This window comes from Oncorhynchus mykiss, chromosome 8, assembly GCF_013265735.2.
Source record: "Oncorhynchus mykiss isolate Arlee chromosome 8, USDA_OmykA_1.1, whole genome shotgun sequence".
Classification (NCBI taxonomy): Eukaryota; Metazoa; Chordata; class Actinopteri; order Salmoniformes; family Salmonidae; genus Oncorhynchus; species Oncorhynchus mykiss.
Window position 1 is genome coordinate 90,974,883 of NC_048572.1, and position 72,089 is coordinate 91,046,971.

General features: G+C 51.1%; 2 protein-coding genes across 2 annotated transcripts in view; both read right to left on the reverse strand.

Moving 5' to 3' along the window:
• Positions 1-9,699: 9,699 nt before the first annotated feature.
• LOC110512221 (charged multivesicular body protein 5) lies at positions 9,700-35,651 on the reverse strand. The gene is made up of 8 exons (XM_036986794.1): positions 35,460-35,651; positions 34,857-34,961; positions 28,727-28,773; positions 17,997-18,090; positions 16,359-16,430; positions 16,170-16,278; positions 15,108-15,223; positions 9,700-12,409 (listed from the first exon to the last, which is right to left on the reverse strand). The coding sequence occupies exons 1-8, from the start codon at positions 35,526-35,528 to the stop codon at positions 12,359-12,361; spliced, it is 663 nt and encodes a 220-aa protein (XP_036842689.1). The 5' UTR covers positions 35,529-35,651; the 3' UTR covers positions 9,700-12,358.
• Positions 35,652-71,157: 35,506 nt separating this feature from the next.
• The window catches only part of oprk1 (opioid receptor, kappa 1), a 12,835-nt gene continuing 11,903 nt past the window's right edge, over positions 71,158-72,089 (reverse strand). The window contains 2 exon segments of the mRNA XM_036986795.1: positions 71,158-71,812; positions 71,814-72,089. The exon segment at positions 71,814-72,089 is cut by the window's right edge and continues 248 nt beyond it. Of these exon segments, the coding sequence (XP_036842690.1) occupies positions 71,654-71,812; positions 71,814-72,089 (435 nt within the window). The 3' untranslated portion in view covers positions 71,158-71,653.

Below are 72,089 nucleotides of genomic sequence, written 5' to 3' on the forward strand. Positions count from 1 at the left end.
ATAGGAACACCTAGGAACCTCCCACCTACACTCTGCTGCCACCTAGGAACCTCCCACCTACACTCTGCTGCCACCTAGGAACCTCCCACCTACACACTGCTGCCACATAGGAACCTCCCTCCTACACACTGCTGCCACATAGGAACCTCCCTCCTACACACTGCTGCCACCTAGGAACCTCCCTCATACACACTGCTGCCACCTAGGAACCTCCCTCCTACACACTGCTGCCACCTAGGAACCTCCCTCCTACACACTGCTGCCACATAGGAACACCTAGGAACCTCCCTCCTACACACTGCTGCCACATAGGAACACCTAGGAACCTCCCTCCTACACACTGCTGCCACATAGGAACACCTAGGAACCTCCCACCTACACACTGCTGCCACATAGGAACACCTAGGAACCTCCCTCCTACACACTGCTGCCACATAGGAACACCTAGGAACCTCCCTCCTACACACCGCTGCCACATAGGAACACCTAGGAACCTCCCTCCTACACACTGCTGCCACATAGGAACCTCCCTCCTACACACTGCTGCCACATAGGAACCTCCCTCCTACACACTGCTGCCACCTAGGAACCTCCCTCCTACACACTGCTGCCACATAGGAACACCTAGGAACCTCCCTCCTACACACTGCTGCCACATAGGAACACCTAGGAACCTCCCTCCTACACACTGCTGCCACCTAGGAACCTCCCTCCTACACACTGCTGCCACCTAGGAACCTCCCTCCTACACACTGCTGCCACCTAGGAACCTCCCTCCTACACACTGCTGCCACATAGGAACACCTAGAAACCTCCCTCCTACACACTGCTGCCACATAGGAACACCTAGGAACCTCCCTCCTACACACTGCTGCCACCTAGGAACCTCCCTCCTACACACTGCTGCCACCTAGGAACCTCCCTCCTACACACTGCTGCCACCTAGGAACCTCCCTCCTACACTCTGCTGCCACCTAGGAACCTCCCTCCTACACACTGCTGCCACCTAGGAACCTCCCTCCTACACACTGCTGCCACCTAGGAACCTCCCTCCTACACACTGCTGCCACCTAGGAACCTCCCTCCTACACACTGCTGCCACCTAGGAACCTCCCTCCTACACACTGCTGCCACCTAGGAACCTCCCTCCTACACACTGCTGCCACCTAGGAACCTCCCTCCTACACACTGCTGCCACCTAGGAACCTCCCTCCTACACACTGCTGCCACCTAGGAACCTCCCTCATACACACTGCTGCCACCTAGGAACCTCCCTCCTACACTCTGCTGCCACCTAGGAACCTCCCTCCTACACACTGCTGCCACCTAGGAACCTCCCTCCTACACACTGCTCCCACCTAGGAACCTCCCTCCTACACACTGCTGCCACCTAGGAACCTCCCTCCTACACACTGCTGCCACCTAGGAACCTCCCTCCTACACACTGCTGCCACCTAGGAACCTCCCTCCTACACACTGCTGCCACCTAGGAACCTCCCTCCTACACACTGCTGCCACATAGGAACACCTAGGAACCTCCCTCCTACACACTGCTGCCACATAGGAACACCTAGGAACCTCCCTCCTACACACTGCTGCCACCTAGGAACCTCCCTCCTACACACTGCTGCCACCTAGGAACCTCCCTCCTACACACTGCTGCCACCTAGGAACCTCCCTCCTACACACTGCTGCCACATAGGAACACCTAGGAACCTCCCTCCTACACACTGCTGCCACATAGGAACACCTAGGAACCTCCCTCCTACACACTGCTGCCACCTAGGAACCTCCCTCCTACACACTGCTGCCACCTAGGAACCTCCCTCCTACACACTGCTGCCACCTAGGAACCTCCCTCCTACACTCTGCTGCCACCTAGGAACCTCCCTCCTACACACTGCTGCCACCTAGGAACCTCCCTCCTACACACTGCTGCCACCTAGGAACCTCCCTCCTACACACTGCTGCCACCTAGGAACCTCCCTCCTACACACTGCTGCCACCTAGGAACCTCCCTCCTACACACTGCTGCCACCTAGGAACCTCCCTCCTACACACTGCTGCCACCTAGGAACCTCCCTCCTACACACTGCTGCCACCTAGGAACCTCCCTCATACACACTGCTGCCACCTAGGAACCTCCCTCCTACACTCTGCTGCCACCTAGGAACCTCCCTCCTACACACTGCTGCCACCTAGGAACCTCCCTCCTACACACTGCTCCCACCTTGGAACCTCCCTCCGACACACTGCTGCCACCTAGGAACCTCCCTCCTACACACTGCTGCCACCTAGGAACCTCCCTCCTACACACTGCTGCCACCTAGGAACCTCCCTCCTACACACTGCTGCCACCTAGGAACCTCCCTCATACACACTGCTGCCACCTAGGAACCTCCCTCCTACACTCTGCTGCCACCTAGGAACCTCCCTCCTACACACTGCTGCCACCTAGGAACCTCCCTCCTACACTCTGCTGCCCATCAGCTTGACACCTGTAATAATGTAATGTATTCGATACAAAAGCTTGTACAGGACAACTTATATATCATACCAAACGACGAGCATCACAAACACCAGGAACCTTCCGCTTCAATTGGTCAACTTTAACATTTACTGCTACCCCAGTAATCACTCCTTTCAATGGCACCCTTTTCTTGAGAGCGAAACAATTCACATTTCCTGCCCCCAATCATTTAACTACGAGCGCCATCTCCCTCTGACCAGCAGAAACACAAACAATTATCACAAGACCACTTCTGGTTACCCTCACCGATTCCACAGCACCCAACTCTGTTTTCACCCACCCTGAAACCACAAATGGATCAGCCAAAAGGGTCCACTTTTTCTGTCACAGACGCATCTTTATCCTGACCCTCGGTGCAAGCCTCGGGCTACAATAACTTCCCCACACCTACCACCTCCGATACTTCACCCTCATTCACTTCCATGTCTCCTCCTGTCTTCAGCTCACTCTGTTTACACTTTCTACCATTCTTCTTTAACAAACCATCTCCCTTTTTCCCACCATTTTTAACCGAATAAAGCTCACCATCTCCCTCCCTCCCTCAGACCTCCTCTGCCTCTCTTTTCCCCTCCATTCCTCGTCCGTATTCCAAGTACACTTCTCCTGGCATACATCTTATTCTTGCTTTCTCAAGGGACGCCATTTAACCAGCTGTCACAATCTCTGTACAATCAGCACGTACCCCTCGGGATGTAGCGCTCAACAGTACATCCCAATTATAATGCAGCTGCTTCGTCTCGTCTCGATGTTATTCTTTATCAAAATCTACCATGGCGCTTTTCAATTTCAAACAAGCTTTCTCTCCGCCTTCCTTCTCCAACGTCGCTCCCCGGTCCCTCTGGGGAAACATGAGAATAATGTTGCTCTGTAACCTCCTCCCCAGGCTCCTACTCTCACCCTAGCCCCTTACTTTCACACCACTATTGCCGCATTCAAAACTGGGATTTCGGAACTCGGAAATCTCAGACTTCAGTGCTTTCTAAACAACTGGGTACTCTGAGAAAAACGAGCTCCGACTGGGAAAAATCTATTTGAACGGTCATCCAACTTGGAATTCTAACTTCTAACTCTTCTTCTTCAGGCCTCTTTCTAGAGCTCAGACTTTTCCGACCTGAAAATCATCAAGTCGTAATGATTTGAACTCGTATTTTTCAGAGTTCCCGAGTGTTCTGAACATGGCACAAGTTTCCAACCTGACCTGAAGTGTGTGATACACATGGTGTTATAGGAGGAATTGAAGGTGGAGCATATGGGTGGTGATAAGTTCCAGAATTAAGCTACTGACACCTCTCACCAAGTCACCTAACGTCTTCCTAGCGCCATAAAATACCTCCATGAATTAACATTGACTGTCAATGGAGACACGTACACGTCATTTAGACGTAGTGTTCACGTCATGTAACGTGACACATCAAGTGTCAGTTTGCTTGTAAGTTTATTATTAAAGATCTTACCATGAACGCCTTCAAAACGTCGACATATGTTACGCGTTAGTTGAAGTGTCTGTTTAGTTTATTATTAAAGATCTCACCATGTACATTACCAATCAAAAGTTTGGACACACATATTCATTCAAGGGTTTGTCTTTATTTTTTACTCTTTTCTACATTGTAGAATAATATTGAAGACATCAAAACTATGAAATAACACATATAGAATCATTTAGTAACCAAAAAAGTGTTAATCAAATCAAAATATATTTTAGATTCTTCAAAGTAGCCACCCTTTGCCTTGATTACAGCTTTGCACACTCTTGGTATTCTCTCAACCAGCTTCACCTGGAATGCTTTTCCAACAGTCTTGAAGGAGTAACAACATATGCTGAGCACTTTTTAGCTGCTTTTTCTTCACTCTGCGGTTCAATACACTCAGGTTGGAGTCATTAACACTAGTTTACATACACTTAGGTTGGAGTCATTAAAACTAGTTTACATACACTTAGGTTGGAGTCATTAAAACTAGTTTACATACACTTAGGTTGGAGTCATTAAAACTAGTTTACATACACTTAGGTTGGAGTCATTAAAACTAGTTTACATACACTTAGGTTGGAGTCATTAAAACTAGTTTACATACACTTAGGTTGGAGTCATTAAAACTAGTTTACATACACTTAGGTTGGAGTCATTAACACTAGTTTACATACACTCAGGTTGGAGTCATTAACACTAGTTTACATACACTTAGGTTGGAGTCATTAAAACTAGTTTACATACACTTAGGTTGGAGTCATTAAAACTAGTTTACATACACTTAGGTTGGAGTCATTAAAACTAGTTTACATACACTTAGGTTGGAGTCATTAAAACTAGTTTACATACACTTAGGTTGGAGTCATTAAAACTAGTTTACATACACTTAGGTTGGAGTCATTAAAACTAGTTTGAGGTCTGTTCAACGCTGGTCCGACCAATCTGACTCCACACTCCAAGACTGCTTCCATCACGTGGACTGGGATATGTTTCGTATTGCGTCAGACAACAACATTGACGAATACGCTGATTCGGTGAGCGAGTTCATTAGAACGTGCGTTGAAGATGTCGTTCCCATAGCAACGAGTAAAACATTCCCAAACCAGAAACCGTGGATTGATGGCAGCATTCGCGTGAAACTGAAAGCCCGAACCACTGCTTTTAATCAGGGCAAGGTGACCGGAAACATGACCGAATACAAACAGTGTAACTATTCCCTCCGCAAGGCAATCAAACAAGCTAAGCGTCAGTATAGAGACAAAGTAGAATCTCAATTCAACGGCTCAGACACAAGAGGTATGTGGCAGGGTCTACAGTCAATCACGGATTACAAAAAGAAAACCGGCCCCGTCACGGACCAGGATGTCTTGCTCCCAGGCAGACTAAATAACTTTTTTGCCCGCTTTGAGGACAATACAGTGCCACTGACACGGCCCGCAACTAAAACATGCGGACTCTCCTTCACTGCAGCCGACGTGAGGAAAACATTTAAACGTGTCAACCATCGCAAGGCTGCAGGCCCAGACGGCATCCCCAGCCGCGCCCTCAGAGCATGCGCAGACCAGCTGGCTGGTGTGTTTACGGACATATTCCATCAATCCCTATCCCAGTCTGTTGTTCCCACATGCTTCAAGAGGGCCACCATTGTTCCTGTTCCCAAGAAAGCTAAGGTAACTGAGCTAAATGACTACCGCCCCGTAGCACTCACTTCCGTCATCATGAAGTGCTTTGAGAGACTAGTCAAGGACCATATCACCTCCACCCTACCTGACACCCTAGACTCACTCCAATTTGCTTACCGCCCAAATAGGTCCACAGACGATGCAATCTCAACCACACTGCACACCGCCCTAACCCATCTGGGCAAGAGGAATACCTATGTGAGAATGCTGTTCATCGACTACAGCTCGGCATTTAACACCATAGTGCCCTCCAAGCTCGTCATCAAGCTCGAGACCCTGGGTCTCGACCCCGCCCTGTGCAACTGGGTACTGGACTTCCTGACGGGCCGCCCCCAGGTGGTGAGGGTAGGCAACAACATTTCCACCCCGCTGATCCTCAACACTGGGGCCCCACAAGGGTGCGTTCTGATGATTGTGGACTTCAGGAAACAGCAGAGGGAACACCCCCCTATCCACATCGATGGAACAGTAGTGGAGAGGGTAGTAAGTTTTAAGTTCCTCGGCGTACACATCACAGACAAACTGAATTGGTCCACCCACACAGACAGCATCGTGAAGAAGGCGCAGCAGCGCCTCTTCAACCTCAGGAGGCTGAAGAAATTCGGCTTGTCACCAAAAGCACTCACAAACTTCTACAGATGCACAATCGAGAGCATCCTGTCGGGCTGTATCACCGCCTGGTATGGCAACTGCTCCGCCCACAACCGTAAGGCTCTCCAGAGGGTAGTGAGGGCTGCACAACGCATCACCGGGGGCAAACTACCTGCCCTCCAGGACACCTACACCACCCGATGTCACAGGAAGGCCATAAAGATCATCAAGGACAACAACCACCCGAGCCACTGCCTGTTCACCCCGCTATCATCCAGAAGGCGAGGTCAGTACAGGTGCATCAAAGCTGGGACCGAGAGACTGAAAAACAGCTTCTATCTCAAGGCCATCAGACTGTTAAACAGCCACCACTGACATTGAGTGGCTGCTGCCAACACACTGGCTCAACTCCAGACACTTTAATAATGGGGATTGATGGGAAATGATGTAAAATATATCACTAGCCACTTTAAACAATGCTACCTAATATAATGTTTACATACCCTACATTATTCATCTCATATGTATATGTATAGACTGTACTCTATATCATCTACTGCATCTTTCTGTAATACATGTATCACTAGCCACTTTAACTATGCCACTTTGTTTACATACACATCTCATATGTATATACTGCACTCAATACCATCTACTGTATCTTGCCTATGCCGCTCTGTACCATCACTCATTCATATATCTTTATGTACATATTCTTTATCCCCTTACACTTGTGTCTATAAGGTAGTAGTTTTGGAATTGTTAGCTAGATTACTTGTTGATTATTACTGCATTGTCGGAACTAGAAGCACAAGCATTTCGCTACACTCGCATTAACATCTGCTAACCATGTGTATGTGACAAATAAAATTTGATTTGATTTGACATACACTTAGGTTGGAGTCATTAAAACTAGTTTTTCAACCACTCCACAAATTTATTGATAACAAACTAGTTTTGGCAAGTAGGTTAGGACATCTACTTTGTGCATGACACAAGTAATTTTTCCAACAATTGTTTACATATTATTTCACTTATAATTCACTGTATCACAATTCCAGTGGGTCAGAAGTTTACATACACTAAGTTGACTGTGCCTTTAAACAGCTTGGAAAATTCCAGAAAATTATATCATGGCTTTAGAAGCTTCTGATAGGCTAATTGACATAATTTGAGTCAATATGATGTGTACCTGTGGATGTATTTCAAGGCTTACCTTCAAACGCAGTGTCTCTTTGCTTGACATCATGGGAAAATCAAAAGAAATCAGCCAAGACCTCAGAAAGAAATTGTAGACCTCCACAAGTCTGGTTCATCCTTGGGAGCAATTTCCAAACACCTGAAGGTACCACGTTCATCTGTACAAATAATAGTACGCAAGTATAAACACCATGGGACGACGCAGCCGTCATACCGCTCAGGTATGAGGTGCAAATCAATCCCAGAACAACAGCAAAGGACCTTGTGAAGATGCTGGAGGAAACAGGTACAAACGTATCTATATCCACAGTAAAACGAGTCCTATATCGACATAGCCCTGAAAGGCCGCTCATCAAGAAAGAAGCCACTGCTCCAAAACCACCATAAAAAAGACAGACTACGGTCTGCAACTGCACATGGGGACAAAGATCGTACTTTTTGGAGAAATGTCCTCTGGTCTGATGAAACAAAAATAGAACTATTAATGACCTTCGTTATGTTTGGAGGAAAAAGGGAGAGGCTTGCAAGCCGAAGAACACCATCCCAACCGTGAAGCACGGGGGTGGCAGCATCATGTTATGGGGGTGCTTTGCTGCAGGAGGGACTGGTGCACTTCATAAAATAGATGGCATCATGAGGGAGGGAAATGATGTGGATATATTGAAGCAACATCTCAAGACATCAGTCAGGAAGTTAAAGCTTGGTCGCAAATGGGTCTTCCAAATGGACAATGATCCCAAGCATACTTCCAAAGGTGTGGCAAAATGGCTTAAGGACAACAAAGTCAAGGTAATCATTCTCTCTACTATTATTCTGACATTTCACATTCTTAAAATAAAGTGATGATCCTAACTGACCTAAGACAGGGAATTTGTACTAGGATTAAATGTTAGGAATTGTGAAATGGAGTTGAAATGTATTTGGCTAAAGTGTATGTAAACTTCCGACTTCAACTGTTTATAGAGTATGATTATTATATCATTATATTATAGACATTCATGTGTTGGTGGTGTGGGACACGGTACTGTGTTGATTATTATTATATAATTATATTATAGACAATCATGTGTTGGTGGTGTGGGACACGGTACTGTGTTGATTATTATAATATGATTATTATATAATTATATTATAGACAATCATGTGTTGGTGGTGTGGGACACGGTACTGTGTTGATTATTATTATATCATTATATTATAGACAATCATGTGTTGGTGGTGTGGGACACGGTACTGTGTTGATTATTATTATATCATTATATTATAGACAATCATGTGTTGGTGGTGTGGGACACGGTACTGTGTTGATTATTATTATATCATTATATTATAGACAATCATGTGTTGGTGGTGTGGGACACGGTACTGTGTTGATTATTATTATATGATTATTATATAATTATATTATAGACAATCATGTGTTCGTGGTTTGGGACACGGTACTGTGTTGATTATTATAATATGATTATTATATAATTATATTATAGACAATCATGTGTTCGTGGTTTGGGACACGGTACTGTGTTGACTATCTGAGGATACTTTATTGAGCTATCCAGTCCATCATGTAGAACTGGTTAGTTAACCCACAGAGTCCAGTCCATCATGTCGAACTGGTTAGTTAACCCACAGAGTCCAGTCCATCATGTAGAACTGGTTAGTTAACCCACAGAGTCCAGTCCATCATGTAGAACTGGTTAGTTAACCCACAGAGTCCAGTCCATCATATAGAACTGGTTAGTTAACCCACAGAGTCCAGTCCATCATATATAACTGGTTAGTTAACCCACAGAGTCCAGTCCATCATTTAGAACTGGTTAGTTAACCCACAGAGTCCAGTCCATATACTATAGATAACCTACTGTAAGTTTACCAGAACAAGAGGAGGACGAGGATCCACACCAATACACCATTTTTGGAGAATATTTTTTGAGTGAGTTTGTTGTTTCTTACAGAACAGTTGTTGGGGTCAGATTAAAGGTCATTTCCTATTGCCCGGACACGTGCAGCGTTTACCGTGAATGCAGTCTTCCTCTGAAACATTTCATTCACACTGTAAAGCTGAACTTCAACAGATTGAACTTCAGCTAGAGCTCAGACTCCAGTAAACAACAGATAACCCTAAACACACCAGCCAGCCGCACAGCTAAACCATCCACCAAGAAGAAGAAGATATCAACCTATTTAAAAGGAGAAGATAAAGCAGCACAATATCATGTTGATCAACATTTAGAAAACCGGAACTCCGTTCCTTTATTAAATTGGTTTCCAAAAACCAACACACATCTTACAGACAGGAAGGAATGTTCCTAATATCTGGACCAATGGTTTCAGTCATCACTGTTATATTAGTACAGGCTAATTAATACTGAACAGGACAATACTTACTGAGGAGGGGGTGGGTAGCCTGAGTGCCAGTCTGTTTGTGCTATCGTGCTATCTCCCTGGCATGCCAAATGGTTGGCTTGACAATGAGTTGTCAAAGAGTTGTCAAAAACACAGGCCTAGATTCAATCAAATCAAGCGTTAACGACGATAGCAGACACCCACATGTTTTGGTGGCGTAGCAACCGTGTTGGTGAGCAGCTGCTGCTGAGATCAGTCACGAAGCCACACCCACCTCACTTATGTTAGACGTTCAGAAGGAAGTGTAGGCCAGGGCTATTCAACACTCCATTTCCCTACACTGCACCACATTCAGTCCACATTCAGTCATCAGTACAGATCCCTTGATATCAGAGTTTTAGATAAACTGAAAGCTAACTTTGCAACGAGATTTGATGAGTTTAAGTCCCCACAGAGGTGGTGCAGTTTACTATAGGGGCCCATTCTCTACTGATAGGAAGGAGAGACTTCTCCACAAAAACTAGTCAACTGAAATATGCATTTTTGTTCAGTATAGTTGAATAGCCCTGGTCTAGACTATATACACTGTAGATATTCCATTAAAAAATCTGCCGTTTCCAGCTACAATTGTTATTTACAACATTAACAATGTCTACACTGTATTTCTGATCAATTTTATGTTATTTTAATGGACCAAAATTGTGCTTTTCTTTAAAAAACAAGGACATTTCTAAGTGACCCCAAACTTTTGAACGGTAGTGTACATGTATAACGGTCTCTTTAGTGTTAGTTTCCTGACAGGTTGCATCATTCCATTCCATTGTTAGTGGACCTTTCTCCCCTCTGTCATGTTGGTGTGGTTGTTCCTGAGGGACGCTAGCAATAGTGGACCATATGAAGCTAATGTGTGCTAATTGCACAAGTTGTGCAATAATTTGGGACATGTAGCCTATTTGAATCAAGGGCGATTTTTTAAAAACATTAAAAAAAACATTGCCTGGAATCATTTTTTTTTATTTAAAGAAATGATTGGGGGTTGGGGGGGTGACACGAATTGACCTGTTCTGAATGTTGGGGGGGACATGTCCCCTACCCCCCGTGGTCATTTTGCCTATGATGTGAATCATTATGGAACGCAGACCACACATAGCAGTTGATACCTGGAGCCTGGTGCACGGTTCAAGACGACTGGACAGTCAGTTGTCATCACAGTTCCACGATTAGTGATGATTATTAGGATAGTTTTAAAGGACTACTGGCCAACCCCTACTGTACACTTTTCTCCCCTTCCAATACTTCATGGATTGAACAACTGAATATGACAACTTTTAGGATGAATCAAACCACTGTAGTTTTGATTAACCAATATATTTAGTGCGTAAAGGCACTCCAAACCTGATTTTACTTTCCTAACCCTAAATAATATACAAGATCAGAGCATTTTAAAATCTACCAATTGGAAAAGGAAAGAAATGTATGTATTTCCATGGCTTCCTGTCATTGATCCCTAATACTCTGAACCTTCTCTCCATATATTCCACTGAGTCTGTTGAGAACATTAAAGGTACACCAAGTTTAAAGGGATGGCTTTAGATAAATGTAAACCCTATTGGTAACAATATAAACTCATCTCCAAAACAGCATCAATACCTTAGTAATACAGTGGTAGTAAGTTATGTAGCCTGTTCTCAGGTCAGATCATTGTAATGTAGAAATGTTACTCTACGTATAAAAGTGTAGCAGGGATCTGTAGTTTTATGTAGCAGGGATCTGTAGTTTTATGTAGCAGGTATCTGCAGTTTTATGTAGCAGGGATCCGTAGTTTTATGTAGCAGGGATCTGTAGTTTTATGTAGCAGGGATCTGTAGTTTTATGTAGCAGGAATCTGTAGTTTTATGTAGCAGGGATCTGTAGTTTTATGTAGCAGGGATCTGTAGTTTTATGTAGCAGGGATCTGTAGTTTTATGTAGCAGGAATCTGTAGTTTTATGTAGCAGGGATCTGTAGTTTTATGTAGCAGGGATCTGTAGTTTTATGTAGCAGGGATCTGTAGTTTTATGTAGCAGGAATCTGTAGTTTTATGTAGCAGGGATCTGTAGTTTTATGTAGCAGGGATCTGTAGTTTTATGTAGCAGGGATCTGTAGTTTTATGTAGCAGGGATCTGTAGTTTTATGTAGCAGGGATCTGTAGTTTTATGTAGCAGGGATCTGCAGTTTTATGTAGCAGGGATCTGTAGTTTTATGTAGCAGGGATCTGTAGTTTTATGTAGCAGGGATCTGTAGTTTTATGTAGCAGGGATCTGTAGTTTTATGTAACAGGGATCTGTAGTTTTATGTAGCAGGGATCTGTAGTTTTATGTAGCAGGGATCTGTAGTTTTATGTAACAGGGATCTGTAGTTTTATGTAGCAGGGATCTGTAGTTTTATGTAGCAGGGATCTGTAGTTTTATGTAGCAGGGATCTGTAGTTTTATGTAGCAGGGATCTGTAGTTTTATGTAGCAGGGATCTGTAGTTTTATGTAGCAGGGATCTGTAGTTTTATGTAGCAGGGATCTGTGGCAGACCAAACTCATCCACCAGAACACCATCCTGAAAAAACAAGAAAATACGTGTAAAAAAAACCCTAGAGTCAATGTCCGCACCCCTGCTGAAATAATTAGCATAATACAAAATAACAATGACATATCAGTCAGTTCAAGCTAGAGATATGTTTTTTTTGCCTGGGCTCCGTCTCAACCCACCGCATCAACCGATGTCGGCATTCTGCATCTGTGGTGAAAGGAGACAGAGCTAGAGAGGTGTTTGTCAGACCATGAGACGTTCCGAAAACCGCTCTTATCACAAATTCGTCTGTAGCGTACGAACGATTTGGGCTACATACTAGTAGCCCCTCTGTGGAAAGGTGGGGCTCGCCCGAACATATTGGCTGTTTTTCTCTAGGACACCCACAAGACTAGTATGAAGGTAGCTGACTAGTATGAAGGTAGCTGACTAGTATGAAGGTAGCTGACTAGTATGAAGGTAGCTGACTAGTATGAAGGTAGCTGACTAGTATGAAGGTAGCTGACTAGTATGAAGGTAGCTGACTAGTATGAAGGTAGCTGACTAGTATGAAGGTAGCTGACTAGTATGAAGGTAGCTGACTAGTATGAAGGTAGCTGACTAGTATGAAGGTAGCTGACTAATATGAAGGTAGCTGACTAGTATGAAGGTAGCTGACTAGTATGAAGGTAGCTGACTAGTATGAAGGTAGCTGACTAGTATGAAGGTAGCTGACTAGTATGAAGGTAGCTGACTAGTATGAAGGTAGCTGACTAGTATGAAGGTAGCTGACTAGTATGAAGGTAGCTGACTAGTATGAAGGTAGCTGACTAGTATGAAGGTAGCTGACTAGTATGAAGGTAGCTGACTAGTATGAAGGTAGCTGACTAGTATGAAGGTAGCTGACTAGTATGAAGGTAGCTGGGGTTACCAGTTTAAAAAATGAATTGAAGTACAGCGCATTCAAAAACTATTCAGACCCCTTCACTTTTTCCACATTTTGTTGTTACAGCCGTATTCTAAAATTGATTAAATAAAAAATGTTCCTCAATCTACACACAATAACTCATAATGACAAAGCGAACGCAGGTTTTTAAAAACAGAAATGACTTATTTACATAAGTATTCAGACCCTTTGCTATGAGACTTGAAATTGAGCTCAGGTGCATCCTGTTTCCATTGATGATCCTTGAGATGTTTCTACAACTTGATTGGAGTCCACCTGTGGAAAATTCAATTGATTGGACATGATTTGGAAAGGCACACACCTGTCTATATAAGGTCCCACAGTTGACAGTACATATCAGAGCAAAAACCAAGCCATGCGGTCGAAGGAATTGTCCGTAGAGCTCCGAGACATGATTGTGTCGAGGCACAGATCTGGGGAAGGGAACCAACACATTTCTGCAGCATTGAAGGTCCCCAAGAACACAGTGGCCTCCCATCATTCTTAAATGGAAAAAGTGTAGAACCACCAAGACTCTTCCTAGAGCTGGTCGCCCGGCCAAACTAAGCAATCGTGGGGAGAAGGGCCTTGGACAGGGAGGTGACCAAGAACCCGATGGTCACTCTGACAGAGCTCCAGAGTTCCTCTCAATCAGGCCTTTATGGTAGAGTGGCCAGACGGAAGCCACTCCTCAGTAAAAAGTTTGCCAAAAGGCACCTAAAGGACTCTCAGACCATGAGAAACAAGATTCTCTGGTCTGATGAAACCAAGATTGAACTATTTGGCCTGAATGCCAAGTGTCACGTCTGGAGGAAACTTGCCACCATCCCTACAGTGAAGCATGGTGGTGGCAGCATCATACTGTGGGGATGTTTTTCAGCGGCAGGGACTGGGAGACTAGTCAGGAACGAGGGATAGGTGAACGGAGCAAAGTACAGAGAGATCGTTGATGAAAACCTGCTCCAAAGCGCCCAGGACCTCAGACTGGGGCAATGGGTAACCAGATCAAACATCTCTGGAGAGACCTGAGAATATCTGTGCAGCGACGCTCCCCATCAAACCTGACAGAGCTTGAAAGGATCTGCAGAGAAGAATGGGAGAAACTCCCCAAATACAGGTGTGCCAAGCTTGTAGCGTCATACCTAAGACTACTTGTGGCTGTAATCACTGCCAAAGGTGCTTCAAAAAAGTACTGAGTAAAGGGTGTTATTTTTAATACATTTGCTAAAATGTCTAAAAACCTATTTTTGCTTTGTCATTACGGGATAATGTGTGTAGATTGATTAGATTTTTTTTTTATTGATTCCATTTTAGAACAAGGCTGTAACGTAACAAAATGTGGAAAAAGTCAAGGGGTCTGAATACTTTCGAAATGCACTGAATAAGTTCACTACATTACCAAAAGTATGTGGACACCTGCTGATTGAACATCTCATTCCAAAATCATGGTCATTAATATGGAGTTGGTCCCAGTTTGCTGCTATAACAGCTTCCACTCTTCTGGGAAAGCTTTCCACTAGATGTTGGAACATTGCTGCTATAACATCTCTTCTGGGAAGGCTTTCCACTAGATGTTGGAACATTGCTGCTATAACAGCCTCCACTCTTCTGGGAAGGCTTTCCACTAGATGTTGGAACATTGCTGCGGGGACTTGCTTCTATTCAGCCACAAGAGCATTAGTGAGGTCGGACACGGATGTTGGGCGATTAGGCCTGGCTTGCAGTTGGTGTTCCATTTCATTCCAAAGGTGTTCAATGGGTTGAGGTCAGGGCTCTGTGCAGGCAAGGGCTGTGTCTTACCTTGTTGGTTTTACTGTCATTGGGTATGCCCTCTGGGATGGAGGGGGCAGAGGAAGCCTCATCCAGGTAGGAACTGTCATCATCCAGCAACAACTCATCCCCTAGGGCATCCAGCTCTGACAACACAAAACAACATCATCCTCTAGGGCATCCAGCTCTGACAACATACAACATCAACCAGCTGTAGACCCACATCCCTACCTGCTGTTAGATCCACACCCCTACCTGCTGTTAGATCCACATCCCTACCTACTGTTAGATCCACATCCCTACCTGCTGTTAGATCCACATCCCTACCCTACCTACTGTTAGATCCACATCCCTACCTGCTGTTAGATCCACATCCCTACCCTACCTGCTGTTAGATCCACATCCCTACCTACTGTTAGAGCCACATCCCTACCTGCTGTTAGACCCACACCCCTACCTGCTGTTAGACCCACACCCCTACCTGCTGTTAGATCCACATCCCGACCTGCTGTTAGATCCACATCCCGACCTGCTGTTAGATCCACACCCCTACCTGCTGTTAGATCCACACTGCTACCTGCTGTTAGATCCACACTGCTACCTGCTGTTAGATCCACACCTCTACCTGCTGTTAGATCCACATCCCTACCTGCTGTTAGATCCACATCCCTACCCTACCTGCTGTTAGATCCACACCCCTACCATACCTGCTGTTAGATCCACACCCCTACCTGCTGTTAGATCCACACCCCTACCTGCTGTTAGATCCACATCCCTACCCTACCTGCTGTTAGATCCACATCCCTACCCTACCTGCTGTTAGATCCACACCCCTACCCTACCTGCTGTTAGATCCACACCCCTACCTGCTGTTAGATCCACATCCCTACCTGCTGTTAGATCCACATCCCTACCTGCTGTGAGATCCACACCCCTACCTGCTGTTAGACCCACATCCCTACCTGCTGTTAGATCCACACCCCTACCTGCTGTTAGATCCACACCCCTACCCTACCTGCTGTTATATCCACACCCCTACCTGCTGTTAGATCCACACCCCTACCCTACCTGCTGTTATATCCACACCCCTACCTGCTTCCAGGTCATCCTCGTCTATGTCAGGAGTTCCGTAGCTGCGACTCAGAGACTCCTGAACCTCGTTGGCATCCTCCATCATATCCTCCAGCTGATCCTGTAGGTCCTACACCACATCAGACAAAATGAAGAAGCTCCACAGCGTATAATGTGAGAGAACTGATATAAACACATTAAATTAGTTACTTCTATCTGATCGGTTTTCACGTCCTTGTAAGCTCTCTTCATCTCTTTAGCTCCAATCTTCATAGCCTCCACCTGGGAACCAACAATACAAAGGACAAGTAGTCAAGGACTGATCCTTTATATCTAAAGGACAAGTAGTCAAGGACTGATCCTTTATATCTAAAGGACAAGTCGTCAAGGACTTATCCTTTATGTCTAATCAAACCCATTCCCTCTGCTTTGGATGCATGTTTCAGTTCTCTTCCGTGGGACAGAAGAGAACTGAACAGAGACAGATTGTGTAATCCTTATTGTAGTCTGAGGCCACTGTCATGTCTAGGTGTCTAGACATGACAGTTAAAGCAGTTGTTGTATTCTGATTATAGAGTTCTGATCATGGGATTCCAAACGTGTCATGCATCTACATTTAAATGTGTCCACCGTGTCCACGGTGTGTCCACTGTCTAACAGCAGGTAGTTATAGTGGAGTTATGGTGTGGTTCTAGTGTAGTGTAGTTACAGTGCAGTTATATTCCCTTCTCCCGCTCTATATTCTAATGTATGCATTCTGCAAACGATGGAACAGGCTAAATATGATAACACAACAACAACTTCATGGCAGTAGCCAACTACTGTAGATAACTAGCCAGCTAACCTCTGTAGCTAGCCGGCAAGCTAGCAAGCACAGCTAAAAGGATTGCAAATGGGTTAGCGTAACTGTAGCCAAAAAATATTTTCTTAGTTAGCTGGTTAACATTTACGAGGCCAGCAAGCACGTTCCTCACATGCTAGGAAAGTATTTCCTTCAACGTTATAATGAAAGGGGCCCCTCACTGCCTGGGGCGGCAGGGTAGCCTAGTGGTTAGAGTGTTGGTCTAGTAACCGGAAGGTTGCAAGTTCAAACCCCCGAGCTGACAAGGTACAAATCTGTCGTTCTGCCCCTGAACAGGCAGTTAACCCACTGTTCCTAGGCCGTCATTGAAAATAAGAATTTGTTCTTAACTGACTTAGTAAGCCTAGCCTACTTAGTAGCCTAGTAAAATAAAGGTAAAATAAAAAAATAAATAAAAAAACACACGCTTTCCGGAGACTTGAAGGCAGAGTGCTGATGACATCAACCACTGTATGCACTTTGCATGGTGTTGTTACAGTGTAGTTACAGGGTAGTAACAGGGTAGTGTAGTGCTGGTGTAGATATAGTGTAGTGTAGTTACAGTGTAGTATAGTTTTGGTGTAGTTACAGTGTAGTGTAGTTACAATGCAGTGTTGTGTAGTGTAGTTACAGGGTAGTAACAGTGTAGTAACAGTGTAGTTACAGGGTCATGTAGTTATGGTGTGGTTATAGTGTAGTGTAGTTACAGTGTAGTTATGGTGTGGTTATAGTGTAGTGTAGTTACAGCATAGTGTAGTTATGGTGTGGTTATAGTGTAGCGTAGTTACAGTGTAGTGTAGTTATGGTGTTGTTATAGTGTAGTTATAGTGTGGTGTAGTTACAGTGTAGTTTGGTTATAATGTAGTTATAGTGTAGTTACATCATAGTTATCAGTGTAGTTTGTGACAGTTCTTACTGTAGTTTTAGTGTCATTTGGTGTCCTTTAGTGAATGGATGGTGTAGTTGGGCTATACTGCAGATACAGTGTAGTTAATGACAGTTCTTACTGTAGTTTTGGTATCCTTGAGGGACTGTATAGTGTAGTTGGCCTGTTCCATGTTGAAGGACTGCTGAGCCAGCTGGTCTCTCTGGCCCTCATACCTGGAATATAACATGCCCATTATTCATACCTGGAATATAACATGCCCATTATTCATACCTGGAATAGAACATGGTCGTTATTCATACCTGGAATAGAACAGGGCTGTTATTCATACCTGAAATAACATACATCATTATTCATACCTGGAATATAACATGGTCGTTATTCATACCTGGAATACCATACATCATTATTCATACCTGGAATAGAACAGGGCTGTTATTCATACCTGAAATAACATACATCATTATTCATACCTGGAATATAACATGGTCGTTATTCATACCTGGAATACCATACATCATTATTCATACCTGGAATATAACATGGTCGTTATTCATACCTGGAATACCATACATCATTATTCATACCTGGAATATAATACATCATTATAACATGGTCATTATTCATACCTGGAATATCATACATCATTATTCATACCTGGAATACAATACATCATTATTCATACCTGGAATATAACACGGTCGTTATTCATACCTGGAATACCATACATCATTATTCATAACTGGAATATAACATGGTCGTTATTCATACCTGGAATACAATACATCATTATTCATACCTGGAATACAATACATCATTATTCATACCTGGAATATAACACGGTCGTTATTCATACCTGGAATACCATACATCATTATTCATACCTGGAATATAACATGGTAGTTATTCATACCTGGAATACAATACATCATTATTCATACCTGGAATATAACATGGTCCTTATTCATACCTGGAATATAACATGGTCGTTATTCATACCTGGAATATAACATGGTCATTATTCATACCTGGAATACAATATATCATTATTCATCCCTGGAATACAATATATCATTATTCATCCCTGGAATACCATACATCATTATTCATACCTGGAATACCATACATCATTATTCATACCTGGAATACCATACATCATTATTCATACCTGGAATAGAAAACATCATTATTCATACCTGGAATACAATACATCATTATTCATACATGGAATACAATACATCATTATTCATACCTGGACTATAACATGGTCATTATTCATACCTGGAATACCATACATCATTATTCATACCTGGAATACAATACATCATTATTCATACCTGGAATACAATACATCATTATTCATACCTGGAATACAATACATCATTATTCATACCTGGAATATAACATGGTCGTTATTCATACCTGGAATACAATACATCATTATTCATACCTGGAATATAACATGGTCATTATTCATACCTGGAATACAATACATCATTATTCATACCTGGAATACAATACATCATTATTCATACCTGGAATACCATACATCATTATTCATACCTGGAATACCAAACATCATTATTCATACCTGGAATACCATACATCATTATTCATACCTGGAATACCAAACATCATTATTCATACCTGGAATACAATACATCATTATTCATACCTGGAATACAATACATCATTATTCATACCTGGAATACAATACATCATTATTCATACCTGGAATACAATACATCATTATTCATACCTGGAATACCATACATCATTATTCATACCTGGAATACAATACATCATTATTCATACCTGGAATACAATACATCATTATTCATACCTGGAATACAATACATCATTATTCATACCTGGAATACAATACATCATTATTCATACCTGGAATATAACATGGTCGTTATTCATACCTGGAATATAACATGGTCGTTATTCATACCTGGAATATAACATGGTCGTTATTCATACCTGGAATACAATACATCATTATTCATACCTGGAATACAATACATCATTATTCATACCTGGAATACCATACATCATTATTCATACCTGGAATATCATACATCATTATTCATACCTGGAATACCATACATCATTATTCATACCTGGAATACCATACATCATAATTCATACCTGGAATACAATACATCATTATTTATACCTGGAATACAATACATAATTATTCATACTTGGAATACCATACATCATTATTCATACCTGGAATACAATACATCATTATTCATACCTGGAATACCATACATCATTATTCATACCTGGAATATCATACATCATTATTCATACCTGGAATATAATACATCATTATAACATGGTCATTATTCATACCTGGAATACAATACATCATTATTCATACATGGAATACAATACATCATTATTCATACCTGGACTATAACATGGTCATTATTCATACCTGGAATATCATACATCATTATTAACACCTGGAATACCATACATCATTATTCAAACCTGGAATACAATACATCATTATTCATACCTGGAATACAATACATCATTATTCATACCTGGAATACAATACATCATTATTCATACCTGGAATATAATACATCATTATAACATGGTCATTATTCATACCTGGAATACCATACATCATTATTCATACCTGGAATACCATACATCATTATTCATACCTGGAATACAATACATCATTATTCATACCTGGAATACAATACATCATTATTCATACCATATATATTTTTTATACATTTCATTTATTACCCTCCACCCACCCCTCCCCCAACTGGGGTAAACTAGTGGACAACAACGCTCAGGTCTGTATTTTACACTGATACATACTTGATGCATTTCATGGACACAGTCTATTTTACAATACATTTATTTTGTTTGTTATTAACTCCTGTCCTTCCTCTACCATCTATTACTGATGTCCTTCCTCTGCCCTCAACCATATATTACTGATGTCCTTCCTCTACCCTCAACCATCTATTACTGATGTCCTTCCTCTACCCTCAACCATCTATTACTGATGTCCTTCCTCTACCCTCAACCATCTATTACTGATGTCCTTCCTCTACCCTCAACCATCTATTACTGATGTCCTTCCTCTACCCTCAACCATCTATTACTGATGTCCTTCCTCTACCCTCAACCATCTATTACTGATGTCCTTCCTCTACCCTCAACCATCTATTACTGATGTCCTTCCTCTACCCTCAACCATCTATTACTGATGTCCTTCCTCTACCCTCAACCATCTATTACTGATGTCCTTCCTCTACACTCAACCATCTATTACTGATGTCCTTCCTCTACCCTCAACCATCTATTACTGATGTCCTTCCTCTACCCTCAACCATCTATTACTGATGTCCTTCCTCTACCCTCAACCATCTATTACTGATGTCCTTCCTCTACCCTCAACCATCTATTACTGATGTCCTTCCTCTACCCTCAACCATCTATTACTGATGCCCTTCCTCTACCCTCAACCATCTATTACTGATGTCCTTCCTCTACCCTCAACCATCTATTACTGATGTCCTTCCTCTACCATCTGTTACTGATGTCCTTCCTCTACCCTCAACCATCTATTACTGATGTCCTTCCTCTACCCTCAACCATCTATTACTGATGTCCTTCCTCTACCCTCAACCATCTATTACTGATGTCCTTCCTCTACCCTCAACCATCTATTACTGATGTCCTTCCTCTACCCTCAACCATCTATTACTGATGTCCTTCCTCTACCCACAACCATCTATTACTGATGTCCTTCCTCTACCCTCAACCATCTATTACTGATGTCCTTCCTCTACCCTCAACCATCTATTACTGATGCCCTTCCTCAACCATCTATTACTGATGTCCTTCCTCAACCATCTATAACTGATGTCCTTCCTCTACCCTCAACCATCTATTACTGATGCCCTTCCTCTACCCTCAACCATCTATTACTGATGTCCTTCCTCTACCCTCAACCATCTATTACTGATGTCCTTCCTCTACCCTCAACCATCTATTACTGATGTCCTTCCTCTAACCTCAACCATCTATTACTGATGTCCTTCCTCTAACCTCAACCATCTATTACTGATGTCCTTCCTCTACCCTCAACCATCTATTACTGATGCCCTTCCTCTACCCTCAACCATCTATTACTGATGTCCTTCCTCTACCCTCAACCATCTATTACTGATGTCCTTCCTCTACCCTCAACCATCTATTACTGATGTCCTTCCTCAACCATCTATTACTGATGTCCTTCCTCAACCCTCAACCATCTATTACTGATGTCCTATTACTGATGTCCTTCCTCAACAATCCTTCCTTTTGCCACATTTCAGGCTTCAAACATAAAGATATAAAACTGTATTTTTTTGTGAAGAATCAACAACAAGTGGGACACAATCATGAAGTGGAACGACATTTATTGGATATTTCAAACTTTTTTAACAAATCAAAAACTGAAAAATTGGGCGTGCAAAATTATTCAGCCCCCTTAAGTTAATACTTTGTAGCGCCACCTTTTGCTGCGATTACAGCTGTAAGTCTCTTGGGGTATGTCTCTATCAGTTTTGCACATCGAGAGACTTACATTTTTTCCCCATTCCTCCTTGCAAAACAGCTCGAGCTCAGTGAGGTTGGATGGAGAGCATTTGTGAACAGCAGTTTTCAGTTCTTTCCACAGATTCTCGATTGGATTCAGGTCTGGACTTGGCCATTCTAACACCTGGATATGTTTATTTTTGAACCATTCCATTGTAGATTTTGCTTTATGTTTTGGATCATTGTCTTGTTGGAAGACAAATCTCCGTCCCAGTCTCAGGTCTTTTGCAGACTCCATCAGGTTTTCTTCCAGAATGGTCCTGTATTTGGCTCCATCCATCTTCCCATCAATTTTAACCATCTTCCCTGTCCCTGCTGAAGAAAAGCAGGCCCAAACCATGATGCTGCCACCACCATGTTTGACAGTGGGGATGGTGTGTTCAGCTGTGTTGCTTTTACGCCGAACATAACGTTTTGCATTGTTGCCAAAAAAGTTTAATTTTGGTTTCATCTGACCAGAGCACCTTCTTCCACATGTTTGGTGTGTCACCCAGGTGGATTGTGGCAAACTTTAAACGACACTTTTTATGGATATCTTTAAGAAATGGCTTTCTTCTTGCCACTCTTCCATAAAGGCCAAATTTGTGCAATATACGACTGATTGTTGTCCTATGGACAGAGTCGCCCACCTCAGCTGTAGATCTCTGCAGTTCATCCAGAGTGATCATGGGCCTCTTGGCTGCATCTCTGATCAGTCTTCTCCTTGTATGAGCTGAAAGTTTAGAGGGACGGCCAGGTCTTGGTAGATTTGCAGTGGTCTGATACTGCTTCCATTTCAATATTATCGCTTGCACAGTGCTCCTTGTGATGTTTAAAGCTTGGGAAATCTTTTTGTATCCAAATCCGGCTTTAAACTTCTTCACAACAGTATCTCGGACCTGCCTGGTGTGTTCCTTGTTCTTCATGATGCTCTCTGCGCTTTTAACGGACCTCTGAGACTATCACAGTGCAGGTGCATTTATACGGAGACTTCATTACACACAGGTGGATTGTATTTATCATCATTAGTCATTTAGGTCAACATTGGATCATTCAGAGATCCTCACTGAACTTCTGGAGAGAGTTTGCTGCACTGAAAGTAAAGGGGCTGAATAATTTTGCACGCCCAATTTTTTCAGTTTTTGATTTGTTAAAAAAGTTTGAAATATCCAATAAATGTCGTTCCACTTCATGATTGTGTCCCACTTGTTGTTGATTCTTCACAAAAAAATACAGTTTTATATCTTTATGTTTGAAGCCTGAAATGTGGCAAAAGGTCGCAAAGTTCAAGGGGGCCGAAAACTTTCGCAAGGCACTGTATATACATTTTACAGACACAGTATGTTTTACATTGGTTATCTTGTTATTAGTCCCATCCTTCAGCCACTCCCATCTATCTGTTAAATCCATATTGGATTTCTATTTGCCATATATGTTCCCACTGTGCTGGGATGTTTCACAAACGCTCTAAACCTTTCTATTATCATAGTTTCTACAGATTGTAAATTAAAGATAAATATTTTTGCTAAAAGTATAATTATATTATTGATCGATTGACTATGACTTTTCAGATCGCCCAGTATTGCTATCTACAGGGTTAGCTCCAGGTAAATGTTGCAATTCTTCAGCCATTCCTGGACCTGCGACCAAAAACAAGCTACATATGGACAGTACCAATACAAATTACCTAATGAATCTGTCTCTTCATAGCAAAATCTGCAGAGCAGGGAAGGTTTGCATCCCCCATATAAATAACATTATGTTGGTTGCAAGAATTCTGTATAATAATTTAAATTGAACAATTCTAAGTTTTGAATCTGCCGTCGTTTTGCATATCAGTTCATAAACCACAGAAGATGGAAGATTTCATCAAGCAGCCGAGGGACCACTTCTCCACCAGATCTGAAGACTACAGCATGACCAAGGATATCATTACAGCATGACCAAGGATATCACTACAGCATGACCAAGGATATCACTACAGCATGACCAAGGATATCACTACAGCATGACCAAGGACATCATTACAGCATGACCAAGGATATCACTACAGCATGACCAAGGATATCACTACAGCATGACCAAAGATATCACTACAGCATGACCAAGGATATCACTACAGCATGACCAAGGATATAATTACAGCATGACCAAGGATATCACTACAGCATGACCAAGGATATCACTACAGCATGACCAAGGATATCATTACAGCATGACCAAGGATATCATTACAGCATGACCAAGGATATCATTACAGCATGACCAAGGATATCACTACAGCATGACCAAGGATATCACTACAGCATGACCAAGGATATCATTACAGCATGACCAAGGATATCATTACAGCATGACCAAGGATATCATTACAGCATGACCAAGGATATCACTACAGCATGACCAAGGATATCACTACAGCATGACCAAGGATATCATTACAGCATGACCAAGGATATCATTACAGCATGACCAAGGATATCACTACAGCATGACCAAGGATATCATTACAGCATGACCAAGGATATCATTACAGCATGACCAAGGATATCATTGTGTTTGTACGTGATCCTTTCACAGTCCGCCCAGGTGGAGAAGTCTCATCCCTTGATAAGAAAACGATACCCTCGCTGGATGAGGCCGCAATTCAAACTGAGCTGATTGAACTCCAGACATTGAACCAAATCAGGGATGTGCTCAGGAGTGCCGAGTCCCTGTGTGGGTGGCATGCTCAGAGGAATACAGCACTATAAACAAAATAGCATTTTATGTGCTAACAATGTTTGGATCGACTAACACCTCCGAGTCCTGTTTATACTCTATGAACACAATATAGACCCACGACAGGAACTTTCACATAAGTCAATCAAGTACTGCCTGTGTATTAAAATCACATCCATCTCACCCGACATCCACAAAATCGTGTCAGAGGAGAAATGGAACTTGTCCCATTGACTAAGTAAATTAGTGGCCTATATGACTGTATTTAGTAAATACTCACATTATCATGAGTGCTTATCCAGGGATATTTAGGTCTCAAGCTGACAGTATTTTCTGTTTGTTTTGTCGTTTCAGGAGCAGGCTAACCCGAGACTCATTTATATTCTTTAAATTATTGTTTATCCTCAACAAGTTCTACAGCTGCACCATCGAGAGCATCCTGACCGGTTGCATCAACGCTTGGTATGACAACTGCTCGGCATCTGACCGTAAGGCACTACAGTGCGTACGGCCCAATACATCACTGGGGCCAGGCTTTCTGCCATCCAGGACCTCTATACCAGGCGGTATCAGAGGAAAGCCCATAAAATTGTCAGAGACTCCAGTCACCCAAGATATAGACTGGTTTCTCTGCTACTGCACGGCAAGTGGTACCGGAGCGCCAAGTCTAGGACCAAAAGGCTCCTTAAAAGCTTCTATCCCCAAGCCATAAGCCACTGTTGAACAATTAATAAAATGACCACTAGACTATTATATTGACCCCCCCCCCCCCCCAACATTTATTTTGTAAACTGCTGCTACTCACTGTTAATTATCTATGCATAGTCAATTCACCCCTACCTGCATGTACAATTTATCTTTAACCTGTACCCCCGCACACTGACTCGGTACCTGTATATATCCTCGTTATTGTTATGTTATTGTGTTACTTTTTATAATTTTTAAATTTAATTTATTTGGTAAATATTTTCTTAACTCTTCTTGAACTGCACAGTTGGTTAAGGGCTTGTAAGTAGGCATTTCACGGTAAAGTTTACACTCATTGTATTCGGCACGTGACAAATAAAGATTGATTTTATTTATGTAGGACGCTACATTTAACTGATTGTTTTATGTAGGACGCTACATTTAACTGATTGTTTTATAGCCTACCTTTGGCAGTTCAGTTATTTTATAAAGGCCTCGGCTGGGCTAGTGAAAGATATGCCTTATAGCCTACCTCTGGCTGGGCTAGTGAAAGATACTGTTACGCCTTATAGCCTACCTCTGGCTGGGCTAGTGAAAGATACGCCTTATAGCCAACCTCTGGCTGGGCTAGTGAAAGATACGCCTTATAACCTACCTCTGGCAGTTCAGTTATTTTATAAAAGCCTCTGCTGGGCTAGTGAAAGATATGCCTTATAACCTACCTCTGGCTGGGCTAATGAAATATATGCCTTATAGCCTACCTCTGGCTGGGCTAGTGAAAGATACGCCTTATAGCCTACCTCTGGCTGGGCTAGTGAAAGATACTGTTACGCCTTATAGCCTACCTCTGGCTGGGCTAGTGAAAGATACTGTTACGCCTTATAGCCTACCTCTGGCTGGGCTAGTGAAAGATACTGTTACGCCTGGCAGTTCAGTTATTTTATAAAGGCCTCGGCTGGGCTAGTGAAAGATACGCTTTATAGCCTACCTCTGGCAGTTCAATTATTTTATAAAGGCCTCGGCTGGGTAGAATTAGACTCCAATTAAGCCCTCTTGTTGTTTGTAAAGTCAAATTAAGATGAATATTAGTGTTGAAATGAAATACTCAACTGGTGTAGTTTTTCTCCATCTGTTGCTGGGCAACACTTGCATAACAAGTGAGCTATATTTTCAGCACCAGGCGCTGTTCACCTATTGGCTGCTGTTGCAGCTTTACGTCTCAGCACCACAGAATGGTCCTCTGCTTTATTAGTTGACTGTCTCCTGCATTCTCTCTCCTCACGAATGAAATTAAAATGTACGTTTTGCATTATTTAGGTAGCTTAACTTCCTTCTCTTCCTTCTAACTTCCTTCTTATTCACTATAAAATGTCCAAAATGCGCAACTTCATTTTTATGCTGATGATACTGTTATTTACTGTTGTGCCTCGTCGCTTTCCAGAACTTGCAAACTGCTTTTTATACTGTTCAACATACCCTGTGTCAATTGAAGCTTATCCTCAATACTGACCAAACTAAACAAATGGTGTTTTCTAATGCAAGAAATAGACCTCTGAACCTTTCATCTATTACTACCTGTCAGGGCAAGGAGATTGAAGTTGTAACCTCATATAAATATCTTGGAATTTTAATTGATGACGGCTTCTCTTTTAAATTGCATATTCAACAACTTACAAAAAAATTAAAGTTGAAATTGGGATTTTATTTTAGGAATAAGGCCTGTTTTTCTTTTGAAGCCAGAAGGAGGCTAGTATCAGCTACATTTATGCCTTTACTAGACTATGGGGATATTTTATATATGAATGCTTCCACTCAGTGTTTGAGATCAATTGACACCCTTTACCATGGCACGTTGAGATTTATTTTAAACTGCAAAACCCTTACGCACCCCTGCACTTTGTATACCAGGGTTGGCTGGCCTTCTCTAGTCACTCGTAGGCTCAGTCACTGGTATACTTGTATTTACAAAGCCATTTTGGGTTTACTACCTTTTTATTTGGGCATTTTTATTGTTCAGAAATGTGGTGGGTACTCTCTTCGTTCGCTGGACTTTATCCTGCTAACTGTTCCAAACGTCCGAACTGAATTTGGTCAAAGGGCTTTTATGTCCTCTGCGCCATCGTCTTGGAACGCCTTACAAAATACTTTTAAACTGGAAGAACTTGTCCCGATTGGTGTTTTTAAATCACTGATGAAGGATCTTGAGGCTGATTCCCTGACCTGACAATGTTTTTAATTTGCTGTTTTATACTCTTGTGAATTCAATGGTTTTTACTAGATTAGTTGTAGTTTTTCATGTTGTCTGTCTGTAATTTTTGGAATGACTTGGTGCTGCCTATCTTGGCCAGGACGCTCTTAAAAATAGATTTTAAATCTCGATGAGCCCTTCCTGGTTAAATAAAGGTTAAATAAAATACAATAAAAACATTGCATTTGGGACTTTTTGCATCTCGGGTCTGAGATTTGTTTTAAATAATATTATTTTTTAAATTTGGGATGGCAAATAATATTGTTGATGGGTCAGATTTGTCCCACAGGGCACCAGTTGGGGACCCCTGATCTACACTGACTGAAGTGGATTTAACAAGTGACATCAATCAATAAGGGATCATATCTTTCACCTGGATTCACCTGGTCAGTCTGTGTCTAATGTTTTGTCCACTCAGTGTAGAATACAATATATCACATATCTTCAATATAAAATATAATTATTCATACCTGGAATACAAAATGGTCATTTATTCCAAGCTGAATCGACAATGACTCATTTTCTGAGTGTTAGTTTCTAAACAACAGTGGTATCTTGTTTATACAGTAGTACTGAAATGAACAACATCTTACTGTCTCTTCTGCTTCAGAACCCTCATAGCTTTCTGCTTCACCATGTTCTGGAGAGGAAGAGGAGATAGAAGACAAGAAGACTTTATTAGTCCATCAACTTTCTCCTCCCAAGAACACCGACAAACAGACAGGCAGACTGACAGACAGAAAGGCAGACAGACAGGCAAGACAAACAGGCAAGACAGACCGGCAAGACAGACTGACAGCCAGAGACAGACAGACAGATAGACAGGCAGAAAAGACAGACTGACAGGCAGGCAGGCAAGACAGACAGACTGACAGGCAGGCAAGACAGACAGACTGACAGGCAGGCAAGACAGACAGACTGACAGGCAGGCAAGACAGACAGACAGACTGACAGGCAGGCAAGACAGACAGACAGACTGACAGGCAGGCAAGACAGACAGACTGACAGGCAGGCAGGCAAGACAGACAGACTGACAGGCAGGCAAGACAGACAGACAGACTGACAGGCAGGCAAGACAGACAGACTGACAGGCAGGCAAGACAGACAGACTGACAGGCAGGCAAGACAGACTGACAGGCAGGCAAGACAGACTGACAGGCAGGCTAGACAGACGGACAGGCAGACATACTGACACATAGACTTGCAGGCATCAGAGGTTAGTATAAGCGGTCAGTCAAAGGCAGCGTTTCCCAAACTCGGTCTTCAGGACCCCAAGGGGTGCACGTTTAGGTTTTAATGATGATGATTAGTTGATCATCTGAATCAGCTGTGTAGTGTTGGGGAAAAAATAAAAACGTGCACCCCTTGGGGTCCCGGGGACCGAGTTTGGGAAACGCTGCTCTAGGGTGAAACCGTTTGAATTAAAAAACGTTTTGACAACAAAGGAGATGTGCCACGCTGCATGAGGCAAATGGTGGTCACACCAGATACTGACTGGTTTTCCGATCCACGTCCCTCCCTTTTTTTTTGGTCGACTGAGAGTTTTGTTGTTTCGACCAATCTATTAGTCTACATTTTAAAACGTGTATTATTCCATATATAGACACATGACATCAACTATATGTAGGTTACTGAGCTTGTCTGATGCTTTAAGCAATTAAAAATGAAGACACACAAATGACTCAAGAGGGAGGCAGAGATCAATATAGCTGCTGTTGCTGGCCTTGGCAGATTCTGCCATGATGTTCCTGACGTTACCAGTAACCGACTACACCAGCGGTCTACAACCTTCTCCATTTGAAGTGCCAAGTTATCCTACCATTTCTACTGATCTGCATGCCAGTTATGATTTTCATGTGCACATTTTCGTGGAATAGTTTTATTTAATTCATTATAAAGTCTTCATAGCTCAAAAGTCAATGTCATGTGGTTAATCAAAATCATATCTAAATGAAAATAATACAAATCTAAAAGTAACTACTGTTGGCAATATGTAAAAAAATAGCCTACAGTCGTGGCCAAAAGTTGAGAATGACACAAATATTAACTTCCACAAAGTTTGCTGATTCAGTGTCTTTAGATATTTGTGTCCGATGTTACTATGGAATACTGAAGTATAATTACAAGCATTTCATAAGTGTCAAAGGCTTTTACATGAATTACATGAAGTTGATGCAAAGAGTCATTATTTGCAGTGTTGACCCCTCTTTTTCAAGACCTCTGCAATTCGCCCTGGCATGCTGTCAATTAACTTCTGGGCCTCATCCTGACTGATGGCAGCCCATTCTTGCATAATCAATGCTTGGAGTTTGTCAGAATTTGTGGGTTTTTGTTTGTCCACCCGCCTCTTGAGGATTGACCACAAGTTCTCAATGGGGTTATGGTCTGGGGAGTTTCCTGGCCATGGACCCAAAATATCGATGTTTTGTTCTCCGAGCCACTTAGTTATCACTTTTGCCCTATGGCAAGGTAATCCATCATGCTGGAAAATGCATTGTTCGTCACCAAACTGTTCCTGGATGGTTGGTACCATTCTTTATTCATGGCTGTGTTCTTAGGCAAAATTGTGAGTGAGCCCACTCCCTTGGCTGAGAAGCAACCCCACACATGAATGGTCTCGGGATGCTTTACTGTTGGCATGACACAGGACTCTTGGGCGCCCTGAAGCCTTCTTCACAACAATTGAACTGCTCTCCTTGAAGTTCTTGATGATCCGATAAATGGTTGATTTAGGTGCAATCTTACTGGCAGCAATATCCTTGCCTGTGAAGCCCTTTTTGTGCAAAGCAATGATGACGGCACGTGTTTCCTTGCAGGTAAGCATGATTGACAGAGGAAGAACAATGATTCCAAGCACCATCCTCCTTTTGAAGCTTCCAGTCTGTTATTCAAAGGTGAAGAAGACTTTATTTTGAGAAGTTCCACAGCTCATTAGTGGTTGTGTGTTAAGCCAATCAGAAATACTATCGGATCTTCAAATAGGCACATTTATATGCCCTACATTTGTGAACAGCCAGGTAGCCTAAAGGCCTATTCTAAGCGTATTCAGGTCCTTAAGATTGACCGGAGCGCTCCAAACAAAAGACAATTAATAAATTGACAACTCGTAAATGAAATGAAATAAACCCCCCTAAAATTCTCACAAGTTAGGCAAACAACTTTTTAATTATTATTTTTTTTATATATATTTGCTTGACTAAAAAAAAGTATTGGGTCGACCAACATCCTATTGACCAAACAATCAAAGAGTCAACTAAATGAGGTCACCCCTATCTGTGACGAACAGATGCATTTCTGTATTCCTAGTCGTGAAATTAACAGACTAGGGCCTAGTTAATTTATTTAACTTGACTGATTTCATTATATGAACTGTAACTCAGCAAAATGTTTGAAATTGTTGCATGTTGCGTTAAGATACAGTGGCGCAAAAAAGTATTTAGTCAGCCACCAATTGTGCAAGTTCTCCCACTTAAAAAGATGAGAGAGGCATGTAATTTTCATCATAGGTACACTTCAACTATGACAGACAAAATGGAGAGAAAAAAATCCAGAAAATCACATTTTAGGATTTTTAATGAATTTATTTGCAAATTATGGTGGAAAATAAGTATTTGGTCACCTACAAACAAGAAAGATTTCTGGCACTCACAGACCTGTAACTTCTTCTTTAAATTAAGAGGCTCCTTTGTCCTCCACTCGTTACCTGTATTAATGTCTCCTGTTTGAACTTGTTATCAGTATAAAAGACACCTGTCCACAACCTCAAACAGTCACACTCCAAACTCCACTATGGCCAAGACCAAAGAGCTGTCAAAGGACACCAGAAACAAAATTGTAGACCTGCACCAGGCTGGGAAGACTGAATCTGCAATAGGTAAGCAGCTTGGTTTGAAGAAATCAACTGTGGGAGCAATTATTAGGAAATGGAAGACATACAAGACCACTGATAATCTCCCTCGATCTGGGGCTCCACGCAAGATCTCAACCCGTGGGGTCAAAATGACCACAAGAACGGTGAGCAAAAATCCCAGAACCGCACGGGGGGACCTAGTGAATGACTTGCAGAGAGCTGGGACCAAAGTAACAAAGCCTACCATCAGTAACACACTACGCCGCCAGGGACTCAAATCCTGCAGTGCCAGACGTGTCCCCCTGCTTAAGCCAGTACATGTCCAGGCCCGTCTGAAGTTTGCTAGAGAGCATTTGGATGATCCAGAAGAAGATTGGGAGAATGTCATATGGTCAGATGAAACCAAAATATAACTTTTTGGTAAAAACTCAACTCGTCGTGTTTGGAGGACAAAGAATGCTGAGTTGCATCCAAAGAACACCATACCTACTGTGAAGCATGGGAGTGGAAACATCATGCTTTGGGGCTGTTTTTCTGCAAAGGGACCAGGACGACTGATCCGTGTAAAGGAAAGAATGAATGGGGCTATGTATCGTGAGATTTTGAGTGAAAACCTCCTACCATCAGCAAGGGCATTGAAGATGAAACGTGGCTGGGTCTTTCAGCATGACAATGATCCCAAACACACCGCCCGGGCAACGAAGGAGTGGCTTCGTAAGAAGCATTTCAAGGTCCTGGAGTGGCCTAGCCAGTCTCTAGATCTCAACTCTATAGAAAATCTTTGGAGGGATTTGAAAGTCTGTGTTGCCCAGCAACAGCCCCAAAACATCACTGCTCTAGAGGAGATCTGCATGGAGGAATGGGCCAAAATACCAGCAACAGTGTGTGAAAACCTTGTGAAGACTTACAGAAAACATTTGACCTCTGTCATTGCCAACAAATGGTATATAACAAAGTATTGAGATATACTTTTGTTATTGACCAAATACTTATTTTCCACCATAATTTGCAAATAAATTCATTAAAAATCCTACAATGTGATTTTCTGGATTTTTTTTCTCATTTTGTCTGTCATAGTTGAAGTGTACCTATGATGAAAATTACAGGCCTCTCTCATCTTTTTAAGTTGGAGAACTTGCTCAATTGGTGGCTGGCTAAATACTTTTTTGCCCCACTGTAAGTGTAGATAATAAAATAGACATGGTCATTTAAGTTGACATGCGACGGCAGCCATTTTTTTTGTCGTAATTAGAAGTAAAAATGCCAATAAAAAGTCAATGGTGTAGCATCTAAATGTAGTGCTGTGCTGTGGCAAAGTGGGTGGAGTTATATCCTTCCTGTTTGGCCCTGTCCGGGGTATCATCGGATGGGGCCACAGTGTCTCCTGACCCCTCCTGTCTCAGCCTCAAGTATTTATGCTGCAGTAGTTTGTGTCAGGGGGCTAGGGTCAGTCTGTTATATCTGGAGTATTTCTCCTGTCTTATCCGGTGTCCTGTGTGAATTTAAGTATGCTCTCTCTAATTCTCTTTCTTTCTTTCTCTCTCTCGGAGGACCTGAGCCCTAGGACCATGCCTCAGGACCAACTGGCGTGATGACTCCTTGCTGTCCCCAGTCCACCTGGCCGTACTGCTGCTCCAGTTTCAACTGTTCTGCCTGCGGCTATGGAACCCTGACCTGTTCACCGGACGTGCCACCTGTCCCAGACCTGCTGTTGTCAACTCTTTAGAGACAGCAGGAGCGGTAGAGATACTTTTAATGATCGGCTATGAAAAGCCAACTGAAATTTACTCCTGAGGTGCTGACTTGTTGCACCCTCGACAACTACTGTGATTATTATTATTTGACCCTGCTGGTCATTTATGAACATCTTGGCCATGTTCTGTTATAATCTCCTATGTAAGAAGGGCAATATAAATACATTTGATTTAGTGGTATGAAGGGATAGGTCCATTCTATGATTATGTTTCTATGATTGAAATGACACCCATTCTGTATTCAAGAGCATGTTGTGTCTCAACCGATGGAGGGCACAACACAACCTCAGATGATGTGAAATAGGGCCTAAACTACAAAATGTGAATCTGAAAAAAATCTGAGCTTACACGTTTTTAGATCATTTATGTTAAATGTCATAATATTTATTACAAATCATCAATTTATTTTTTCCAGTGATGTCTCGTATGCAAAACGGGTCAACTTTGAGGACCTTTATCTCCTGAATGTTTTGGTCCCAAACGTCACTTCCTGACCTCTTCTTCCATGGGCGGAACGTTGTGTTTAAATCAAAAGGGCTGCTGTCAAAAAGTGATTGAATTCAAATGGATTTCCTCATCTACTAAATCTCCCAACACATCCCTTCCCTCTATTTCCCCTCTAACCTGAGCCATCTACTAAATCTCCCAACACATCCCTTCCCTCTATTTCCCCTCTAACCTGAGCCATCTACTAAATCTCCCAACACATCCCTTCCCTCTATTTCCCCTCTAACCTGAGCCATCTACTAAATCTCCCAACACATCCCTTCCCTCTATTTCCCCTCTAACCTGAGCCATCTACTAAATCTCCCAACACATCCCTTCCCTCTATTTCCCCTCTAACCTGAGCCATCTACTAAATATCCCAACACATCCCTTCCCTCTATTTCCCCTCTAACCTGAGCCATCTACTAAATCTCCCAACACATCCCTTCCCTCTATTTCCCCTCTAACCTGAGCCATCTACTAAATCTCCCAACACATCCCTTCCCTCTATTTCCCCTCTAACCTGAGCCATCTACTAAATCTCCCAACACATCCCTTCCCTCTATTTCCCCTCTAACCTGAGCCATCTACTAAATCTCCCAACACATCCCTTCCCTCTATTTCCCCTCTAACCTTAGAGGGTCCTTCTCTCATCTTCTTCATTTGGTCTTTATACTTAATCAGTTCAGTGTCCAGACGGGAGATCTTCTGATCCATAGACTCCGCCCTGGCATCCACCTACATCACACAGCTCTCAGTTAATCACAGATGTATCAATAAATACGATCTAAAAAGGCACAGATACCACAGTCCTTCCTTTAAATGACATGTTTGGGCTAAACCGAAGGAGAATGCAGCCCCTTGGACAGTTCCCAGACAGGCCTACAGCTAGGAGAGACATGAGACCTGGACAGACAACAGCAGTAACTGACATTACTGTAATAGCCTGAAGCAGCAAGACACCAAATAACAGGATTCCCACGTTGGGAAAGAAGACAGTTTATTAGCTGTTTGACCCAAGATGAAAATGACCCTAACCGTAACTTGCTGAAGTGAAATGAACACATCCAGGGAAATGGCTCTACTGTTGAACAGTAATATGATGAGATGTTGGTGAGTTCTGTTGTTCTGATTTTGACAGATGAACAACCTATCGCTAGGTAACGTTAGCTGGCTCATTGTAGCTGACTGGTTGTCATCATAGCTAGCTAAAAACAACCACCAGACAAAACTTACATTTCCTATGCAGTCCGATAGATTAGGAGGAGGTGCTTTGGGTTTTCCCCGACCAAATATTCGATTCATTTTGACAATATATAACTCCCAGAAGCCTTTTAACCTGTCATAAAACACAATGCATCAATATATATATATATAAACCAACGCTGAACACACCCGGAAGCTGCGGTACCTACACAAAGTGATGCTATTGGTAATGACGGTGGCCAATGAAGTTTGAGCAAAGGTCGCCCTCGTGTGGTGACAACTGGCGCTGCACATGAAGACCTTCAATTCCAGGGCAGATTTCTATCAGTCTGTTATTACTCTGGCCTGGCCTGGTTGGGGCTAAGAGGGCGGGGGGGGTCTGGTCTGGTTGGGGCTAAGGGGGCGGGGGGGCCTGGCCTGGTTGGGGCTAAGGGGGCCTGTCCTGGTTGGGGCTAAGGGGGAGGGGGGCCTGGCCTGGTTGGGGCTAAGGGGGCGGGGGGGCCTGGCCTGGTTGAGGCTAAGGGGGCGGGGGGACCTGGCCTGGTTGGGGCCAAGGGGGAGGGGGGCCTGGCCTGGTTGGGGCTAAGGGGGCGGGGGGGTCTGGCCTGGTTGGGGCTAAGGGGGCGGGGGGGTCTGGCCTGGTTGAGGCTAAGGGGGCGGGGGGGGGTCTGGCCTGGTTGGGGCTGAGGGGCCTAGCCTGGTTGAGGCTAAGGGGGCGGGGGTGACCAACACAGTTATAAACCATCAATGAAAACAGGGATCATGAGGTAAAATATGACCTTTATAATAAAGCATATCATTTGAGTAGTGGCATAGATCAATCAGTAAAGTAGAGGCACTTACAGAAGTTGCACAGATGGGGCAGATTTTTTTGTTGCCTCGGATCCCGGGGAAAAGTTGACCTTTTCTTAATGCATTTAATGCAATTTAATTATGCGTCATTTTACATGACTGGAGACTTCGACATAATATTTTTTAAAACCACACAAATGATCAAAATCACAGGCTACTTTCACTGAGAAACGGAGGATCTGAGCTCAATCAAAACGACCTTGTGTTTAATCCATCAATAGCCTGGCCTCGGTGTGTGGAGACAGACACATTGTAGGCTACAATATGACAAGATAATTATAGTCCTAAAAATGCTTTCAAGTTTCCCTGACTCACCCAGTGACTGCAGCTCACTGGCAGGTGATGGCTGATGCATCTTGACAAAAGCCTGTACAGTACCTCTCCTGTTTTACTTTGTAAAACAGTTTTTAGAAGTTGATCCAAAAATGTTGGTAGCCTACAGCAGAGTCTTTTCAGCAGGAGCCCTTTCCTAACAACCTGTGTTTTCGCCTGATTGTATTTGAAATATTGCGAAAGGCCGGTTTTGTCCACCTGCTGTTTGTTCACTGACAGATTTGCCATTCCCGACTGTAGGCTATGCCTTGGGGCAACACACAATCCACAGCTAGGCTGTAGCTATACTGCTACAATCCTCCCTCAGCTGCTACAGACCGCCATCGGCTGCTACAGACCGCCCTCAGCTGCTACAGTCCTCCCTCGGCTGCTTTACAGTCCTCCCTCGGCTGCTACAGATCCCCCTCGGCTACAGACCCCCCCCCCCCCCGGCTGCTACAATCCTCCCTCGGCTGCTACAGACCTCCCTCGGCTGCTACAGACCGCCCTCGGCTGCTACAATCCTCTCTCAGCTGCTACAGACCGCCCTCAGCTGCTACTGTCCTCCCTCGGCTGCTTTACAGTCCTCCCTCGGCTGCTTTACAGTCCTCCCTCGGCTGCTACAGACCGCCCTCGGCTGCTACAGATACCCCTCGGCTGCTACAGACCCCCCCCCCGGCTGCTACAATCCTCCCTCGGCTGCTACAGACCGCCCTCGGCTGCTACAGACCGCCCTCGGCTGCTACAGACCGCCCTCAGCTGCTACAGTCCTCCCTCGGCTGCTTTACAGTCCTCCCTCGGCTGCTACAGACCGCCCTCGGCTGCTACAGATCCCCCTCGGCTGCTACAGACCCCCCTCGGCTGCTACAGACCTCCCTCGGCTGCTACAGACCTCCCTTGGCTGCTACAGACCGCCCTCGGCTGCTACAATCCTCCCTCGGCTGCTACAGACCTCCCTCGGGTGCTACAGACCTCCCTTGGTTGCTACAGACCCCCCCCCCCCCGGCTGCTACAATCCTCCCTCGGCTGCTACAGACCTCCCTCGGCTGCTACAGACCGCCCTCGGCTGCTACAATCCTCCCTCAGCTGCTACAGACCGCCCTCGGCTGCTACAGACCGCCCTCAGCTGCTACAGTCCTCCCTCGGCTGCTTTACAGTCCTCCCTCGGCTGCTACAGACTGCCCTCGGCTGCTACAGATCCCCCTCGGCTGCTACAGACCCCCCTCGGCTGCTACAGACCTCCCTCGGCTGCTACAGACCTCCTTCGGCTGCTACAGACCTCCCTCGGCTGCTACAATCCTCCCTCAGCTGCTACAGACCGCCCTCAGCTGCTACAGTCCTCCCTCGGCTGCTTTACAGTCCTCCCTCGGCTGCTACAGACCGCCCTCGGCTGCTACAGATCCCCCTCGGCTGCTACAAACCTCCCTCGGCTTCTACAGACCTCCCTCGGCTGCTACAGACCGCCCTCAGCTGCTACAATCCTCCCTCGGCTGTTACAGACCCCCCTCGGCTGCTACAGACCTCCCTCGGCTGCTACAGACCTCCCTCGGCTGCTACAGACCGCCCTCGGCTGCTACAATCCTCCCTCGGCTGCTACAGACCTCCCTCGGGTGCTACAGACCTCCCTTGGTTGCTACAGACCCCCCCCCCCGGCTGCTACAATCCTCCCTCGGCTGCTACAGACCTCCCTCGGCTGCTACAGACCGCCCTCGGCTGCTACAATCCTCCCTCAGCTGCTACAGACCGCCCTCGGCTGCTACAGACCGCCCTCAGCTGCTAAAGTCCTCCCTCGGCTGCTTTACAGTCCTCCCTCGGCTGCTACAGACTGCCCTCGGCTGCTACAGATCCCCCTCGGCTGCTACAGACCCCCCTCGGCTGCTACAGACCTCCCTCGGCTGCTACAGACCTCCTTCGGCTGCTACAGACCTCCCTCGGCTGCTACAATCCTCCCTCAGCTGCTACAGACCGCCCTCAGCTGCTACAGTCCTCCCTCGGCTGCTTTACAGTCCTCCCTCGGCTGCTACAGACCGCCCTCGGCTGCTACAGATCCCCCTCGGCTGCTACAGACCTCCCTCAGCTTCTACAGACCTCCCTCGGCTGCTACAGACCGCCCTCAGCTGCTACAATCCTCCCTCGGCTGTTACAGACCTCCCTCGGCTGCTACAGACCTCCCTCGGCTGCTACAGACCCCCCCCCCGGCTGCTACAGACCTCCCTCGGCTGCTACAGACCCTCCCCCGGCTGCTACAATCCTCCCTCGGTTGCTACAGACCCCCCTCGGCTGCAACAGACCTCCCTCGGCTGCTACAGACCTCCCTCGGCTGCTACAGACTTCCCTCGGCTGCTACAATCCTCCCTCGGCTGCTACAGACCTCCCTCGGCTGCTACAGACCTCCCTCGGCTGCTACAGACCCCCCCCCCCGGCTGCTACAATCCTCCCTCGGTTGCTACAGACCGCCCTCGGCTGCTACAGACCGCCCTCAGCTGCTACAGTCCTCCCTCTGCTGCTATAGACCTCCCTCGGCTGCTACAGACCGCCCTCGGCTGCTACAATCCTCCCTCGGCTGCTACAGACCTATCTCGGCTGCTACAGACCTCCCTCGGCTGCTACAGACCCTCCCCCGGCTGCTACAATCCTCCCTCGGTTGCTACAGACCGCCCTCGGCTGCTACAGACCGCCCTCAGCTGCTACAGTCCTCCCTTGGCTGCTTTACAGTCCTCGCTCGGCTGCTACAGACCGCCCTCGGCTGCTACAGATCCCCCTCGGCTGCTACAGACCCCCCTCGGCTGCTATAGACCTCCCTCGGCTGCTACAATCCTCCCTCAGCTGCTACAGACCGCACTCGGCTGCTACAGACCCCCCTCGGCTGCTACAGACCGCCCTCAGCTGCTACAGTCCTCCCTCGGCTGCTTTACAGTCCTCCCTCGGCTGCTACAGACCGCCCTCGGCTGCTACAGATCCCCCTCGGCTGCTACAGACCCCCCTCGGCTGCTACAGACCTCCCTCGGCTGCTACAGACCTCCCTCGGCTGCTACAGACCGCCCTCGGCTGCTACAATCCTCCCTCGGCTGCTACAGACCTCCCTCGGGTGCTACAGACCTCCCTTGGTTGCTACAGACCCCCCCCCCCCCCGGCTGCTACAATCCTCCCTCGGCTGCTACAGACCTCCCTCGGCTGCTACAGACCGCCCTCGGCTGCTACAATCCTCCCTCAGCTGCTACAGACCGCCCTCGGCTGCTACAGACCGCCCTCAGCTGCTACAGTCCTCCCTCGGCTGCTTTACAGTCCTCCCTCGGCTGCTACAGACTGCCCTCGGCTGCTACAGATCCCCCTCGGCTGCTACAGACCCCCCTCGGCTGCTACAGACCTCCCTCGGCTGCTACAGACCTCCTTCGGCTGCTACAGACCTCCCTCGGCTGCTACAATCCTCCCTCAGCTGCTACAGACCGCCCTCAGCTGCTACAGTCCTCCCTCGGCTGCTTTACAGTCCTCCCTCGGCTGCTACAGACCGCCCTCGGCTGCTACAGATCCCCCTCGGCTGCTACAAACCTCCCTCGGCTTCTACAGACCTCCCTCGGCTGCTACAGACCGCCCTCAGCTGCTACAATCCTCCCTCGGCTGTTACAGACCCCCCTCGGCTGCTACAGACCTCCCTCGGCTGCTACAGACCTCCCTCGGCTGCTACAGACCTCCCTCGGCTGCTACAGACCCTCCCCCGGCTGCTACAATCCTCCCTCGGTTGCTACAGACCCCCCTCGGCTGCTACAGACCTCCCTCGGCTGCTACAGACCTCCCTCGGCTGCTACAGACTTCCCTCGGCTGCTACAATCCTCCCTCGGCTGCTACAGACCTCCCTCGGCTGCTACAGACCTCCCTCGGCTGCTACAGACCCCCCCCCCCGGCTGCTACAATCCTCCCTCGGTTGCTACAGACCGCCCTCGGCTGCTACAGACCGCCCTCAGCTGCTACAGTCCTCCCTCTGCTGCTATAGACCTCCCTCGGCTGCTACAGACCGCCCTCGGCTGCTACAATCCTCCCTCGGCTGCTACAGACCTATCTCGGCTGCTACAGACCTCCCTCGGCTGCTACAGACCCTCCCCCGGCTGCTACAATCCTCCCTCGGTTGCTACAGACCGCCCTCGGCTGCTACAGACCGCCCTCAGCTGCTATAGACCTCCCTCGGCTGCTACAATCCTCCCTCAGCTGCTACAGACCGCACTCAGCTGCTACAGACCCCCCTCGGCTGCTACAGACCGCCCTCGGCTGCTACAATCCTCCCTCGGCTGCTACAGACCTCCCTCGGCTGCTACAGACCGCCCTCGGCTGCTACATTCCTCCCTCGGCTGCTACAGACCGCCCTCGGCTGCTACAATCCTCCCTCGGCTGCTACAGACCTCCCTCGGCTGCTACAGACCTCCCTCGGCTGCTACAGACCCCCCCCCCCCGGCTGTTAAAATCCTCTCTCGGCTGCTACAGACCGCCCTCGGCTGCTACAGACCGCCCTCGGCTGCTACAGACCGCCCTCAGCTGCTACAGACCGCCCTCAGCTGCTACAGTCCTCCCTCGGCTGCTTTACAGTCCTCCCTCGGCTGCTACAGACCGCCCTCGGCTGCTACAGATCCCCCTCGGCTGCTACAGACCCCCCTGGGCTGCTACAGACCTCCCTCGGCTGCTACAGACCTCCCTCGGCTGCTACAGACTTCCCTCGGCTGCTACAATCCTCCCTCGGCTGCTACAGACCTCCCTCGGCTGCTACAAAACTCCCTCGGCTGCTACAGACCCCCTCCCCCCCGGCTGCTACAATCCTCCCTCGGCTGCTACAGACCGCCCTCGGCTGCTACAGACCGCCCTCAGCTGCTACAGTCCTCCCTCGGCTGCTTTACAGTCCTCCCTCGGCTGCTACAGACCGCCCTCGGCTGCTACAGATCCCCCTCGGCTGCTACAGACCCCCCTCGGCTGCTACAGACCTCCCTCGGCTGCGACAGACCGCCCTTGGCTGCTACAATCCTCCCTCGGCTGCTACAGACCTCCCTCGGGTGCTACAGACCTCCCTCGGTTGCTACAGAACCCCCCCCCCGGCTGCTACAATCCTCCCTCCGCTGCTACAGACCTCCCTCGGCTGCTACAGACCGCCCTCGGCTGCTACAATCCTCCCTCAGCTGCTACAGACCGCCCTCGGCTGCTACAATCCTCCCTCAGCTGCTACAGACCGCACTCAGCTGCTACAGACCCCCCTCGGCTGCTACAGACCGCCCTCGGCTGCTACAATCCTCCCTCGGCTGCTACAGACCTCCCTTGGCTGCTACAGACCGCCCTCGGCTGCTACATTCCTCCCTCAGCTGCTACAGACCGCCCTCGGCTGCTACAATCCTCCCTCGGCTGCTACAGACCTACCTCGGCTGCTACAGACCTCCCTCGGCTGCTACAGACCCCCCCCCCCCCGGCTGTTAAAATCCTCTCTCGGCTGCTACAGACCGCCCTCGGCTGCTACAGACCGCCCTCAGCTGCTACAGACCGCCCTCAGCTGCTACAGTCCTCCCTCGGCTGCTTTACAGTCCTCCCTCGGCTGCTACAGACCGCCCTCGGCTGCTACAGATCCCCCTCGGCTGCTACAGACCCCCCTCGGCTGCTACAGACCTCCCTTGGCTGCTACAGACCTCCCTCGGCTGCTACAGACTTCCCTCGGCTGCTACAATCCTCCCTCGGCTGCTACAGACCTCCCTCGGCTGCTACAGACCTCCCTCGGCTGCTACAGACCCCCCCCCCCCGGCTGCTACAATCCTCCCTCGGTTGCTACAGACCGCCCTCGGCTGCTACAGACCTCCCTCGGCTGCTACAGACCTCCCTCGGCTGCTACAGACTTCCCTCGGCTGCTACAATCCTCCCTCGGCTGCTACAGACCTCCCTCGGCTGCTACAGACCTCCCTCGGCTGCTACAGACCCCCCCCCCCCCCGGCTGCTACAATCCTCCCTCGGTTGCTACAATCCTCCCTCGGTTGCTACAGACCGCCCTCGGCTGCTACAGACCGCCCTCAGCTGCTACAGTCCTCCCTCTGCTGCTATAGACCTCCCTCGGCTGCTACAGACCGCCCTCGGCTGCTACAATCCTCCCTCGGCTGCTACAGACCTATCTCGGCTGCTACAGACCTCCCTGGGCTGCTACAGACCCTCCCCCGGCTGCTACAATCCTCCCTCGGTTGCTACAGACCCCCCTCGGCTGCTACAGACCTCCCTCGGCTGCTACAGACCTCCCTCGGCTGCTACAGACTTCCCTCGGCTGCTACAATCCTCCCTCGGCTGCTACAGACCTCCCTCGGCTGCTACAGACCTCCCTCGGCTGCTACAGACCCCCCCCCCGGCTGCTACAATCCTCCCTCGGTTGCTACAGACCGCCCTCGGCTGCTACAGACCGCCCTCAGCTGCTACAATCCTCCCTCGGCTGCTACAGACCTCCCTCGGGTGCTACAGACCTCCCTCGGTTGCTACAGAACCCCCCCCCCGGCTGCTACAATCCTCCCTCCGCTGCTACAGACCTCCCTCGGCTGCTACAGACCGCCCTCGGCTGCTACAATCCTCCCTCAGCTGCTACAGACCGCCCTCGGCTGCTACAATCCTCCCTCAGCTGCTACAGACCGCACTCAGCTGCTACAGACCCCCCTCGGCTGCTACAGACCGCCCTCGGCTGCTACAATCCTCCCTCGGCTGCTACAGACCTCCCTTGGCTGCTACAGACCGCCCTCGGCTGCTACATTCCTCCCTCAGCTGCTACAGACCGCCCTCGGCTGCTACAATCCTCCCTCGGCTGCTACAGACCTACCTCGGCTGCTACAGACCTCCCTCGGCTGCTACAGACCCCCCCCCCCCCGGCTGTTAAAATCCTCTCTCGGCTGCTACAGACCGCCCTCGGCTGCTACAGACCGCCCTCAGCTGCTACAGACCGCCCTCAGCTGCTACAGTCCTCCCTCGGCTGCTTTACAGTCCTCCCTCGGCTGCTACAGACCGCCCTCGGCTGCTACAGATCCCCCTCGGCTGCTACAGACCCCCCTCGGCTGCTACAGACCTCCCTCGGCTGCTACAGACCTCCCTCGGCTGCTACAGACTTCCCTCGGCTGCTACAATCCTCCCTCGGCTGCTACAGACCTCCCTCGGCTGCTACAGACCTCCCTCGGCTGCTACAGACCCCCCCCCCCCCGGCTGCTACAATCCTCCCTCGGTTGCTACAGACCGCCCTCGGCTGCTACAGACCTCCCTCGGCTGCTACAGACCTCCCTCGGCTGCTACAGACTTCCCTCGGCTGCTACAATCCTCCCTCGGCTGCTACAGACCTCCCTCGGCTGCTACAGACCTCCCTCGGCTGCTACAGACCCCCCCCCCCCCGGCTGCTACAATCCTCCCTCGGTTGCTACAATCCTCCCTCGGTTGCTACAGACCGCCCTCGGCTGCTACAGACCGCCCTCAGCTGCTACAGTCCTCCCTCTGCTGCTATAGACCTCCCTCGGCTGCTACAGACCGCCCTCGGCTGCTACAATCCTCCCTCGGCTGCTACAGACCTATCTCGGCTGCTACAGACCTCCCTGGGCTGCTACAGACCCTCCCCCGGCTGCTACAATCCTCCCTCGGTTGCTACAGACCCCCCTCGGCTGCTACAGACCTCCCTCGGCTGCTACAGACCTCCCTCGGCTGCTACAGACTTCCCTCGGCTGCTACAATCCTCCCTCGGCTGCTACAGACCTCCCTCGGCTGCTACAGACCTCCCTCGGCTGCTACAGACCCCCCCCCCGGCTGCTACAATCCTCCCTCGGTTGCTACAGACCGCCCTCGGCTGCTACAGACCGCCCTCAGCTGCTACAGTCCTCCCTCTGCTGCTATAGACCTCCCTCGGCTGCTACAGACCGCCCTCGGCTGCTACAATCCTCCCTCGGCTGCTACAGACCTCCCTCGGCTGCTACAGACCTCCCTCGGCTGCTACAGACCCTCCCCCGGCTGCTACAATCCTCCCTCGGCTGCTACAGACCTCCCTCGGCTGCTACAATCCTCCCTCAGCTGCTACAGACCGCCCTCAGCTGCTTTACAGTCCTCCCTCGGCTGCTACAGACCGCCCTCGGCTGCTACAGACCGCCCTCGGCTGCTACAGATCATTCTCGGCTGCTAGATACTCCCCTCGGCTGCTACAGACCTCCCTCGGCTTCTACAGACCTCCTTCGGCTGCTACAGACCTCCCTCGGCTGCTACAGACCTCACTCGGCTGCTACAGACCACCCCCCGGCTGCTACAATCCTCCCTCGGCTGCTACAGACCGCCCTCGGCTGCTACAGACCGCCCTCAGCTGCTACAGTCCTCCCTCGGCTGCTTTACAGTCCTCCCTCGGCTGCTACAGACCTCCCTCGGCTGCTACAGACCGCCCTTGGCTGCTACAGACCTCCCTCGGCTGCTACAGACCTCCCTCGGGTGCTACAGACCTCCCTCGGTTGCTACAGAACCCCCCCCCGGCTGCTACAATCCTCCCTCGGCTGCTACAGACCTCCCTCGGCTGCTACAGACCCTCCCCCGGCTGCTACAATCCTCCCTCGGTTGCTACAGACCGCCCTCGGCTGCTACAGACCGCCCTCAGCTGCTACAGTCCTCCCTTGGCTGCTTTACAGTCCTCCCTCGGCTGCTACAGACCGCCCTCGGCTGCTACAGATCCCCCTCGGCTGCTACAGACCCCCCTCGGCTGCTATAGACCTCCCTCGGCTGCTACAGACCCCACCCCCCGGCTGCTACAATCCTCCCTCGGCTGCTACAGACCGCCCTCGGCTGCTACAGACCGCCCTCAGCTGCTACAGTCCTCCCTCGGCTGCTTTACAGTCCTCCCTCGGCTGCTACAGACCGCCCTTGGCTGCTACAGATCCCCCTCGGCTGCTACAGACCCCCCTCGGCTGCTACAGACCTCCCTCGGCTGCTACAGACCTCCCTCGGCTGCTACAGACCGCCCTTGGCTGCTACAGACCTCCCTCGGCTGCTACAGACCTCCCTCGGGTGCTACAGACCTCCCTCGGTTGCTACAGAACCCCCCCCCGGCTGCTACAATCCTCCCTCGGCTGCTACAGACCTCCCTCGGCTGCTACAGACCCTCCCCCGGCTGCTACAATCCTCCCTCGGTTGCTACAGACCGCCCTCGGCTGCTACAGACCGCCCTCAGCTGCTACAGTCCTCCCTTGGCTGCTTTACAGTCCTCCCTCGGCTGCTACAGACCGCCCTCGGCTGCTACAGATCCCCCTCGGCTGCTACAGACCCCCCTCGGCTGCTATAGACCTCCCTCGGCTGCTACAATCTTCCCTCAGCTGCTACAGACCGCACTCAGCTGCTACAGACCCCCCTCGGCTGCTACAGACCGCCCTCGGCTGCTACAATCCTCCCTCGGCTGCTACAGACCTCCCTCGGCTGCTACAGACCGCCCTCGGCTGCTACATTCCTCCCTCAGCTGCTACAGACCGCCCTCGGCTGCTACAATCCTCCCTCGGCTGCTACAGACCCCCCTCGGCTGCTATAGACCTCCCTCGGCTGCTACAGACCCCACCCCCCGGCTGCTACAATCCTCCCTCGGCTGCTACAGACCGCCCTCGGCTGCTACAGACCGCCCTCAGCTGCTACAGTCCTCCCTCGGCTGCTTTACAGTCCTCCCTCGGCTGCTACAGACCGCCCTTGGCTGCTACAGATCCCCCTCGGCTGCTACAGACCCCCCTCGGCTGCTACAGACCTCCCTCGGCTGCTACAGACCTCCCTCGGCTGCTACAGACCGCCCTTGGCTGCTACAGACCTCCCTCGGCTGCTACAGACCTCCCTCGGGTGCTACAGACCTCCCTCGGTTGCTACAGAACCCCCCCCCGGCTGCTACAATCCTCCCTCGGCTGCTACAGACCTCCCTCGGCTGCTACAGACCCTCCCCCGGCTGCTACAATCCTCCCTCGGTTGCTACAGACCGCCCTCGGCTGCTACAGACCGCCCTCAGCTGCTACAGTCCTCCCTTGGCTGCTTTACAGTCCTCCCTCGGCTGCTACAGACCGCCCTCGGCTGCTACAGATCCCCCTCGGCTGCTACAGACCCCCCTCGGCTGCTATAGACCTCCCTCGGCTGCTACAATCTTCCCTCAGCTGCTACAGACCGCACTCAGCTGCTACAGACCCCCCTCGGCTGCTACAGACCGCCCTCGGCTGCTACAATCCTCCCTCGGCTGCTACAGAGCTCCCTCGGCTGCTACAGACCGCCCTCGGCTGCTACATTCCTCCCTCAGCTGCTACAGACCGCCCTCGGCTGCTACAATCCTCCCTCGGCTGCTACAGACCTCCCTCGGCTGCTACAGACCTCCCTCGGCTGCTACAGACCGCCCTCAGCTGCTACAGTCCTCCCTCGGCTGCTTTACAGTCCTCCCTCGGCTGCTACAGACCGCCCTCGGCTGCTACAGATCCCCCTCGGCTGCTACAGACCCCCCTCGGCTGCTACAGACCTCCCTCGGCTGCTACAGACCTCCCTCGGCTGCTACAGACCGCCCTTGGCTGCTACAGACCGCCCTTGGCTGTTACAATCCTCCCTCGGCTGCTACAGACCTCCCTCGGGTGCTACAGACCTCCCTCGGTTGCTACAGAACCCCCCCCCGGCTGCTACAATCCTCCCTCGGCTGCTACAGACCTCCCTCGGCTGCTACAGACTTCCCTCGGCTGCTACAATCCTCCCTCGGCTGCTACAGACCTCCCTCGGCTGCTACAGACCTCCCTCGGGTGCTACAGACCTCCCTCGGCTGCTACAGACCCTCCCCCGGCTGCTACAATCCTCCCTCGGTTGCTACAGACCGCCCTCGGCTGCTACAGACCGCCCTCAGCTGCTACAGTCCTCCCTTGGCTGCTTTACAGTCCTCCCTCGGCTGCTACAGACCGCCCTCGGCTGCTACAGATCCCCCTCGGCTGCTACAGACCCCCCTCGGCTGCTATAGACCTCCCTCGGCTGCTACAATCTTCCCTCAGCTGCTACAGACCGCACTCAGCTGCTACAGACCCCCCTCGGCTGCTACAGACCGCCCTCGGCTGCTACAATCCTCCCTCGGCTGCTACAGACCTCCCTCGGCTGCTACAGACCGCCCTCGGCTGCTACATTCCTCCCTCAGCTGCTACAGACCGCCCTCGGCTGCTACAATCCTCCCTCGGCTGCTACAGACCTCCCTCGGCTGCTACAGACCTCCCTCGGCTGCTACAGACCGCCCTCAGCTGCTACAGTCCTCCCTCGGCTGCTTTACAGTCCTCCCTCGGCTGCTACAGACCGCCCTCGGCTGCTACAGATCCCCCTCGGCTGCTACAGACCCCCCTCGGCTGCTACAGACCTCCCTCGGCTGCTACAGACCTCCCTAGGCTGCTACAGACCGCCCTTGGCTGCTACAGACCGCCCTTGGCTGTTACAATCCTCCCTCGGCTGCTACAGACCTCCCTCGGGTGCTACAGACCTCCCTCGGTTGCTACAGAACCCCCCCCCGGCTGCTACAATCCTCCCTTGGCTGCTACAGACCTCCCTCGGCTGCTACAGACTTCCCTCGGCTGCTACAATCCTCCCTCGGCTGCTACAGACCTCCCTCGGCTGCTACAGACCTCCCTCGGCTGCTACAGACCCCCCCCCCCGGCTGCTACAATCCTCCCTCGGTTGCTACAGACCGCCCTCGGCTGCTACAGACCGCCCTCAGCTGCTACAGTCCTCCCTCTGCTGCTATAGACCTCCCTCGGCTGCTACAGACCGCCCTCGGCTGCTACAATCCTCCCTCGGCTGCTACAGACCTATCTCGGCTGCTACAGACCTCCCTCGGCTGCTACAGACCCTCCCCCGGCTGCTACAATCCTCCCTCGGTTGCTACAGACCGCCCTCGGCTGCTACAGTCCTCCCTCGGCTGCTACAGACCTCCCTCAGCTGCTACAGACCTCCCTCGGCTGCTACAGACCCCCCCCCCCCCCCGGCTGTTAAAATCCTCTCTCGGCTCCTACAGACCGGCCTCGGCTGCTACAGACCGCCCTCAGCTGCTACAGACCGCCCTCAGCTGCTACAGTCCTCCCTCGGCTGCTTTACAGTCCTCCCTCGGCTGCTACAGACCGCCCTCGGCTGCTACAGATCCCCCTCGGCTGCTACAGACCCCCCTCGGCTGCTACAGACCTCCCTCGGCTGCTACAGACCTCCCTCGGCTGCTACAGACTTCCCTTGGCTGCTACAATCCTCACTCGGCTGCTACAGACCTCCCTCGGCTGCTACAGACCTCCCTCGGCTGCTATAGACCCCACCCCCCGGCTGCTACAATCCTCCCTCGGCTGCTACAGACCGCCCTCGGCTGCTACAGACCGCCCTCAGCTGCTACAGTCCTCCCTCGGCTGCTTTACAGTCCTCCCTCGGCTGCTACAGACCGCCCTCGGCTGCTACAGATCCCCCTCGGCTGCTACAGACCCCCCTCGGCTGCTACAGACCTCCCTCGGCTGCTACAGACCTCCCTCGGCTGCTACAGACCGCCCTTGGCTGCTACAATCCTCCCTCGGCTGCTACAGACCTCCCTCGGGTGCTACAGACCTCCCTCGGTTGCTACAATCCTCCCTCAGCTGCTACAGACCGCCCTCGGCTGCTACAATCCTCCCTCGGCTGCTACAGACCTCCCTCGGCTGCTACAGACCTCCCTCGGCTGCTACAGACCCCCCCCCCGGCTGTTAAAATCCTCTCTCGGCTGCTACAGACCGCCCTCGGCAGCTACAGATCCCCCTCGGCTGCTACAGACCCCCCTCGGCTGCTACAGACCTCCCTCGGCTGCTACAGACCTCCCTCGGCTGCTACAGACTTCCCTCGGCTGCTACAATCCTCCCTCGGCTGCTACAGACCTCCCTCGGCTGCTACAGACCTCCCTCGGCTGCTACAGACCTCCCCCCCGGCTGCTACAATCCTCCCTCGGCTGCTACAGACCGCCCTCGGCTGCTACAGACCGCCCTCAGCTGCTACAGTCCTCCCTCGGCTACTTTACAGTCCTCCCTCGGCTGCTACAGACCGCCCTCGGCTGCTACAGATCCCCCTCGGCTGCTACAGACCCCCCTCGGCTGCTACAGACCTCCCTCGGCTGCTACAGACCTCCCTCGGCTGCTACAGACCGCCCTTGGCTGCTACAATCCTCCCTCGGCTGCTACAGACCTCCCTCGGGTGCTACAGACCTCCCTCGGTTGCTACAGAACCCCCCCCCCGGCTGCTACAATCCTCCCTCGGCTGCTACAGACCTCCCTCGGCTGCTACAGACCGCCCTCGGCTGCTACAATCCTTCCTCAGCTGCTACAGACCGCACTCAGCTGCTACAGACCCCCCTCGGCTGCTACAGACCGCCCTCGGCTGCTACAATCCTCCCTCGGCTGCTACAGACCTCCCTCGGCTGCTACAGACCGCCCTCGGCTGCTACATTCCTCCCTCAGCTGCTACAGACCGCCCTCGGCTGCTACAATCCTCCCTCGGCTGCTACAGACCTCCCTCGGCTGCTACAGACCTCCCTCGGCTGCTACAGACCCCCCCCCCCCCCCCCGGCTGTTAAAATCCTCTCTCGGCTGCTACAGACCGCCCTCGGCTGCTACAGACCGCCCTCAGCTGCTACAGACCTCCCTCAGCTGCTACAGTCCTCCCTCGGCTGCTTTACAGTCCTCCCTCGGCTGCTACAGGCCGCCCTCGGCTGCTACAGATCCCCCTCGGCTGCTACAGACACCCCTCGGCTGCTACAGACCTCCCTCGGCTGCTACAGACCTCCCTCGGCTGCTACAGACTTCCCTCGGCTGCTACAATCCTCCCTCGGCTGCTACAGACCTCCCTCGGCTGCTACAGACCTCCCTCGGCTGCTACAGACCCCCCCCCGCGGCTGCTACAATCCTCCCTCGGCTGCTACAGACCGCCCTCGGCTGCTACAGACCGCCCTCAGCTGCTACAGTCCTCCCTCGGCTGCTTTACAGTCCTCCCTCGGCTGCTACAGACCGCCCTCGGCTGCTACAGATCCCCCTCGGCTGCTACAGACCCCCCTCGGCTGCTACAGACCTCCCTCGGCTGCTACAGACCTCCCTCGGCTGCTACAGACCGCCCTTGGCTGCTACAATCCTCCCTCGGCTGCTACAGACCTCCCTCGGGTGCTACAGACCTCCCTCGGTTGCTACAGAACCCCCCCCCCCCGGCTGCTCCAATCCTCCCTCGGCTGCTACAGACCTCCCTCGGCTGCTACAGACCGCCCTCGGCTGCTACAATCCTCCCTCAGCTTCTACAGACCGCCCTCGGCTGCTACAGACCGCCCTCAGCTGCTACAGTCCTCCCTCGGCTGCTTTACAGTCCTCCCTCGGCCGCTACAGACCGCCCTCGGCTGCTACAGATCCCACTCGGCTGCTACAGACCCCCCTCGGCTGCTACAGACCTCCCTCGGCTGCTACAGACCTCCTTCGGCTGCTACAGACCTCCCTCGGCTGCTACAATCCTCCCTCAGCTGCTACAGACCGCCCTCAGCTGCTTACAGTCCTCCCTCGGCTGCTTTACAGTCCTCCCTCGGCTGCTACAGACCGCCCTCGGCTGCTACAGATCATTCTCGGCTGCTAGATACTCCCCTCGGCTGCTACAGACCTCCCTCGGCTTCTACAGACCTCCTTCGGCTGCTACAGACCTCCCTCGGCTGCTACAGACCTCACTCGGCTGCTACAGACCACCCCCCGGCTGCTACAATCCTCCCTCGGCTGCTACAGACCGCCCTCGGCTGCTACAGACCGCCCTCAGCTGCTACAGTCCTCCCTCGGCTGCTTTACAGTCCTCCCTCGGCTGCTACAGACAGCCCTCGGCTGCTACAGACCCCCCTCGGCTGCTACAGACCCCCATCGGCTGCTACAGACCTCCCTCGGCTGCTACAGACCTCCCTCGGCTGCTACAGACCGCCCTCGGCTGCTACAATCCTCCCTCGGCTGCTACAGACCGCCCTCGGCTGCTACAATCCTCCCTCGGCTGCTACAGACCTCCCTCGGCTGCTACAGACCGCCCTCGGTTGCTCCAATCCTCCCTCAGCTGCTACAGACCGCCCTCAGCTGCTTACAGTCCTCCCTCGGCTGCTTTACAGTCCTCCCTCGGCTGCTACAGACCGCCCTCGGCTGCTACAGATCCTCCCTCGGCTGCTTTACAGTCCTCCCTCGGCTGCTACAGACCGCCCTCGGTTGCTCCAATCCTCCCTCGGCTGCTACAGACCTCCCTCGGCTGCTACAGACCGCCCTCGGCTGCTACAATCCTCCCTCAGCTTCTACAGACCGCCCTCGGCTGCTACAGACCGCCCTCAGCTGCTACAGTCCTCCCTCGGCTGCTTTACAGTCCTCCCTCGGCCGCTACAGACCGCCCTCGGCTGCTACAGATCCCACTCGGCTGCTACAGACCCCCCTCGGCTGCTACAGACCTCCCTCGGCTGCTACAGACCTCCTTCGGCTGCTACAGACCTCCCTCGGCTGCTACAATCCTCCCTCAGCTGCTACAGACCGCCCTCAGCTGCTTACAGTCCTCCCTCGGCTGCTTTACAGTCCTCCCTCGGCTGCTACAGACCGCCCTCGGCTGCTACAGATCATTCTCGGCTGCTAGATACTCCCCTCGGCTGCTACAGACCTCCCTCGGCTTCTACAGACCTCCTTCGGCTGCTACAGACCTCCCTCGGCTGCTACAGACCTCACTCGGCTGCTACAGACCACCCCCCGGCTGCTACAATCCTCCCTCGGCTGCTACAGACCGCCCTCGGCTGCTACAGACCGCCCTCAGCTGCTACAGTCCTCCCTCGGCTGCTTTACAGTCCTCCCTCGGCTGCTACAGACAGCCCTCGGCTGCTACAGACCCCCCTCGGCTGCTACAGACCCCCATCGGCTGCTACAGACCTCCCTCGGCTGCTACAATCCTCCCTCGGCTGCTACAGACCTCCCTCGGCTGCTACAGACCGCCCTCGGTTGCTCCAATCCTCCCTCAGCTGCTACAGACCGCCCTCAGCTGCTTACAGTCCTCCCTCGGCTGCTTTACAGTCCTCCCTCGGCTGCTACAGACCGCCCTCGGCTGCTACAGATCCTCCCTCGGCTGCTTTACAGTCCTCCCTCGGCTGCTACAGACCGCCCTCGGTTGCTCCAATCCTCCCTCAGCTGCTACAGACCGCCCTCAGCTGCTACAGTCCTCCCTCGGCTGCTACAGACCGCCCTCGGCTGCTACAGATCCCCCTCGGCTGCTACAGACCCCCCTCGGCTGCTACAGACCTCCCTCGGCTGCTACAGACCGCCCTCGGCTGCTACAATCCTCCCTCGGCTGCTACAGACCTATCTCGGCTGCTACAGACCTCCCTCGGCTGCTACAGACCCCCCCCCCGGCTGCTACAATCCTCCCTCGGTTGCTACAGACCGCCCTCGGCTGCTACAGACCGCCCTCAGCTGCTACAGTCCTCCCTCGGCTGCTTTACAGTCCTCCCTCGGCTGCTACAGACCGCCCTCGGCTGCTACAGATCCCCCTCGGCTGCTACAGACCGCCCTCGGCTGCTACAGATCCTCCCTCGGCTGCTTTACAGTCCTCCCTCGGCTGCTACAGACCGCCCTCGGTTGCTCCAATCCTCCCTCAGCTGCTACAGACCGCCCTCAGCTGCTACAGTCCTCCCTCGGCTGCTACAGACCGCCCTCGGCTGCTACAGATCCCCCTCGGCTGCTACAGACCCCCCTCGGCTGCTACAGACCTCCCTCGGCTGCTACAGACCGCCCTCGGCTGCTACAATCCTCCCTCGGCTGCTACAGACCTATCTCGGCTGCTACAGACCTCCCTCGGCTGCTACAGACCCCCCCCCCGGCTGCTACAATCCTCCCTCGGTTGCTACAGACCGCCCTCGGCTGCTACAGACCGCCCTCAGCTGCTACAGTCCTCCCTCGGCTGCTTTACAGTCCTCCCTCGGCTGCTACAGACCGCCCTCGGCTGCTACAGATCCCCCTCGGCTGCTACAGACCCCCTCGGCTGCTACAGACCTCCCTCGGCTGCTACAGACCACCCTCGGCTGCTACAGAACTTCCTCGGCTGCTACAATCCTCCCTCGGCTGCTACAGATCTCCTTCGGCTGCTACAGACCTCCCTCGGCTGCTACAGATCCCCCCCCCCCCCCCCCCCCGGCTGCTACAATCCTCCCTCGGCTGCTACAGACCTCCCTCGGCTGCTACAGACCGCCCTCAGCTGCTAGAGTCCTCCGTCGGCTGCTTTACAGTCCTCCCTCGGCTGCTACAGACCGCCCTCGGCTGCTACAGATCCCCCTTCGGCTGCTATAGACCTCCCTCGGCTGCTACAGACCGCCCTCGGCTGCTACAGTCCTCCCTCAGCTGCTACAGACCCCCCTCGGCTGCTACAGACCGCCCTCGGCTGCTACAATCCTCCCTCGGCTGCTACAGACCTCCCTCGGCTGCTACAGACCGCCCTCGGTTGCTCCAATCCTCCCTCAGCTGCTACAGACCGCCCTCGGCTGCTACAGACCGCCCTCAGCTGCTACAGTCCTCCCTCGGCTGCTTTACAGTCCTCCCTCGGCTGCTACAGACCGCCCTCGGCTGCTACAGATCCCCCTCGGCTGCTACAGACCCCCCTCGGCTGCTACAGACCTCCCTCGGCTGCTACAGACCGCCCTCGGCTGCTACAATCCTCCCTCGGCTGCTACAGACCTATCTCGGCTGCTACAGACCTCCCTCGGCTGCTACAGACCCCCCCCCCCGGCTGCTACAATCCTCCCTCGGTTGCTACAGACCGCCCTCGGCTGCTACAGACCGCCCTCAGCTGCTACAGTCCTCCCTCGGCTGCTTTACAGTCCTCCCTCGGCTGCTACAGACCGCCCTCGGCTGCTACAGATCCCCCTCGGCTGCTACAGACCCCCTCGGCTGCTACAGACCTCCCTCGGCTGCTACAGACCACCCTCGGCTGCTACAGAACTTCCTCGGCTGCTACAATCCTCCCTCGGCTGCTACAGATCTCCCTCGGCTGCTACAGACCTCCCTCGGCTGCTATTGATCCACCCCCCCCCCCGGCTGCTACAATCCTCCCTCGGCTGCTACAGACCTCCCTCGGCTGCTACAGACCGCCCTCAGCTGCTAGAGTCCTCCGTCGGCTGCTTTACAGTCCTCCCTCGGCTGCTACAGACCGCCCTCGGCTGCTACAGATCCCCCTCGGCTGCTACAGACCTCCCTCGGCTGCTACAGACCGCCCTCGGCTGCTACAATCCTCCCTCAGCTGCTACAGACCGCCCTCGGCTGCTACAATCCTTCCTCGGCTGCTACAATCCTCCCTCAGCTGCTACAGACCGCCCTCAGCTGCTACAGACCCCCCTCGGCTGCTACAGACCTCCCTCGGCTGCTACAGACCTCCCTCGGCTGCTACAGACCCCACCCCCCGGCTGCTACAATCCTCCCTCGGCTGCTACAGACCTCCCTCGGGTGCTACAGACCTCCCTCGGTTGCTACAGAACCCCCCCCCCCCGGCTGCTCCAATCCTCCCTCGGCTGCTACAGACCTCCCTCGGCTGCTACAGACCGCCCTCGGCTGCTACAATCCTCCCTCAGCTTCTACAGACCGCCCTCGGCTGCTACAGACCGCCCTCAGCTGCTACAGTCCTCCCTCGGCTGCTTTACAGTCCTCCCTCGGCCGCTACAGACCGCCCTCGGCTGCTACAGATCCCACTCGGCTGCTACAGACCCCCCTCGGCTGCTACAGACCTCCCTCGGCTGCTACAGACCTCCTTCGGCTGCTACAGACCTCCCTCGGCTGCTACAATCCTCCCTCAGCTGCTACAGACCGCCCTCAGCTGCTTACAGTCCTCCCTCGGCTGCTTTACAGTCCTCCCTCGGCTGCTACAGACCGCCCTCGGCTGCTACAGATCATTCTCGGCTGCTAGATACTCCCCTCGGCTGCTACAGACCTCCCTCGGCTTCTACAGACCTCCTTCGGCTGCTACAGACCTCCCTCGGCTGCTACAGACCTCACTCGGCTGCTACAGACCACCCCCCGGCTGCTACAATCCTCCCTCGGCTGCTACAGACCGCCCTCGGCTGCTACAGACCGCCCTCAGCTGCTGCAGTCCTCCCTCGGCTGCTTTACAGTCCTCCCTCGGCTGCTACAGACAGCCCTCGGCTGCTACAGACCCCCCTCGGCTGCTACAGACCCCCATCGGCTGCTACAGACCTCCCTCGGCTGCTACAGACCTCCCTCGGCTGCTACAGACCGCCCTCGGCTGCTACAATCCTCCCTCGGCTGGTACAGACCTCCCTCGGCTGCTACAATCCTCCCTCGGCTGCTACAGATCTCCCTCGGCTGCTACAGACCGCCCTCGGTTGCTCCAATCCTCCCTCAGCTGCTACAGACCGCCCTCAGCTGCTTACAGTCCTCCCTCGGCTGCTTTACAGTCCTCCCTCGGCTGCTACAGACCGCCCTCGGCTGCTACAGATCCTCCCTCGGCTGCTTTACAGTCCTCCCTCGGCTGCTACAGACCGCCCTCGGTTGCTCCAATCCTCCCTCAGCTGCTACAGACCGCCCTCAGCTGCTACAGTCCTCCCTCGGCTGCTACAGACCGCCCTCGGCTGCTACAGATCCCCCTCGGCTGCTACAGACCCCCCTCGGCTGCTACAGACCTCCCTCGGCTGCTACAGACCGCCCTCGGCTGCTACAATCCTCCCTCGGCTGCTACAGACCTATCTCGGCTGCTACAGACCTCCCTCGGCTGCTACAGACCCCCCCCCCGGCTGCTACAATCCTCCCTCGGTTGCTACAGACCGCCCTCGGCTGCTACAGACCGCCCTCAGCTGCTACAGTCCTCCCTCGGCTGCTTTACAGTCCTCCCTCGGCTGCTACAGACCGCCCTCGGCTGCTACAGATCCCCCTCGGCTGCTACAGACCGCCCTCGGCTGCTACAGATCCTCCCTCGGCTGCTTTACAGTCCTCCCTCGGCTGCTACAGACCGCCCTCGGTTGCTCCAATCCTCCCTCAGCTGCTACAGACCGCCCTCAGCTGCTACAGTCCTCCCTCGGCTGCTACAGACCGCCCTCGGCTGCTACAGATCCCCCTCGGCTGCTACAGACCCCCCTCGGCTGCTACAGACCTCCCTCGGCTGCTACAGACCGCCCTCGGCTGCTACAATCCTCCCTCGGCTGCTACAGACCTATCTCGGCTGCTACAGACCTCCCTCGGCTGCTACAGACCCCCCCCCCGGCTGCTACAATCCTCCCTCGGTTGCTACAGACCGCCCTCGGCTGCTACAGACCGCCCTCAGCTGCTACAGTCCTCCCTCGGCTGCTTTACAATCCTCCCTCGGCTGCTACAGACCTATCTCGGCTGCTACAGACCTCCCTCGGCTGCTACAGACCCCCCCCCCGGCTGCTACAATCCTCCCTCGGTTGCTACAGACCGCCCTCGGCTGCTACAGACCGCCCTCAGCTGCTACAGTCCTCCCTCGGCTGCTACAGACCGCCCTCGGCTGCTACAGATCCCCCTCGGCTGCTACAGACCCCCCTCGGCTGCTACAGACCTCCCTCGGCTGCTACAGACCGCCCTCGGCTGCTACAATCCTCCCTCGGCTGCTACAGACCTATCTCGGCTGCTACAGACCTCCCTCGGCTGCTACAAACCCCCCCCCCGGCTGCTACAATCCTCCCTCGGTTGCTACAGACCGCCCTCGGCTGCTACAGACCGCCCTCAGCTGCTACAGTCCTCCCTCGGCTGCTTTACAGTCCTCCCTCGGCTGCTACAGACCGCCCTCGGCTGCTACAGATCCCCCTCGGCTGCTACAGACCCCCTCGGCTGCTACAGACCTCCCTCGGCTGCTACAGACCACCCTCGGCTGCTACAGAACTTCCTCGGCTGCTACAATCCTCCCTCGGCTGCTACAGATCTCCCTCGGCTGCTACAGACCTCCCTCGGCTGCTATTGATCCACCCCCCCCCCCCGGCTGCTACAATCCTCCCTCGGCTGCTACAGACCTCCCTCGGCTGCTACAGACCGCCCTCAGCTGCTAGAGTCCTCCGTCGGCTGCTTTACAGTCCTCCCTCGGCTGCTACAGACCGCCCTCGGCTGCTACAGATCCCCCTCGGCTGCTACAGACCTCCCTCGGCTGCTACAGACCGCCCTCGGCTGCTACAATCCTCCCTCAGCTGCTACAGACCGCCCTCGGCTGCTACAATCCTTCCTCGGCTGCTACAATCCTCCCTCAGCTGCTACAGACCGCCCTCAGCTGCTACAGACCCCCCTCGGCTGCTACAGACCGCCCTCGGCTGCTACAATCCTCCCTCGGCTGCTACAGACCTCCCTCGGCTGCTACAGACCGCCCTCGGCTGCTACATTCCTCCCTCGGCTGCTACAGACCGCCCTCGGCTGCTACAATCCTCCCTCGGCTGCTACAGACCTCCCTCGGCTGCTACAGACCTCCCTCGGCTGCTACAGACCCCCCCCCCGGCTGTTACAATCCTCCCTCGGCTGCTACAGACCGCCCTCGGCTGCTACAGACCGCCCTCAGCTGCTACAGTCCTCCCTCGGCTGCTTTACTGTCCTCCCTCGGCTGCTACAGACCGCCCTCGGCTGCTACAGATCCCCCTCGGCTGCTACAGACCCCCCTCGGCTGCTACAGACCTCCCTCGGCTGCTACAGACCTCCCTCGGCTGCTACAGACTGCCCTCGGCTGCTACAATCCTCCCTCAGCTGCTACAGACCTCCCTCGGCTGCTACAGACCTCCCTCGGCTGCTACAGACCCCCCCCCCCCCGGCTGCTACAATCCTCCCTCGGCTGCTACAGACCCCCTCGGCTGCTACAGACCTCCCTCGGCTGCTACAGACCACCCTCGGCTGCTACAGAACTTCCTCGGCTGCTACAATCCTCCCTCGGCTGCTACAGATCTCCCTCGGCTGCTACAGACCTCCCTCGGCTGCTACAGATCCACCCCCCCCCCGGCTGCTACAATCCTCCCTCGGCTGCTACAGATCCCCCTCGGCTGCTACAGACCTCCCTCGGCTGCTACAGACCGCCCTCGGCTGCTACAATCCTCCCTCAGCTGCTACAGACCGCCCTCAGCTGCTACAGACCCCCCTCGGCTGCTACAGACCGCCCTCGGCTGCTACAATCCTCCCTCGGCTGCTACAGACCTCCCTCGGCTGCTACAGACCGCCCTCGGCTGCTACATTCCTCCCTCAGCTGCTACAGACCGCCCTCGGCTGCTACAATCCTCCCTCGGCTGCTACAGACCTCCCTCGGCTGCTACGGACCTCCCTCGGCTGCTACAGACCCCCCCCCCCGGCTGTTACAATCCTCCCTCGGCTGCTACAGACCGCCCTCGGCTGCTACAGACCGCCCTCAGCTGCTACAGTCCTCCCTCGGCTGCTTTACTGTCCTCCCTCGGCTGCTACAGACCGCCCTCGGCTGCTACAGATCCCCCTCGGCTGCTACAGACCCCCCTCGGCTGCTACAGACCTCCCTCGGCTGCTACAGACCTCCCTCGGCTGCTACAGACTGCCCTCGGCTGCTACAATCCTCCCTCAGCTGCTACAGACCTCCCTCGGCTGCTACAGACCTCCCTCGGCTGCTACAGACCCCCCCCCCCCCCGGCTGCTACAATCCTCCCTCGGCTGCTACAGACCCCCTCGGCTAATACAGACCTCCCTCGGCTGCTACAGACCACCCTCGGCTGCTACAGAACTTCCTCGGCTGCTACAATCCTCCCTCGGCTGCTACAGATCTCCCTCGGCTGCTACAGACCTCCCTCGGCTGCTACAGATCCACCCCCCCCCCCCCGGCTGCTACAATCCTCCCTCAGCTGCTACAGACCGCCCTCAGCTGCTACAGACCCCCCTCGGCTGCTACAGACCGCCCTCGGCTGCTACAATCCTCCCTCGGCTGCTACAGACCTCCCTCGGCTGCTACAGACCGCCCTTGGCTGCTACATTCCTCCCTCAGCTGCTACAGACCGCCCTCGGCTGCTACAATCCTCCCTCGGCTGCTACAGACCTCCCTCGGCTGCTACAGACCTCCCTCGGCTGCTACAGACCCCCCCCCCGGCTGTTACAATCCTCCCTCGGCTGCTACAGACCGCCCTCGGCTGCTACAGACCGCCCTCAGCTGCTACAGTCCTCCCTCGGCTGCTTTACTGTCCTCCCTCGGCTGCTACAGACCGCCCTCGGCTGCTACAGATCCCCCTCGGCTGCTACAGACCCCCCTCGGCTGCTACAGACCTCCCTCGGCTGCTACAGACCTCCCTCGGCTGCTACAGACTGCCCTCGGCTGCTACAATCCTCCCTCAGCTGCTACAGATCTCCCTCGGCTGCTACAGACCTCCCTCGGCTGCTACAGACCCCCCCCCCGGCTGCTACAATCCTCCCTCGGCTGCTACAGACCCCCTCGGCTGCTACAGACCTCCCTCGGCTGCTACAGACCACCCTCGGCTGCTACAGAACTTCCTCGGCTGCTACAATCCTCCCTCGGCTGCTACAGATCTCCCTCGGCTGCTACAGACCTCCCTCGGCTGCTACAGATCCACCCCCCCCCCGGCTGCTACAATCCTCCCTCGGCTGCTACAGACCGCCCTCGGCTGCTACATTCCTCCCTCAGCTGCTACAGACCGCCCTCGGCTGCTACAATCCTCCCTCGGCTGCTACAGACCTCCCTCGGCTGCTACAGACCTCCCTCGGCTGCTACAGACCCCCCCCCCGGCTGTTACAATCCTCCCTCGGCTGCTACAGACCGCCCTCGGCTGCTACAGACCGCCCTCAGCTGCTACAGTCCTCCCTCGGCTGCTTTACTGTCATCCCTCGGCTGCTACAGACCGCCCTCGGCTGCTACAGATCCCCCTCGGCTGCTACAGACCCCCCTCGGCTGCTACAGACCTCCCTCGGCTGCTACAGACCTCCCTCGGCTGCTACAGACTGCCCTCGGCTGCTACAATCCTCCCTCGGCTGCTACAGACCTCCCTCGGCTGCTACAGACCTCCCTCGGCTGCTACAGACCCCCCCCCCCCCGGCTGCTACAATCCTCCCTCGGCTGCTACAGACCCCCTCGGCTGCTACAGACCTCCCTCGGCTGCTACAGACCACCCTCGGCTGCTACAGAACTTCCTCGGCTGCTACAATCCTCCCTCGGCTGCTACAGATCTCCCTCGGCTGCTACAGACCTCCCTCGGCTGCTACAGATCCACCCCCCCCCCCGGCTGCTACAATCCTCCCTCGGCTGCTACAGACCTCCCTCGGCTGCTACAGACCGCCCTCAGCTGCTAGAGTCCTCCGTCGGCTGCTTTACAGTCCTCCCTCGGCTGCTACAGACCGCCCTCGGCTGCTACAGATCCCCCTCGGCTGCTACAGACCTCCCTCGGCTGCTACAGACCGCCCTCGGCTGCTACAATCCTCCCTCAGCTGCTACAGACCGCCCTCGGCTGCTACAATCCTCCCTCGGCTGCTACAGACCTCCCTCGGCTGCTACAGACCTCCCTCGGCTGCTACAGACCCCCCCCCCGGCTGTTACAATCCTCCCTCGGCTGCTACAGACCGCCCTCGGCTGCTACAGACCGCCCTCAGCTGCTACAGTCCTCCCTCGGCTGCTTTACTGTCCTCCCTCGGCTGCTACAGACCGCCCTCGGCTGCTACAGATCCCCCTCGGCTGCTACAGACCCCCCCCGGCTGCTACAATCCTCCCTCGGCTGCTACAGACCTCCCTCGGCTGCTACAGACCGCCCTCAGCTGCTAGAGTCCTCCGTCGGCTGCTTTACAGTCCTCCCTCGGCTGCTACAGACCGCCCTCGGCTGCTACAGATCCCCCTCGGCTGCTACAGACCTCCCTCGGCTGCTACAGACCGCCCTCGGCTGCTACAATCCTCCCTCAGCTGCTACAGACCGCCCTCAGCTGCTACAGACCCCCCTCGGCTGCTACAGACCGCCCTCGGCTGCTACAATCCTCCCTCGGCTGCTACAGACCTCCCTCGGCTGCTACAGACCGCCCTCGGCTGCTACATTCCTCCCTCAGCTGCTACAGACCTCCCTCGGCTGCTACAGACCCCCCCCCCGGCTGTTACAATCCTCCCTCGGCTGCTACAGACCGCCCTCGGCTGCTACAGACCGCCCTTAGCTGCTACAGTCCTCCCTCGGCTGCTTTACTGTCCTCCCTCGGCTGCTACAGACCACCCTCGGCTGCTACAGATCCCCCTCGGCTGCTACAGACCCCCCTCGGCTGCTACAGACCTCCCTCGGCTGCTACAGACCTCCCTCGGCTGCTACAGACTGCCCTCGGCTGCTACAATCCTCCCTCAGCTGCTACAGACCTCCCTCGGCTGCTACAGACCTCCCTCGGCTGCTACAGACCCCCCCCCCCCCGGCTGCTACAATCCTCCCTCGGCTGCTACAGACCCCCTCGGCTAATACAGACCTCCCTCGGCTGCTACAGACCACCCTCGGCTGCTACAGAACTTCCTCGGCTGCTACAATCCTCCCTCGGCTGCTACAGATCTCCCTCGGCTGCTACAGACCTCCCTCGGCTGCTACAGATCCACCCCCCCCCCCGGCTGCTACAATCCTCCCTCAGCTGCTACAGACCGCCCTCAGCTGCTACAGACCCCCCTCGGCTGCTACAGACCGCCCTCGGCTGCTACAATCCTCCCTCGGCTGCTACAGACCTCCCTCGGCTGCTACAGACCGCCCTCGGCTGCTACATTCCTCCCTCAGCTGCTACAGACCGCCCTCGGCTGCTACAATCCTCCCTCGGCTGCTACAGACCTCCCTCGGCTGCTACAGACCTCCCTCGGCTGCTACAGACCCCCCCCCCCGGCTGTTACAATCCTCCCTCGGCTGCTACAGACCGCCCTCGGCTGCTACAGACCGCCCTCAGCTGCTACAGTCCTCCCTCGGCTGCTTTACTGTCCTCCCTCGGCTGCTACAGACCGCCCTCGGCTGCTACAGATCCCCCTCGGCTGCTACAGACCCCCCTCGGCTGCTACAGACCTCCCTCGGCTGCTACAGACCTCCCTCGGCTGCTACAGACTGCCCTCGGCTGCTACAATCCTCCCTCAGCTGCTACAGATCTCCCTCGGCTGCTACAGACCTCCCTCGGCTGCTACAGACCCCCCCCCCGGCTGCTACAATCCTCCCTCGGCTGCTACAGACCCCCTCGGCTGCTACAGACCTCCCTCGGCTGCTACAGACCACCCTCGGCTGCTACAGAACTTCCTCGGCTGCTACAATCCTCCCTCGGCTGCTACAGATCTCCCTCGGCTGCTACAGACCTCCCTCGGCTGCTACAGATCCACCCCCCCCCGGCTGCTACAATCCTCCCTCGGCTGCTACAGACCTCCCTCGGCTGCTACAGACCGCCCTCGGCTGCTACATTCCTCCCTCAGCTGCTACAGACCGCCCTCGGCTGCTACAATCCTCCCTCGGCTGCTACAGACCTCCCTCGGCTGCTACAGACCTCCCTCGGCTGCTACAGACCCCCCCCCCCGGCTGTTACAATCCTCCCTCGGCTGCTACAGACCGCCCTCGGCTGCTACAGACCGCCCTCAGCTGCTACAGTCCTCCCTCGGCTGCTTTACTGTCCTCCCTCGGCTGCTACAGACCGCCCTCGGCTGCTACAGATCCCCCTCGGCTGCTACAGACCCCCCTCGGCTGCTACAGACCTCCCTCGGCTGCTACAGACCTCCCTCGGCTGCTACAGACTGCCCTCGGCTGCTACAATCCTCCCTCGGCTGCTACAGACCTCCCTCGGCTGCTACAGACCTCCCTCGGCTGCTACAGACCCCCCCCCCCCGGCTGCTACAATCCTCCCTCGGCTGCTACAGACCCCCTCGGCTGCTACAGACCTCCCTCGGCTGCTACAGACCACCCTCGGCTGCTACAGAACTTCCTCGGCTGCTACAATCCTCCCTCGGCTGCTACAGATCTCCCTCGGCTGCTACAGACCTCCCTCGGCTGCTACAGATCCACCCCCCCCCCCCGGCTGCTACAATCCTCCCTCGGCTGCTACAGACCTCCCTCGGCTGCTACAGACCGCCCTCAGCTGCTAGAGTCCTCCGTCGGCTGCTTTACAGTCCTCCCTCGGCTGCTACAGACCGCCCTCGGCTGCTACAGATCCCCCTCGGCTGCTACAGACCTCCCTCGGCTGCTACAGACCGCCCTCGGCTGCTACAATCCTCCCTCAGCTGCTACAGACCGCCCTCGGCTGCTACAATCCTCCCTCGGCTGCTACAGACCTCCCTCGGCTGCTACAGACCTCCCTCGGCTGCTACAGACCCCCCCCCGGCTGTTACAATCCTCCCTCGGCTGCTACAGACCGCCCTCGGCTGCTACAGACCGCCCTCAGCTGCTACAGTCCTCCCTCGGCTGCTTTACTGTCCTCCCTCGGCTGCTACAGACCGCCCTCGGCTGCTACAGATCCCCCTCGGCTGCTACAGACCCCCCTCGGCTGCTACAGACCTCCCTCGGCTGCTACAGACCTCCCTCGGCTGCTACAGACCCCCCCCCCCGGCTGCTACAATCCTCCCTCGGCTGCTACAGACCGCCCTCGGCTGCTACAGACCGCCCTCAGCTGCTACAGTCCTCCCTCGGCTGCTTTACAGTCCTCCCTCGGCTGCTACAGACCGCCCTCGGCTGCTACAGATCCCCCTCGGCTGCTACAGACCCCCCTCGGCTGCTACAGACCTCCCTCGGCTGCTACAGACCTCCCTCGGCTGCTACAGACCGCCCTCGGCTGCTACAATCCTCCCTCGGCTGCTACAGACCGCCCTCGGCTTCTACAGACCGCCCTCGGCTGCTACAGACCTCCCTCGGCTGCTACAGACCGCCCTCGGCTGCTACAATCCTCCCTCAGCTGCTACAGACTGCCCTCGGCTGCTACAGACCGCCCTCAGCTGCTACAGTCCTCCCTCGGCTGCTTTACAGTCCTCCCTCGGCTGCTACAGACCGCCCTCGGCTGCTACAGATCCCCCTCGGCTGCTACAGACCCCCCTCGGCTGCTACAGACCGCCCTCGGCTGCTACAGTCCTCCCTCAGCTGCTACAGACCGCCCTCGGCTGCTACAATCCTCCCTCGGCTGCTACAGACCTCCCTCGGCTGGTACAGACCTCCCTCGGCTGCTACAGACCGCCCTCGGCTGCTACAATCCTCCCTCGGCTGCTACAGACCTCCCTCGGCTGCTACAGACCTCCCTCGGCTGCTACAGACCGCCCTCAGCTGCTACAGTCCTCCCTCGGCTGCTTTACAGTCCTCCCTCGGCTGCTACAGACCGCCCTCAGCTGCTACAGATCCCCCTCGGCTGCTACAGTTAAATGACTCTGAATTCCTTATTTTAGGAGATTTGAACTGGGACATGCTTACATCTGTATCGGACTCTTTTAAAGAACTGTGACTCTCTGAATCTCACTCAACTAATGCGCCTACAAGACCGAAACCCAGAGCACCTAACAAATCAATTGGACATTATTCTAAGGAATACCTCTCACAAATACACATGGACTGGGATATTCTGTAGTGATGAAATACACATGGACTGGGATATTCTGTAGTGATGAAATACACATGGACTGGGATATTCTGTAGTGATGAAATACACATGGACTGGGATATTCTGTAATGATGTCAGTGATGAAATACAACAGTTTGGGGAAGGCCCTTTCCTGTTTCAGCATGACAATGCCCCGTGCACAAAGTGAGGTCCATACAGAAAATGTTAGTCAAGATCAGTGTTGAAGAACTTGACTGGCCTGACCTCAACTCCAGGGAAGTTGAGGTCAAGGTCTTGGAGTGGCCTAGCCAGTCTCCAGACCTGAACCCAATAGAAAATCTTTGGAGGGAGCTGAAAGTCTGTATTGCCCAGCGACAGCCCCCAAACCTGAAGGATCTGGAGAAGGTCTGTATGGAGGAGTGGGCCAAAATCCCTGCTGCAGTGTGTGCAAACCTGGTCAAGAACTACAGGAAACGTATGATCTCTGTAATTGCAAACAAAGGTTTCTGTACCAAATATTAAGTTCAGCTTTTCTGATGTATCAAATACTTATGTCATGCAATAAAATGCAAATTAATTACTTAAATATCATACAATGTGATTTTCTGGATTTTTGTTTTAGATTCCGTCTCTCATAGTTGAAGTGTACCTATGATAAAAATTACAGACCTCTACGTGCTTTGTAAGTAGGAAAACCTGCAAAATTGGCAGTGTATCAAATGCTTGTTCTCCCCACTGTATGTGTCAATTTTAGGGACAGATCAACATATTTATCCCTGTTACTATAGCAATGCTGGTGCAGGTGCAAAGCTCCTGGATATCCTCTTCTAATACAGCACAAAGAGAACACATGGACAATATCATCACACATGGTGTTTATTGTGTCTGTGTGGAAACAGGTCCAGTACAACATAGATAGTAAACATGACAATACACAGCATTGCTCAACCTGTTTCTGGACATCCACTTTGCATATTGGACCACAGGAACCATGTGGAAAGACAACTAGTTGTATCCCAAATAGCTGCTTATTCCCTATATATTGGCAACTAGTTGTATTCTAAATAGCTGCCTATTCCCTATATAATGACAACTATTCCCTATATAGTGCACTACATTAGACCAGAGCCCTATATAGTGCACTACTTCTGAACCGAGTGTTTTGGGGCCTGGTCAAAAGTGGTACTATAAAGTCCTATAAAGGGAATGAAGTACAACTTGGATGCAAAACTAGTGTAGGACACAGTGGTTCCCCAGGTTCAGGACTGAGCCATGATAACACACATCACTTAGTGTCAAGACTCTATACACGTCAAACTGGTTCAAATTCAATAACTTCACTAATATTGAATATGTTAATAGTAGAAACATTTAATGTATTCACCAATATTGACTGAAAGAAATGCATCATATTCTTATCATAAAAAGCAGGAACAGAACTAGACAGTATAAATCCTCTACGGGATCTGTGTCCCTCCACCGAGACATGTCTTATATGGGCAGAAAGCTTAACTTCTTGTTAATCTAACTGCACTGTCCAATTTACAGTAGCTATTACAGTGAAAAAAGACCATGCTATTGTTTGAGGAGAGTGCAGAACAACATAACACTTTTACCACGGCAGATGATTTGATACATTCACCTCTGAAGGTAAATCATGTACTTACATTCAGGAATCTGGCTCTGATTTGTCATCCTGAGAGTGCCAGAGATAAAAATGTAGCATAGTTTTGTTTGATAAAATACATTTTTATGTTCAAATGTAGTAACTGGGTTCTACAGTTTGAACCCCTGCTGTCTCTGGCTCCACACCCACCCCACTCTGCCATCTAGATGTGTGAAAGTTAGTGTATAAGCTAATGATCCATCATGTATGACATTCCTGGTAGTGTGTAAACTTATATTTTGTATTACCATATAATTTTTGTATGTTCTCTATAGTTATGTACTTTATAGTTCTGTTCACTAGACGTGCTACCTTGTCCCGGACCTGCTGTTTTCGACTCTCTCTCTCTCTCTCTCTCTCTCTCTCTCTACTGAACCTGTTGTCTCTAACTCTGAATGCTCGGCTATCAAAAGCCAAATGACATTTACTCCTGAGGTGCTGACCTGTTGCATCCTCTACAACCACTGTGATTATTATTATTATTATTTGACCCTGCTGGTCATCTATGAATGTTTGGACATCTTGAAGAACGATCTGGCTTTAATGGCCATGTTCTGTTATAATCTCCACCTGGCATAGCCAGAAGAGGACTGGCCACCCCTCAGAGCCTGGTTCCTCTCTAGGTTTCTTCCTAGGTTCCTGCCTTTCTAAGTAGTTTTTCCTAACCGCCGTGCATCTACATCTGCATTGCTTGCTGTTTGGGGTTTTAGGCTGGATTTTTGTATAGCCCTTTGTGACAAAGGCTGATGTAAAAAGGGCTTTGTAAATACATTTGATTGATTGATTGAAAAGGTATCAATTGACCAATTCTGCACATTTGGGCAGGCTTGATACAAAATATTGTCCAGGATTGAAATGCTTCACTGGATCAATCTGAAACTTTGCACACACACTGCTGCCATCTAGTGGGCAAAATCTAAATTGCGCCTGACCTGCAATAATACATTACAGCCTTTCTCCTGCATTTCAAAAAAGCATGTTTTTATCTTTGTATTATCTTTTGCCAGATCTAATGTGTTATATTCTCCTACATTAATTTCCCATTTCCACAAACTTCAAAGTGTTTCCTTTCAAATGGTATCAAGAAAATGCATATTCTTGCTTCAGGTCCTGAGCTTCAGGCAGTTAGATTGTATGTAATTTTAGGCGAAAATTGGAGAGAAAAAGGGGCCGATTCTTAAGAAGCTACGTAGTTCATAGTTCTGGTCCGTTAGGCTCTCAGAATTTATAAAAGTTGTAATACCTAAAAAAAATTATCAGATAGAACTTCTACACATATTAATATAGACAGTCTAAACAAACATATCTGCTTTCTGTTCATACAATATGTTATATGTCAAGTTGTCTTTTCCCTGGTGGGTTAACAGTGGAAACTACGATGGTACACAAGTGAATGATGAGATAGGCAATAATAATTGTTCATGTTCTTAAAAACACCTAATTTTCAGACATCACTGACTGACAACACAACGGGTAGAAACACCAAGTATGTTGATTGAAACAAATGTTTAGATGAACAAAATGTAAATTTTAAGAAACACATTTTCTGTTTACTAAATCCTGTAAGTGTATGTTACATCAAACAGAAACACCTTTATACACTGAATACAAGATAAGCTCACACTAAATAAATCCTTGTAGTTATCTCAAATGAATGTTTACATTCTGTTACGATTTTAATTAGAATTTCAACAGAAGCTAACAAATATAACTGATCGATCCCATCTAAACTTACAGTTTACAATCCATAGCAGAGCATTACAGTAATGCAAACCCACTGAACGTTGACAACATGAGTATAGATCAGGGCTCCCCATCCCTGTTCCTGGAGAGATACCCTCCTGTGTATCTAGACCAGGGCTCCCCATCCCTGTTCCTGGAGAGATACCCTCCTGTAGGTTTTAACTCCAGCCCTGTTCCTGGAGAGATACCCTCCTGTAGGTTTTCACTCCAACCCTGTTCCTGGAGAGATACCCTCCTGTAGGTTTTCACTCCAACCCTGTTCTTGGAGAGATACCCTCCTGTAGGTTTTCACTCCAACCCCAGTTGTAACTAACCTGATTCAGTTTATCAACCAGCTAATTATTAGAATCAGATGCGCTAGATCAGGGTTGGAGTGAAACGTTACAGGACTGTATCTCTCCAGGAACAGGGTTGGAGAGCCCTGGTCTAGATACACAGGATGGTATCTCTCCAGGAACAGGGTTGGAGAGCCCTGGTCTGAATACACAGGATGGTATCTCTCCAGGAACAGGGTTGGAGAGCCCTGGTCTAGATACACAGGATGGTATCTCTCCAGGAACAGGGTTGGAGAGCCCTGGTCTGAATACACAGGACGGGCTCTCTCCGGGAACAGGGTTGGAGAGCCCTGGTCTAGATACACAGGATGGTTCCACATTGACCTTGAAATAAAGAATGATCTTTAAAGACTACATTACTTCAACTGGTCAAGGGCTCCCGAGTGGCGCAGTGCTCTAAGGCACTGCATCTCATTATGAGACTCCCAATCACGGCCGGTTGTGATACTCACTGCTTGAGGCATCACTACAGACACCCTGGTTCGAATGTAGGCTGTATCACAACCGGCCGTGATTGGGAGTCCCATAGGGCGGCGCACAATTGGCCCAGCGACGTCCGGGTTCGGCCGGGGTAGGCCGTCATTGTAAATAAGAATTTGTTCTTATTAACTGACTAGTTAAATAAAGGTTGCACAAGCGGCCAAACCATAGAGAATACAGTATTTCAACTGGTCAAACGCTGTGCTTCCCCCCCCAATGCGGTGTTAGTATCATCACTTCATCAAACTGGAGAGATTATTCTCTTGGTTGAAGGGGAGTAGAGTGTCTTTCAGAACCCTTCAGATCTAAGGACTAGTAAAGGAACAGAAGACTGGTCTGAACACATTGACTAGTGAAAAACGAATGGTTGACTTTGTCTGCTTTTCACTCTATACTAGCAGGAAAATAACTAATGTTTAGTCTCAATTAATAGAGGTGACCTACTCAGATGGCTGTAGAAAATGAGCAGGTTTTCCAGAGATCCCGGTTGGAGATTCTCTGGAATCAGGAGCAAGAAATGCGAAATCTTCCTACAGCCATCTGAGTAGGTCACCTCTATTAAAACCTGTTTGGGATAGGGGGCAGCATTTTCACTTTTGGATGAAAAGCGTGCCCAGAGTAAACTGCCTCCTACTCAGATGCTAATATATGCATATTATTAGTAGTATTGGATAGAAAACACTCTGAAGTTTCTAAAACTGTTTGAATGATGTCTGTGAGTATAACAGAACTCATATGGCAGGCAAAAACCTGAGAAAAAACGCAACCAGGAAGTGGGAAATCTGAGGTTTGTAGTTTTTCAACTCAGCCCCTATTGAAGACACAGCGGGATACTGGTCATCTTGCACTTCCTAAGGCTTCCAATAGATGTCAACAGTCTCTAGAACATTGTTTCAGGCTTCTACTGTGAAGGAGGGGGGAATGAGATGGGATTGAGTCAGAGGTCTGGCAGAGAGCCACGGGCTCGTGACGTGCGGTCATGAGAAAGTTACCTCTCGTTCCATTGCTTTTCTACAGACAATGGAATTCTCCGGTTAGGACATTATTGAACATTTATGATAAAAACATCCTAAAGATTGATTCTATACATCGTTTGATATGTTTCTACGACCAGTAATATAACTTTTTGGAATTTTAGTCCGACATTTCCGCTGGACTTGCCCGCGTCGTGTGAGTTTCGATTTGTTTACTAAACGCCCTAACAAAAGGAGGTGTTTGGACATAAATTATGAACTTTATCGAACAAATCAAACATTTATTGTGGAACTGGGATTCTTGGGAGTGCATTCTAATGAAGATCATCAAAGGTAAGTGAATATTTATAATGCTATTTCTGACTAATGTTGACTGCACAATATGGTTTTGGGCTCTGAGCGCCGTACTCAGATTATACTTTTTCCGTTAAGTTTCTTAAAAATCTGACACAGCGGTTGCATTAAGGAGAAGTTCCATGTATAATAGTTGTATCTATTATCAATGTTTATTATGGGTATTTCTGGGAATTGATGTGGCTCTCTGTAAAATCCCTGCATGTTTTGGAACTACTGAACATAACACGCCAATGTAAAATGAGATTTTTGGATATAAATATTCACTTTATTGAACAAAACATATATGTATTGTGTAACATGAAGTCCTATGAGTGTCATCTGATGAAGATCATCAAAGGTTAGTGATTAATTTTATCTATATTTCTGCGTTTTGTGACAACTCTCTTTGGCTGGAAAAATTGCTGTGTTTTTCTGTGACTTGGTGGTGACCTAACATAATCATTTGTGGCGCTTTCACTGTAAAGCCTTTTTGAAATCAGACACTGTGGCTGGATTAACGAGAATGTATCTTTAAAATGGTGCCTAATACTTGTATGTTTGAGAAATTTGATTTATAAGATTTCTGTTGATTGAATTTGGCGCCCTGCAATTTCATTGGCTTTTGGCCATTTGAACCTCGTTCCCAGACAGGTTAACTGAGACTGAACAATTGTTAGCAATTGGTGAGGTGAAGGATGTACTGCTGTCCCTCAGTTAGAAGAGAAGACCTGGGTCTCTTTAGGACTGGGTCAGGTTAAGATAGCGGTGGTGAGGTGAAGGATGTACTGCTGTCCCTCAGTTAGAAGAGAAGACCTGGGTCTCTTTAGGACTGGGTCAGGTTAAGATAGTGGTGGTGAGGTGAAGGATGTACTGCTGTCCCTCAGTTAGAAGAGAAGACCTGGGTCTCTTTAGGACTGGGTCAGGTTAAGATAGCGGTGGTGAGATGAAGGATGTACTGCTGTCCCTCAGTTAGAAGAGAAGACCTAAGTCTCTTTAGGACTGGGTCAGGTTAAGAGAGCGGTGGTGAGGTGAAGGATGTACTGCTCTAGAACACAACAGAAGACGGTGCTGTAATACTCTCCCGGAGATAGACGATGCAATCGGAGTCAACCCGTTCACTGCTGTGGGAGTTAAGGGAGGACTGGTCCAGCTCCACCGCTAGTCATACCGACCTCCCCCTCCCTCTGTCCCTCCTGGCCTCCCCCCTGCCCCCGAGCTTTAGGTGGACAGGTGTAGCTCCTCAACGTGCTCCTCACTCGACTCCCCCCGTGGCTGTCCCCCCCTGCCCCCCTCCCCCCCGGGCAGCAGAAGTCCCTGAAGCAGCGTTTGAAGTTCTCATCCAGGAAGGCGTAGAGAATGGGGTTGAGGCTGCTGTTGGTGTAACCCAGGGCAACGCAGAAGAAGTAGGCTGCCATGACGGGCGTGGTCTCGAGGATGCCCCCGGGGGGCGCCAGCATCTTAACCAGGATAAAGATGTGGAT

Coding starts and splice junctions, on each gene's coding strand:
- LOC110512221 (XM_036986794.1), bottom strand. CDS start 35,528: ATGAATCGAATATTTGGTCGGGGAAAACCCAAAGCACCTCCTCCTAAT. Junction 18,091..28,726: donor GTTCTGAAGCAGAAGAGACA/GTAAGATGTTGT, acceptor GTTATATTCCAG/GTATGAGGGCCAGAGAGACC. Junction 16,279..16,358: donor TGAAAACCGATCAGATAGAA/GTAACTAATTTA, acceptor GATGTGGTGTAG/GACCTACAGGATCAGCTGGA.